The 72,089-nt window shown below is 35.9% G+C and overlaps 2 protein-coding genes across 2 annotated transcripts; both read right to left on the bottom strand.

The window, feature by feature from the left end:
• Positions 1 to 15,516: 15,516 nt before the first annotated feature.
• On the bottom strand, positions 15,517 to 23,831 carry LOC117984058 (glucose dehydrogenase [FAD, quinone]-like). The gene is made up of 6 exons (XM_069499927.1): positions 23,750 to 23,831; positions 23,211 to 23,368; positions 20,873 to 21,030; positions 20,430 to 20,544; positions 19,495 to 19,690; positions 15,517 to 15,600 (listed from the first exon to the last, which is right to left on the bottom strand). The coding sequence occupies exons 1-6, from the start codon at positions 23,829 to 23,831 to the stop codon at positions 15,590 to 15,592; spliced, it is 720 nt and encodes a 239-aa protein (XP_069356028.1). The 3' UTR covers positions 15,517 to 15,589.
• Positions 23,832 to 26,918: 3,087 nt separating this feature from the next.
• Positions 26,919 to 44,637, bottom strand: LOC117984059 (glucose dehydrogenase [FAD, quinone]-like). Its single transcript, XM_069499928.1, has 5 exons — positions 44,634 to 44,637; positions 44,108 to 44,253; positions 31,005 to 31,162; positions 28,786 to 28,900; positions 26,919 to 28,269 (listed from the first exon to the last, which is right to left on the bottom strand). The coding sequence occupies exons 1-5, from the start codon at positions 44,635 to 44,637 to the stop codon at positions 26,926 to 26,928; spliced, it is 1,767 nt and encodes a 588-aa protein (XP_069356029.1). The 3' UTR covers positions 26,919 to 26,925.
• Positions 44,638 to 72,089: the final 27,452 nt, after the last annotated feature.

The raw sequence follows: 72,089 nt of genomic DNA on the forward strand, positions 1-72,089 counted from the left end.
CACTGCTGGACATAGGTCTCTTGTAGGGTCCACACGCCACAGTCTTGCGCCGCCTGAATCCAGCGGCTCCCTGTAACTCGTCTGATGTCATCCGTCCACTTAGTGGGGGTCTTCCCACGCTGCGTCTTCCAGTGCGAGGTCGCCATTCCAGCACTTTGAGACCCCAACGTCTATCGCTTTTACGAACTATGTGCCATGCCCATTGCCACCTCAAGTTCGCAGTCCGTTGAGCTATGTCGGTTACTCTAGTTCTCCTACGGATCTCCTCATTTCAGATTTGATCACGTAGAGAAACTCCAAGCATAGCTCTCTCCATCGCCCGCTGAGTGACTCTGACCATGTCTCGGATCCATATGTCATCACTGGCAACACGCACTGTTCGACGACTTTGGTCTTCAAGCACTGAGGAATTTTGACTATACACTGAGGAATTGAGACTAATAAAAGAACAATATAATTATTAAGCCCACCCACCCACTATACGAAGCCGGGGCGATTTAGCTAGTTAAACAATACATGTTTACAATTCACAAATAGCGCATTCCGATACGATGTAACGACATGAGTGATCGCACGTCACCGCTTCCTCTTGTTGGCATGTCGCTACTAGTTGTCAGTTTGATAAACGACAATCGCTTGTTGTGATTCGCAGTCATATACACTTGCAACAGCCCAAGCATAATCACTGTGATACACTTCTCTCGCGGATTGCATTCATTATCAATTATCATCATAATCCCAGGCACGCATCCCAAACTTTTCGGAGTTATAAGCGTTTAAAAAAATTAATGACATAATAAAGTGTGAAGTCTGCCTATTCGCAGGCCAGTGTGGTGGACTATGGCCAAACCCTTCCATACTGAGAGGAGACCCGAGCTCTGTCGTGAGCCAGCTATGGGCTGATAATAATGATGATGATGATGAGATCCACTTTCAACAGCCCTAGTACAATCACTGCGATACATTGCATTCATTATCATCATAATCACCATCAATCCGTTGCCGGACCATTATTGAGCACGGGTATCCTCTCAAGGTGTGATAGCCTAGTGGTTAGGACGTCCGCCTCCTAATCGGAGGTCGGGGGTTCGTTCCGATTCGATCGATGAAATTAAATATTACCCGCTTTAACCAATTACCAATTGCCAGCCCATTATTGAGCACGGGTATCCTCTCAAAATGAGAAAGTCTGGGGCATTACACTGGTTACCTGCGGATTGGTAGATTTCACACAAATCACATTCAAGGCGGTGCGGACTTGATAATACATTTTATCTACTCTCATATCTTAAAATTCTAATTATAAAATCAAAATGTGTCACATATTGGCTTACTTTATTCACCACCACCACCAAAGTATATAACTTTAATATTTCAAAAAATCATTATTAAATATATAATAATAAAATTAGCAATGAGTATTTTTATATTTTGGTAATTTTATGAGTAACTAGGAAATACCTAGGATTACCTCTTGACTGCGCGAGACCTATTGTACGTTGATGGTAATAATATATCAGATACCTCCCCACAAGTCCCACCAACGACTGTACAAAGTTCCAACACAGATGAACGATGCGCTAATGCATACTTAGGTAACGAACATGCAGACAGACCGATAAACATTAATTTTAAATAAAAGAGCATTTTAAATATTAGCCAACCTTAAATCCAATACGAACTGCCGTAAGTAGTTCAATGTCATTAACATTCAATTTACTTCAACAAAATGAAATAAAATCGTACAGAAATAATAAAGTCAATACAGTTACAGTCCTCAGACCACATAAAATTTCAGTATTTAACTAATACAAAGTCGACTGCTAAAGTTTTTAGCGTTCAAATAGGCCACACACTTCTTATAAAGCTTAGTGCACACATTATGAAAGTCGCCTTCCCGTTTTACTTAATTGCACAACGCTTTTAGCTATTTAAGTGCTAAAGGTCGAAAGGCATGCATCTCACAAAGCGCTCGGGAAGTCTGAAATGCTACCATCATGTGCACTTGATTGCCCCGGGGCTATAGTCGAAGGGATAGTGGTCAGCCCCCCAATTGTGTAAGAATAACCATTTCATGGCTATCGAAATTGTCAGGAAGTTCTGCCCTTTGATTGGCTGTGAAAAAATGTAAACAGCGTATCAACCAATCAAAGGGCAGAATTTCTTGACGATTGCGATAGCCATGAAATGGTTATTCTTACACAATCGGGGGGCTGATCTTCTATTTATACCTATTTAGGTACTATTTAAGTGCTAAAGGTCGAAAGGCATGGATCTCGCAAAGCACCCGGAAAGTCTGAAATGCTAACATCATGTGCACTTGATTGCCCCGGGGCTATAGTCGAAGGGATAGTGGTCAGATCTCCTATTTATACCTAATTACTATTTAAGTGCTAAAGGTCGAAAGGCATGCATCTCGCAAAGCGCTTGGAAAGTCTGAAATGCTACCATCATGTGCACTTGATTGCCCCGGGGCTATAGTCGAAGGGATGGTGGACATATATTATATTATACTAGCTGATCCACGCGGCTTCGCCCGCGTAGATTTAGGTTTAAAGATCCCGTATAGCCTATGTCACTCAGGAATAATGTAGCTTTCTACTGGTGAAAGAATTTTTAAAATCGGTTTAGTAGTTCCAAAGATTACCCCCTACAAACAAACTTAACGACATTACTTCTTCATATAATAGTATAGATTTATACCTACTTACATGTAAAAGGACAAACTGACTGATATCATCTTCTCAAGAAACGTGAGACATAGTATGTAAATTTTCTCTGTAACGTAGACTCCTACATAAGATATAATTTTCAGAAATTCAATCCCCACCAATTAGCCCCACGACTTCGTCCGTGTGGATTTATGTTTTTAAAAATCTCGTTTCTAAAAACTTTTTTATTTTCCGCGATAAAAAGTACTCATAACTTAATATATCCGTCTCAGGGACGCAAGCTATGTCTGTATAAATGAAAAATTAGTTAAGCGGATGGGCCATGAAAAATTAACAGCAGACATTTTTATAATACAACTACAAAAACACTACTATAAATAATTTCAAGAGGAAAACTCATGAGCTGCTTATAAATAAATGTTATTACAACATCTCGGAATTTTTGATTGATGAGCTCAAATAATTTGTCTAAAATAATATCTAAATAATGTAAATCTGATGACTTAGATTAGATGACTGAAATAAATTATGGTCTTTGTAGTGCAATAGTTAGGTATCCCCTCTGTATGACATGTAAAAATTTAAATGACTGTTATTATTTCTATTTTTTTTTTTTTTTCTCTTGTTTTTGTATGACTTAATTAATTTACTTTCTGAATATTATATAATTTTAAAGATTTTGTAATTTATATGTACTTACATGTTTTTAAAAATTTAACTGTAATGTAATATTTAAATATTCATACACCAATATTCTAAGGTAGAATGCATAAGGCTCGCCAACTAATTTTATAACCATGTTATGTCACCTGCATTCTTATGAATAAATTTATTATTTATTTATTTATTTATTTATTTAATACTAGCGTAGATTAGCTATTTTTGTGTACCTACTTACCATCCATGTGATCATTTTTAATAACTAAATATAACTTTTTTTGTATACAAAAATGAAAGTGTAATGAAGAATTATTTATTAGTAACGAACAGAAAAATGAAGAATTAAACACCGAATTTTTCCTTTAGTAACTAGCTGTTTGTATTTGACTGATTATTATTCATAACAAAAGTATAATTAGTGTCACTTTATGTTGCCTTTCTAATTTAACAAGATAAGCTACCATTTCTTGGTCTATTTCCGCCCCCAGTGCCTTGCCTCGCCTTAGCTGTTTACAGAGCTGTAATTAAGTAAAGCGTAGTGAAAATGCGACTGCGGTTAACGTCCGTTATTACTTAGTACAAGTGTACCACTTTACAACTTTGTAATAAGTAGGTAACTACGTAATGCGATAAAGTTAAAAAAAACCGGCCAAGTGATAAGTCTGACTCACGCACCGAGGGTTCCGTACTAGGGTATTTTTTTCGACATTTTACACGATAAATCAGAAACTATTAAAAACTGTTTTAGAATAAACAGGTAAGTAGGTAAAGCCCTTTCATATTATGATACCCCACTTGGTATCATACTTTGAAAATTGAAAATACTAATTATTTGTTCATTAACACATTTTAATTTTTTGTGTGTGATGTAACCACAAATCCATGGTTTTCAGATTTATTCCTTTACGTGAGCTATAAAACTTAACTACCTGCCAAATTTCATGATTCTAGATACATAGTTTCTATCGTGGTTGTATGTTTTGTTGATAATGTTTTATCAGTAGCTAGAAAAAAACTACCTTAAAAAGAATACTATACCTACTCAGATTTCAATTGCCATATTTTCAACGCTAGAATCGCACATTGATACGACCTAAATCTTTTGAACACTTACTTTTTCGCCGTTAAGGTAATAGCGGGTAATTTATCGCGGGAAGGTTACCGGAAAACAAGCACGTCGAATTACTAGAGCTGGCATGTGTGGACTTCATTAGGGGTTGTAGAGATTCTGTAAGAGGTGTAGATTAGATACCACTTTTATAAGTTACGCCGATGATGTGCCTGCGCAGAAATCTTATTTTTGAATAGCACGAAATCATCTCATAAAAGTGGTAGTACTTTGAAGTTAAGTAAATAAAAATGTATTCGCATTCTTTATTATAATACGTGTACCATTTATTATGTATAGTGACTCTAACACATTATTATCAAATTATGCGGGCAGATTATTGTTTTAAGTTGATAATATAAGCTAAATCACAGACACACACCACACACACACACACACACAAACACACACACACTGGTGATGGTGATGAAGATAGAAACAGAAAAGTTTTTTATGCATAAATAAAGTTAACAAAGTATTCTTGAATGCGCCAGTATGTGCCTATGTACTTACCTTTGAATGCCCTTCCTACCGAACCAGTTAGAAGAAGTACCTACTCATATTATCAGAATGGTTTATAGATTTAAGGACCCATGAATAATTTTGAAATTGATTTTTTTTAAAGATTATTAGACAGACAGACAGACAGACATCAAAGTGATCCTATAAGGGTTCCGTTTTTCCTTTTGAGGTACGGTAACCCTAAAAAACATGACCGCCGAACAAAATTTTTAAGAAAAAGGTATGTTTAAGTCACTTCTAGACTTCGCTTATCAATAATATCGATAAGAATGAGACCCCGGTGTGTAAGTTAAATCTGCGTTAAGTCTACAGTCGTATATAACTGGGGTAGCGGGCAGAGCGGGAAATTTATGTGGAGGTCGTTGTAAGTGTCTACGCCTTAATATCTCGTTTCGTTGGGGCCTTTGAAGGCCTGAAGAAAATACCAGAATAAAATGTGGCATGATAAAAACTATACTTTGCGTCATCAAAGAAAAAACTAAATATTTATTTTATAACTAGCTGATGCCCGCGACTTCGTCCGCGTGGATTTAAGTTTTTAAAAATCCCGTGGGAACTCTTTGATTTTCCGGGATAAAAAGCCTATGTCCTTCCCCGGGATGCAAGCTATCTCTGTACCAAATTTCGTCAAAATCGGTTGAACGGATGGGCCGTGAAAGGCTAGCAGACAGACAGACAGACAGACACACTTTCGCATTTATAATATTATGGATTTTTATAGTGTTTTACATACACTTCAAGGAAATATCTAAATAATTTTATAAACATATCAAACATTGCGGACTGACAGGAATCGAACCCGCGTCTTCTGGGATCGCGCCTGACGCTCTTACCACTAAGCTACAGCTCGCTTGCTGCCAGTGACGAAATTTGTTATATGTATGTTCACTGAGCACTGAAGCGACTGTTTATGCCATCTAGTTCTATGTAGTAACGACACTACAGGTATCGAAACTACTTTCAAAGGCCCATATTACAAAGCAGCTCTTTGAACGAGAAATGACATATTTGCTTTTTACTATGTTTTATAATTTTTACAGTATTTTACATACACAAATTTCTAAATAATTTTAAATACATATGAAAGGTATCATATGAAAAGGGCTTTACCTGTATATTCTAAAACATATTTTTATTTATTTTTATGCAAAACAGTTTTGATTATTCGTGCAAAAAAAATACCCGAGTGTAGAACCCTCGGTGAGCGAGTCTGACTCCCACTTGGCCGGTTTTTCAATCTTATCCTATAGGTATCAAACAACTTGACCTCACTTTTGTGAACATAAACGGGTAATATAAAGGTACTTATAATACCTGCGTATTGCTTATGGCCGACATTTCGGAGGTAATTTTGAAGGATAACGACTCATAAGCGATGCTTCTGGGTGCCTGATTAGGACTACATGCACATATATGGGGACCTGTGAAATAATAATTAAAACACTCGTTGCGTGGGGGTAAATAGAAACGGAGAAAGAGTTTGGACCTGCTGGACGGACGGAATTTTCATGGGATGATGATGGCAGTTCCCAGATCATTCTTTATACGACATCAGTACCCATATTATAAACTAGCTGGTGTCCGCGACTTCGTTCAACTGGAATTAGGTTTTTTTTAAAATCCCGTGGGAACTCTTTGATTTTCCTGGATAAAATGTCACTATATGTCACTCTCCAGGTCTTTATCTATACCCATGCAAAAACTCACGTCAATCCGTTTCACCGTTGCGACGTGATTGAAAGACAAACCAACAAACCAACAAACAAACACACTTACGCAATTATAATAAGGGTTTTTGATTATAATAAGGGTACTGATAAAACATCTGACCGCTAGAGGTCAACGAACGTTGCTTAAGTAGGCCACTCGGAGTCAATGCTGCGTCGAGGCGGGGCGTTGACCTGAGTTTTGTGCGCTATAGATAGGTACATTGCTGGTTTGAAAGATACTAAATCACTAAAACTACAAAATGAGGCAAATGATTATCGTTATTGGATTGTGTTTAGGTAGTATAACATTTATTACGCTAAGTTTTTGCTAGCGTTCTGGTTAAAACCTGTATTATTCACGTGATATTTTTTTTATTTATTTAAATATTTATTATTCCGTAGGTACTTTTCATACTAATATTATAAATGCGAAAGTGTGTCTGCCTGTCTGCTAGCTTTTCACGGCCTAACAGTTTAATCGATTTTGATGAAAGGTAGGTACAGAGTTAGCTCACATCCCGGAGACGGACAAAGGGTACTTTTTATCCCGGAAAATCAACGAGTTCGCACTAGATTCTTGAAGTCCCATTCGTTTTACCGATCTGTACCCGTAGTACAAGATTTTACGTCTCACCAAACGAAACCAAATTCGAGAGTCGAAATACTTCCGCGTTACAGTAAAATGGATCTTAAATGCCTTGTTTTAAAGCTCAAGTTTGTCTACACTTCTACAGCCAGCGCTCCAAGCGGAAACATTGCGAAATTAAAATCAGTGGCATTGAATATTTGACTTCAATTCAAGGCTGTTTAGGTCCATTTTACTGTAACGCGGAAGTATTTCGACTCTCGAATTTGGTTTGGTTTGGTGAGACGTAAAATCTTGTACTACGGGTACTGTATGAAATTTGGTGCAGGTAGCTAGCGTCCCGGACATTGACATAGGTAACTTTTTATACCGGAACAACAAAGGATTTAAGTAAAAAAAATCCACGCAGACGAAGTCGCGGGTATCATCTAGTATAGAATGAATAGAAAATTATTATAAACGAATTAGTAGAGAATAATAAAGTAACCTATTCATTGTTGTGTGAACATACACAATATTAAGGGATGGGATTATTCAAAAACGGTCTAACCATATTGCTCCCTTGCGGTCACGATGTTAATGATACCCCCCATAATTACAGTTCCTGATTATTATTGCGTGCTTTATTGTCACACAGATGAAAGGGGTCGACAGGCTTAATGACCAAGTTGTCAAAATTCTTGCTTACCTTGTGACCTTTAAACTCATGGTACGAGACCAGGTGGTCAATTTTGTAGAGGTGCTTGGTAAGAAAGTCTGTAAGGTGGTTTTGCTACAAATCCTGAGAATGGCAAACTGTAGATGTATCGCTTTATTTGTCAGTTAGACTGTAGTAGATTGCCAATTTTTCAAACTTCAGGTAGGTAGAACGTATATCGGGTAAACTCAATCAAAATAAAAAGTTTATTTTACGTAGATCTACTTCACAGGTTTGTATCGTCCAAAATGTCGAAAAAATACGACTTCAGTACGGAACCCTCGGTGTGCCGGTCTGACTCGCACTTGGGCAGGTTTTTTTAGAAAAGAATAAAATAGTGCTTTTGAATCGTCAAAAATAATTACCACTGGTTCGGAATGCCGTTGCTACCCAGAAGAACCAGCAAGGAACTCACTTTTCGAACTTTAGTGGAACACAACTTTGTACCACTTTTTATTATTATTTCAGTAAGATCTGTATGATCTAAAATACATTAGGTATTTTTACTTTTCAACTTTTTTATGAAGCACCTCCCCAAATCTTCACATCAGCTCTTCAGCTATCGGAGGTAGTTTTGTCTAATTCTGCAGTAATTTGAGACGCTGAGTTTGAGGTTTCTCCCCGAACTATATTTTATTTAAAGCCTTAGCACCGGTCCAGGGGCTGGAATGAAATCGGAGATGTTTACGTTTAATTTCCTCCCTTGGACGGATATTGTACCTACTGTAGATAAAATTTTGTATTTATACACTTTCCAAGTTTATCTAGGTAGATATTATCCTTGTGAAAATTCGTTTTCAAACAAAAAATCTCGGGAGAGAACGAGTGAAATTCGCTCACCCAGGTACTACAATTGTTACATACACGTATGTATTGTGTCTATATACACGCATGTGTACTGGTGATGTCCAAGTTGTTAGTGTATAGTTAAGTACCTACTTCGGAGTGTGACCCGTACAACGGGCGGCCCCTTAGGAACGAACCGCGCTGGCTTGGTTTATGAGTATGATTATACAAAATGTGGCTTACATAAAACCAATAGACAGGCATCTTTGTTAAGATATCGCTAACCAAAAACATAGGGTACCTAACTGCGGGCGAAAAGTGAATAGGCATTTAGAGAATGTCATCATAATCATCTCAATCCAAACCGACCTACTAATGAGTACGGGTCTCTTCTTAGAATGAGAAGGGCCATAGTCTACTACGCTGGCCAAGTGCAGATAACGTCTGAACTATTTACATAACTACTTACAAATTATTTCTAGATTGTACTTATTTAGTACTATTATATTATTCTGTGATTGTATCTAATAATTTAGATAAATCTATGGCCCAAAGACAAAATATAATATTACTCGAATCTGAGAATGACAACACTCACACAGGCAATTGGGGTATGAGGCGGGGGGGGGACACGACGACGCCCCGCACACCCGGATGTCACCACCACCACCACGGATATCCGGCACCAGGTTAGCGAGGGGGCTGTGTGGGTGTGCGGGACGTCCCTACCCCGATGGCCATCTCGAGCGGTCGCGTACTATACTCAAAAATGTAGCACAAAAATGTACTTAGGTACTTTAAAAATTGACGATTCATGTTATTATCATCGTCACTGGTTTTAGACGTATCTCGATCTCTATCTGTCTGGAGATTTATCCTAAAAATTACAACATCTCAAAGCTGTAAACTTTAATAAAGTTTTTACGCAAGGGTTGAACTCGGGATGAACCTGTAGTTTAGAGGTCAGTACCTACAGATGCCGCAAGGGAATTCAACTGATTAGTAGCGGGTAAACTTGATGAAGACAAAAGGCCTAATATCTAGTTCAACCAATTATTAAATAGGTACAGAATCTATTCAGAGTTTACTGGGATGCTGTACAATACCTACCTATCATGTACATATCGATCCATTTAATTTACTTACTCGATTAATCTGTACCGATATCCACCGACTTACGCTTCGATGGATTAGTCTTGGCAATTCATGCGTGTTACACCAATTAGAATTATTAATAGTTACGTCCAATACGTGCCTACCTTAAGGGAAATTTAATTAATATTATACTGTTGAGATGAGCTGATTTGGAATCACCAGTTTTACATCAAAATAAATTGGTTTTGGAGATTGTTCATGTAGACGGAATAAACTGCGCGCTTTCTCGATGTATTTGTGCAGATTTCGTCAAAATCGGTTGAACGGATGGGCCGTGAAAGGTTAGCAGACAGACAGACAGAAAGACACACTTTCTCATTTATAATATTAGTATGGAAGCATGGATTTAGATTTTCCCCCAAGTGAAGATCCAATAAAGAAAATATTAAACTTTCCCGTTGAAGTTGACATTTGACTGGATAATTTAAGTTATTCTGAATTAATTTGCGTGAGAGGAGGTCAGAAATCGAGCATGAAACTCTTAAAGTTTTTTAATAAAAGCCTGAGAGGACAGGTGGTGACTGCGGTTGATTTATAGACTTTTGCAATTCACTGGAGTCCGGAACGCTTTCGTGTTGAGTGTTGCGAATATTTAAATGTTTTAACGCATATTATAAAGAAATAAGGTCGATATTTTCATTTATTAATTAAAAGCCTATTTACCTATTATTATAAGAGTGTAACATTGATTTTTAGAAAAGGCTAGTTTCATCTTAGTAGTAAGTAGAATCTAAATTCCGACATGGGGTTATACAGCTACATTCAAAATATTATTTACTATAATATTTGATCGTATTTTCGTTCCTTATTTTATACCTACCTGACTGCATAAACTTGCATATCCCAATCATTATTACGAATAGAGTAGCAAAATACATGCGACAGTGTTCAGCAAAACAACGAACTTTTAACATAAACGGAGAGACAATTTGTCTGTTTTGCTCGGTTTTGCTTCATTCGAAAACTTTTACGTTTTAAGTTTGGAGCGTCTTCGCGAGCTTTTCAATTGTTTCTACTACGCAAGAATAAAGCACAATGTTTTATAAAAAAATGTTCGTAAGTTTTTTTTAAATGGGTGCCATGAAAATTGAAAAAAATTAAAAAGCCTTATTTCTTATACGATAATACGATGGTGCGGATCCTTCGTGTGCAAGTCCGACTCGCACTTGACTGGTTTGGATTTGTACAGGATCATTAGTGTGTCAACCTTTTGCTTGTTCACACTAACTAAAATCATAAGATTTGTAATATTATTTATAAATATTAGATCGTCTTGTTCTAATCTAATTCTCCTATTTTTCGTGCTTCTTCAATTGTTTTATTTAAGGATCTAAATCATAAGACATATCCTCGTAATATATTATACTCTTTTCGTTTAATAAGCTAGGATTTCTATCCATAAGCTTAATGGATCTGCAGATTTCAATATATACTTAATCAGACTAAGTAGGTAGGTATATTACATATTACACTCCCGCTGCATCGTGATTAGATCGTGAATCGGTTATCTAGTGCATCTGATGTCATAAGCTATCCGTTGATCCTAATTAGATTTAATTTAATTTAAAACATTTTTATTGCTTAGTAAGTACCTACTATGACAAAGAGTAAAAAATACAAAACTTGCTTAAAAACAAAGGGCGACCTTATCACTACCCGTGATCTAAAGTAGAAACTAAAATTATTATTTATAGTGAAAAGTTCGTACTTTTTCAATTGAAGTCCATTCGGAATAACAAAAGGATGTCGGAAATTAGAGCGGCTCATTTGAATTTCATGTCTGAGTTGCATCGCACGTTTATTTGCAGACCTATGCCTATGCTAAGTAAGGTTGCGGGGAGTCTCCCCACCTCATACCCCAATTGCCATCTCGACTGCCTGCGACTTGCCTGTTGCGGACTACAGTTATGATTTACATCAACATTTACAATCTGCTTCATCTTTACCTGTGATTGATAAATGGTGAGTATAGGAGAAAATTTCAAGTTTCAGTGACGAAAATGTTTTGCGCGATTTATTTAGAATATAGACAACTTGCTTAAACGCCGGTATAAAGAGAATTTAGATAAGATATACCACGGACGACGAAGGAAATGTTAATGCAACAAACAAAGATGCTGGCTAAAATTCTTAATGAAGTACCAATGTATCTAACTTCTGGGCATTTATTCCTTCAAGTTGAAGAAAGAATTTTAATTTAGTTAGGAGTTCTTACATAAGTTAACCGCAGAAACTTTTCTTCTTAGAATTCTTTTCTCCCGCACCTCGTTAAGTAAAGAGGCCAATTTTATTACGTTATATGAATACACACCTATTTTATTTTTGTCTTTGCATATATTACTATCTCTACGCAGCTGTTTTCTTTAGGTTTAGGCCTTTCGTATTTCTTTTTACGTAAAAAACCGCCCAAGTCGAGTCAGGCTCGCCCAACGAGGGTTCCGTACTACAGTCGTATTTTATCGACATTTTGCACGATAAATCAAATACTATTATGCATAAAAATAAATAAAAATCTGTTTTAGAATGCACAGGTAAAGGCCTTTCATATAATACCCTAGGTACTTGATATAGTTATCTTACTTCGAAAATTGAAAATACTAATTATTAATTCATGACCACAATTTAATTTTTTTCGTGTGATGTAACCAGAAATTTAATGTTTTCAGATTTTCCCCTAATGTTTGCTATAAGACCTACCTACCTGCCAAATTTGACATGATTTTAGGTCAACGGTAAGTACCCTGTAAGTTTTTTGACAGACAGACTGACAGATAACAAAGTGATGTTATAAGGATTCCGCTTTTCTTTTTGATGTATGGAACCCTAAAAAACAAAGATTCTGACGAATGGAGAACCTCCTCCTTTTTTGAAGTCTGTTAAATAGGTATGTACCTACTTACCACCACTTTGTTCACAGTTTCAAACGAACCGCTAAGATGTAGAATGTCCTTCCGGAGCGGGCGTCCGTGTTTCCTGCCACGTATAGTACCTACGCGGCCGAAAGTAATGTACATCGACCTTTAGAAGGAGATAGCAAAGTAGAGAACTGTCTCTGCCGTGGAGACCGACAAAACGTCATATTATAGGCATGAGTGACAGAGACAACGCTCTACAAAGCCGAAATGTCATTCTGAAGGCCGATGTACATTACTTTCGGCCGCGTATACCTTTTAATGCAAGAGTGAATGCTATAGGCACTTTGTAAATAACTTAGACTTCATCATTGCTTTTTGCCAGGCATGATTGTCGTCAAGCGAAAGTTTATCATTAATAACCGTTTTACATTTTTTCATGGATATAGGTAACTGAGAGGGACCCTTTGTTTCTAAATATATTATCTGAACATCGGTTATTATAAGTAGTTATTTTGCTATTTTATTTGCTCAGACATATAGATTAAATAATCAGTGTGTGTGTGCGCGCGTGTGTATGTGGCTTTGTCCAGTTACCCAGTATAACCAGTAACCACGATAAGCTTCCGTCTCTCTTCACTACCTACACTCGTATTCTATTTCAGGGATCTTATTTTGCAATGGAACTGTCAAAAGTGCATCTAAATTCAGAACAAGGACAATAAAGCAGATCCGAGTAAATTAGACTTGGAAGGACTTTGTCGCGTCAAAGTCCGTATAGAAGATATAAAAGTTTGGTGTGGTGCTTTGACCTAGTTTAGTTTGAATTATTTATTTATACTGTCAGTAATTTAGATAATACATTAATTCATTTCAGTAATTTAGATAATCCATTAATTTTATTTCAATAGCCGCGTACCCACCTAGCACACAGGCTCGCGCGGCAGCCTCGCGATCCAAATGCCTCGACTGGTGTGGACGTGCCTCGGGCTGCCTTGGACGCGCGTTTGTTCGGCTGAGCACGGATCGGCCCCGAGCCATCTGTTGTCGGTAAACTTGACGCGCTCAAAGGTGCCTCAGTGAGCGCTGTGTGACAGGTGGGAACGGTTATGTTTTGGCTCGCGCGCAAAGCTACTTCAAGTTTTGTCTCAACGTGATGGCTCAGCATGCCTCGCGAGGCGGCCTCGTGTAAATTGAACAAAACTACTGAGGCTGCCTCAGGAGCCATCGCTCGCGATCTGGACACCGAGGCTGCCGCGCGAGCCTGTGCGCTAGGTGGGTACGCGGCTATTAGCCGATGACTGATAGGGACAAGTAACTATTTTGTCCGTCTCTAGGTCGCAAGCTATTTCTGTACCAAATTTCATCAAAATAGGTTAGGTAGATGGGAAAAGATAATAGACCCACTTACTGTGGATGTATAAAACTAACTATACAGGTACTTATTCTGAAATTACATTTATACAATACAATATATTTTGAGACGAGAATCAAAGAAGGCCTGCACAGACCGTGCGACAGCAGGACTTCACACTATATTACTATATTCAAAGTGAACCTAAATTCAAAACAAAAACGAATGTGAATAAACTTTAGCTCAGAGGCTTGGTCGCGTCAAAGCAAAGTCCGTGGAAGATAAAATATAAAAGTAAAGGACTTTAAATCGCATTAACCAGTGTTGGTGTTTCAGCTCAACATTTCACGTGACATTGGGGGAGATAAATCAGTAAATCCAGTGGACAGAGGAGCTAAGTATAATATTATGCAGTTTATTAAGGCTGTAAAGTTTGCTTCGTTAGCTTTGAAGTGGATACAACAGGAATCTGTGTTGATATCCACTCTATCTATTAATGAAAACTTGTGTACACTTGCTTTAATAATTTTGAGATTATAGAATATTTTAGGTATAGAAAAAAAATCTGATAAGCTTTCAAAAATTAAAAAAAAAATTTAGAAGACGCTCATGATCTGTTATGTTTTAAAAAGCATCTTAATATTATGAAACTACAAGTCTTCAATTAAGTAATATAATAGAAAAAGTCAATAGGTATGTTTCTCTCAACTTGCAAAACCATCGTCGTCAACCGATATAATATTAATATTTATGTTCGTTGCTGGATATCTCTGCGACTCGTTTGATGTCGTTCGACCACCTAGTACATAGTAGGTCTGACAATGTTGTGCTATCCGGTGCAAGGTCGCCATTTCAGCACCTTGAGACGATCTCGGTCTATCGGTTCTTTGAACTATCTGAAACTTCAATTTTTAAAATGATTCTAATTTTAAATACAAAAATATTGTACACTAAAATTCTTTTTTAATTAGTTTTAGTAGGTATATGTAAAAACCAAAAGACGTTTCTTTATATATGCAAATTTTCAAAAATATTTAATGAAAACTTATGAAACTATAAGCTTATTGTATTGAGTCGTTGTCCCGAAAAAATATGGTCACCCCAAGTGACCGAACGAGGCTGTGAGCGAACAGGACGGCTGGCGTTGCGTCGATCGTGCGCGCTCCCTCTTCCGCGGCTCGAATCAGCGGGTGCGTGCGGTCATTCAACTAGGTGTTTAAACTTGCAGGATTTTAAGGTATATTTTGGTCAAAAATTGATTGCAATCGATTCTGTTACTGATTCTAAACAAACTGTTTTCAGGTTTTGCGTATACTAAAACTAACGTTGTATTTTGTAAGTGCAGTTAAAAAAATACGTCTTCCAGAACAATTTTTAGTTCCACAATAAACTTTAACAAGAGTACACAATTAGAGGTGCACGGACGTCGTGTATTGTTTCATTTTATCTCGTTAGTCGCTAAGATTTACTGCTTCAGAGATGACATTTTCAGAAAAAGCCTGCAAAGGTGGAGAGGAAAAAATTCAGCACGTTTTAAAAATATAACGGGGCTATGACCTCTAGTTAGAATGTTCTGACGTGCTTTGTGCATGATAAATCATGTGCAGCCATGGGGACTTGTTTAAGCGACTTTGTTACTTTTACAAAATTACTCGCATAAAATAAAAAAAGACTAGTTGATGCCTGGATACGAGGATTTAGGTTTTTTGAAAATCTCACTCATTGATTTTCCGGGATAAAAAGTAGCCTGTGTCACTCTTCAGGGCTTGGAAACTATATCCATGCCAAAAATCACGTTTGTCTTGTTCATTTTTGTTCTATTAGAAAGAGACAAGGAATTCTTTATTGTGGTGGTGATTTCAAACGGCCGAGTCTTGGTTCAGATTGTTTCTGTTTCAGCGGTTTATGAAGCAAGATAATAGGGATGTAAGAACCAGATGGTGCTATTGTGGGCCACGCCATGAGCGAATATTTTGTTATTTAACATGGCAACAAGCATAAGGCACAGTAATTAATGGTCACTAAACCAAATTATATTACAATACAAACAACACAATAGTCTTGAATTATTTAGTTTTACGATATTCATTAATAAGTTAGTTAATTTATAAATAATATTATCTAAAAAGACTTTTTCTAAGCTTCACTTTAAAAAATATTATGTAAAAAAATTAAAAACTAACTGTGATGATTATATTATTAGCATAATATCTAACAAATGAACACATATATTTACTATTCATAGAAAAAAGTCAATAAAAAATATTTTAGTGGGATAGCTTCTTACGAGTTAGTACCTACTTAGAGTTACAAAGTTTACAAAAAGTAAAATATTACTATCTAAAGTTTACAACTACAAAATTAAAATACATTACTTAGATTATCGTGAACAAGCATCATAATTTACCTACTAATTACATAGTTTTTAGAGTAACATGTAAATAGTAGATTTTTCAACAAGGGACTAAAACGAGCCATTTCATATAATGAGATGTTTATGCTAAAGAGTTGAGTATGAATGGGCTTTAGTCTCGAGTTAAATACTCTTCTTTTCAGTTCGATTGCGAGGAAATGAAACAGTGATACCACAGAGTAGTACTCATGTGGTGATACTCAGCCGCGAGCTGTGAGTGAGTTCATTCTCATACTTCACCTCTTCTGTTTACAGTCTAGCTATAGGTACATCGATAAATCACGACTGAGTGTGACTCGTTGGGAACCCACCAACTAGAGGCAGCCTGATATAATTATCACCCACTGCGCAAGTTCAAGTTCAGAAATCATTTGACATGTAGCACCAACTGTAGCTTACATGAATGAAATCTGCCAGGAGAGCATAGGAGGCCAGGCTCAGGCACTATAGACATTTCCATAGGTACAGCACTTTTATGCCCAAGTGCATAAAAAGCAGTTTTAATTTTAAACGCGTATGAAAAGTGAAATTTTTTAGTGGCCCCATTCCAAACATCTTTCCTGTAGGCAAGCCAGCTGTTAATATTATACCGCTGGTTTTTGTTCAAAACTTTAGCGTTTTACTGCGCCTACATGGAAAATACATTTTAAAACTTTTTAATTTCTCTTTCAAGATGTCTTAATTTTTCTTAAAGAACTTATTACAATTTCTAATTAAAAATAAATAGCAAGTAATTTATATTTGAACTCTTTATTATAGAAAAATCTTTTTAGATTTAGCACATTTATACAAAGAGATTATTTTAGAGAAAACATTTACTAACCATCCATGTAAGTATATACACAGTAATATTATAATACGTCTGTGTTGCTATCATGATAAATTCTAACTAGGTACCTACTTAAACGTCTATGTACATACAAAAGCTATATTATTGGATTTTTGTACATGTTCCATTTTTCCCTTATGCTTTGAAATGAGGAGTAACATCGTGAGAATTTAACCAAATTATTCTTAGTTCCTATATATAAGGGTTATTTAAAAAAAAATCACTATGACTCTAGTTTATAGTATGACACTGGTCAAGTTGTACTTACCAAAAACATGTTGGTTACAGGCCAAAAAAATTTTTTTTGGTAATGACACGTCTTGTGCATACTATTGATCGTCAGTTTCAAATATGCTAGGTATAGGGATTATACTCTAGTCATAGAGCTAATAGAGAAGTAAGAAACCGCACTTCATTGGTCGCAGATAATGGACACATTGCACGCTCACGTTTGTGAACAAAATGTTAGTCTGTCTCTCGCCATGTCCTTTGATGCTCTTTAATTTTGTTCGCAGGTTTTCATTTCACATTAAATTGGCTTAGTCGTTGGACTGTATTTTGTAAGTTGGCGTATTTCTGGGACTCATTGTTATTATATTTTTGACCAGGATTGTTCACTGGATTGTTTTCTGTTTCCTAATGGTTGATGTTTTATTATTATTACTTTTAAAAATAATTATGCAAATAAAATATCTGAAGATTAGTTTTATCTCGATATCGCACAGACAAAGGCACGGGCAAAAGCTAGCAATCTTCAAGATGTTTTGTAGTGAGCTACATACCCTTACTTCTTTTAGTCACCAATCACAATCATAGTGTATCCTTTTCACTTCTATACAATATTGTAAAAGAAAGAGCGCCCTATTTTAGCTCGATTCATTAAACAATGAGGTACCTATAATTTAAATTAATAAGGTATTATGATACTCATGGTAACAGATTTAATGGCAATTATTATAGACTAAGCTTATAATTAGTTTTATGTTACAAACTATTCATATAAATTAAATTAATGATATTTATGTGATAACCAATCCTCTTTTATCATATCTGATGCTTTTTCAGCAATCATTATCGTTGGTGCATTTGTGTTTCCTCTAACTATTTTAGGCATAATAGATGCATCTATTACTCTAAGATTTTTTATTCCATAAACTCGTAATCTAGGATCAACAACAGCTTCTTTGTCCCACGCTGGCCCCATCTTACATGTACCCACAGGGTGATATATGGTGCTGGTATATTCAATAAGCAAACAAGCGAAATAATCGTACGTTCCCCAGAGATATTCCGAACACCCTATTACTGGTTTTTTGACAAATTTAGCACCGTTGTGTTTAAATATTTCTGTTTGTTCTAAGCTTACAGCGTATCGCATTGCTTCAACTAATGTATCTAAATCTATTTTATTTGTAAAAAATCTGGGATATATCAAAGGTTGACTGAAAATTGGATCAGTATGATTCAATAAAATAAATCCTCTACTTTTAGGTACAAGTAACAGTGATCGCACTGAAAGACCATCGTAGAATGATAAAGGAAAGATATTTGATGCTACATAATTTGTAGGATCTGAATAAAAATCTCTAACATTTCTCCCATCGAAATGGAATTGAATATCTGGTGCGGGTTCATAAGCATACTGAGTTTTAATAAATGCAATACTATTTAGAGTACTAGTAGTTGCTAGCGGTCCAGACTTTTTAGGCTCTTGTACTCTATATTTTTGAACTTCATTTAACAGTTCGTGTTCATCAACGACTGTAGATGTTTTATTTGAAAGAGATATAATTAGGGCATCTGTAGTTACATGATCTTGTAAATTCTGGCCGACATGTAAATCTGCTAAAACTGGAATGTCTAGGCTCTCTAAATGTTCTTTAGAGCCAATACCAGAAAGCATAAGTAGTTTTGGGGAATTTATAGTACCACTACTAACTATAACTTCTTTTCGAGCATATGCACTATAAATAATTCCATTTTTATAATAAGTTATTCCGTGAGCTACTTTTGTTTGTGGATCTATGATTATTTTAGTAGCAAGAGCATCTGTTATTATATCTAAATTTGGACGTTTTTCACGTATAGGTTTGATAAAAGCAACATTAACGGACCATCTTCGGCCATCCTTAGAGGTAGATAAGGATATACCGGTTCCTAAATTATTTGCCGCTGTTAAATCATTTAAGGGTAATCCTTTTTCTTTGAAAGCTTTCACTAACATAACAGTGTTTATATCAGTATAGGGAAATCTTTCCACGTTAAGTGGTCCACCGACTGCATGGTAATATTTGTCATTAGATTCAATGTCTCTGTTGTTTTCAGACTTTTTGAAGTACGGAAGCACCTGAAACCATGAAAGAAACGAAGTTGAGAAATTATGAATAATTCAGATACCTCGTTGTAAATGAAAGAACACTTAATTTCATAGGACAAGTCTTCATAAAGTGCATCTATTATTATGAACTTGGACAAATTTTATTGATAGAAAACAAAATAATGAAAAAAATCTTTTTTTAACCATTCATAGAAAATGTAAGTGTAAGTACTTAGTAGTGATATATTTTCGAAAGCTAATACGATATAAAATACTTTGAAGTGATAAAAATAAAAATAAGGCAATATTTTGAGAAATTTCACTATTAACTTCTTTAACTTTTTTTTAAATTTATAGACTAACTTGGATCAGGCTGCAATATTACTCGTACAAGAAGTATGACTTTCTGATAAAAAAATATTTTTATTTTATTCAGGTTACAAGTTAGACCTTGACAACAATCTCACTTGGTGGTAAGTGACGATGCAGTCTAAGATGGAAGCGGGCTAACCTGGAAGGGGTATTGCAATTTTTATTAAAGCCATGCTAATTTGGTTTCTACACGGCATCGTACCGGAACGCGAAATCGCTTGGCGGCATGGTTTTGCCGGTAGGGTGGTAACTAGCCACGGCCGAAGCCTCCCACCAGACAAGACCAAAAATTTAGAAATTATAAAATTCCAGGCCCCTGCCACAAATCGAACCCGGGACCTCCGGTAATAAGATCACTGCACCAGGGTGGTCGTCAAAAATATTAGGACACCTTTACCTCACTGTGACTCCAGCCGTGGTTGCCTAATCCTGCCCAGGTATCGTAATCAAGACGATTTCCTCGACTATAAACCATGTAGTTGACGGAACTGGAACCTCCCATTGTTCTACCACTGAAAAATAATGATTTTTAGTAATTACTTAATGTTATTCACAACGTCAATCAAACAACAAAGCTGTTTTATTTCATTATATTCGTTTTACATAACGCGGTGTCCTATGTGAGCGACGAATACGACGCGACGCGACGCGACACGATGCGACGTAATGCGGCCTATATGGCAGTCTGCGGCGAGACGCAGACTGCCACTTTAACAATAAATGAAAATCATGATTTTTTTACTTAATAAACTCTAGTCCCATAAACTACAGCTATACAAAAAATCACGTTATTTTATTATCTACTATAGTCCAAGACCCTATTATTGGTTTTAAAGTTACCTTGTCCACGAACAACTTCGACCTCTTGAAGATCTACACGTCAGTTCTTCTGGTTGGGTTCTAAAGTTCCAATCGATGTTAGAACCCTTAAGTGTTGGTGCAAACGACGGTGCCATAGTTACGTCTGGTTGCTCAGGACCAGCCTCTATCAGAAGTATCTAAAAATAGTTAATTTAACTGTAGTATTTTGTACATTATAGTTTTTACTGACTGAATTGTGTTTTCAGGAACACGAATTTCAATCAACTTCCTAATCTATACTATTATTATAAAGAGTTAAAGTTTGTAAGTTTGTTTGTAGGGAGTATTCTCTGGAACTACTGAACTGATTTTGAAAATTCTTTCACCAGTAGATAGCTACATTATTCCTGAGTGACATAGGCAGTATTGGGCCTGTAATGGGTTAATCATGATGATGATGATGACCCATGCGAATCCAGGGCGGGTCGCTAGTATAATATAATATTGCAACACTTGAATAATAATACAATGAACAAGTATCAACATTTTAAAATAATTGTTTAGTGGCTGATCCATACTAACGTTATAAATGCAAAAGTGTGTCTATCTGTGTCTTACTGTGAGGTATATCTTCATGGCTATTTCGTCACTGATTGTGACGAAATCTAATCGGCCATCGCCTCTACGACAGGTATAACGCGTAAAATTTAACTCTTCACGCGCCATTTTAACTTTTTGTGTCAATTTCATGTCAAAAGTACGATTTTAGTCCTTATTTTAAAGGTCAACCGTACTTTGGACATGACAGCAGACCCATAAAGTTAAAATGGCGCGTGAGGAGTCATTTTGTACGGACTATATGGCCTGCCCACTGCCACTTCAGCTTGCTAATGGTTTTGGCTATGTCAGTGACCTTAGTTCTTCAGCGGATCTCCTCACTTCAGATCTTATCCCTCAGGGAAACTCCTGACATAGCTCTCTCAATAGCTCGCTGAGTGACTTTGAGTTTCAGGACGAGGTATAAACAAATTCATATTATTAATTGTATATGGAATAAGTAGGCTCTATACACTGTTTTTGCAAAGTAACGAACAACTTACGATACAACAAAAAAAAACTATATATAGTACATACATACAGAAAAACTTGGCTCTATATAAATATAATGGCTATAGCTCGGTTACGATAGATTATTCTTTACAGGCTACTACATAATTATAGATAACAGTATATTATGGATTGCACCGTACTAAAAAAATAATTGTTGTTCTGTAGTGCGTGTAAAATATTCTTGCAATTTGTTGCGAATTTAAAAATAATTACTTACTCGCAACTGAAAAATTCTATTCGTTTGCTACTAACATTTTTTTTTTAAACGAATATTAGCCATTTTTTTTAAATGACTAATTTTCCCCTTTCCTCTCCAATTAAGCGTCAAGCTTGTGCTAGGAGTAGGTACGACAATAGTGCAACGGGCGGGGTTTGAACCGTCGACCTTTCGGTTTTCAGTCCACTCCTATACCGGTTGAGCTATTGAGGCTCTTTTTTTTTTTAAAGAATATTAGCCATTTTTTTAAATGACTAATATTCCCCTTTCCAATATTGTTTGATGATTAAGTAAGTACGTTGAGTATTGTAACTTTATAATAAAAGCTTTTAAATTTAATTACTTTTAGTTTGAATTCTCTATTTTGTGGCTGTGATAAATCTGAATTCAATGGAATAAAAAGTAATAATGCTTGTGTAAAAAAATGCCTAGGTATTGTCCTGTCCCTTGAGCCGGTAATTGAAGTATTTGGTGTCAATGTACTTATTGTGATTTGTGTGTCTAATTGAGATTGTGTTCAAATCAAGGCTATTTGAAAGTAATGGGGTATGCCCTTTTCTATAAATAAGTGTGTGTGCACGGTATTTGTTCAGAGGTGGGGTCAATATATTTTATAGCTTTGTAATTATTTGAAGCCTCAATAGCTCAACGGTTACAGGAGCGGACTGCATCCTGAAATGCCGGGGTTCAAACCCTACCTGTTGCACTATTGTCGTACCTAGCATAAGCTTTACACTTAGTTGACAGGGGAATATTAGTCATGATTAACAGTGCAAATATTCTATTAAAAACAACGAAAAAATAAATTTTTAACTCTTTAATTTTTTTAATTAAATATCACGTGCAAAACATCGTGACGAAACTGCATTCTCAAAAAGTACAGTCTGCCAATCCGCACTGGGCCAGTGCGGGAGACTATGACCTAAACTCTCCCCATTCTGGGACCTGTCTTCAGTAGTTGACCGGAAATGAGTTTATCATGATGATGATAATGAATTCTCAACTTATTGCACGCGTCATTACTACAGTTTTAAATCCTAAAGAATTTACCTTCCATTTCTTAACTTCTGTTAAACGGTTGGCAAGAACGCAACCAGCTGATCCAGCTCCAACTATGATGAAGTCATATTCTTCTATTTCGCGTTTACGTCTTGATTTCTCCACTTTTTTGTCCTTTTTCTCTACTGTAGTTGGCACAGCCTTAGATTCTTGTAAACGCAGATCTCCGAAATTTTTATCCAGGAAATCAAAATTAACATTAGGTTGGCGAGTATCAAATTTCGAAAGGCCAGAATCAAAATTACTGGAAAATGGTGGCGGTGGATGATAGCTTATAAAATCATATTGATAGCCATTTTTTGCTCGAGGATTAGTTTGATGGTATTGACTATGAGGTGCTCCAATACCGAAGTTAAAATTAGAAGTGCTAACTGGATAATTGTGGTTGGATCCTAAGCTTTCTGAAATCGCGGATAACTCTGGACTTACAAGTCCACCATTATAAATGTCATACGGGTTTTTCTTAGGGTATGGTACACTGTATGAGACCCCACCAAAAAGACGCGTAACTAAGGCCAAATACATAAAACCCATAGACGAGCATTGCGTCAAAGGAGCACGCTGTTCGTAGCAAACTTCACTTATATCCGGCGGTATCCACGTTGTTGCCATTTTTTCACTTGATTCCACTTTTGAATAATCACAAAACCATATTTTCCCACCTTTCAACTTTCAAGATTTATTTACACCGATTTTATTATTTTGTATTAATAAATATACTTAAGACCCCCGTGTTCCGTGATTGAACGCGTCTAAACGAATGGTTCGATAACTAGTGGGAAAAGTATACACTACTTTTTATATCAAGGCTGAGAATAATACACTAATTGTGTTCATTGACGCGTTTTTTGCAAACAATATAAATGTAAAATTTCGTATTCCATCTCGGGATATTTTTTTTAGGATTTATAGGATATTTAATTATTATAAGAAAAAATAATTTAAATAAAGACACAAATGATTTTTTTGAATCACAAATTTTAAAGCTAGGTCAGACAAAACGTTTTTCTAATAAATTTATTCTAGCTCTGTGTTCAGTTCGTTACACGACAATTAGGTGCTCGATGCCTCATTTAAAAAAGCCGTTCGTTTTTCAAGTTAAATGCTGCGCGAACTTCAAACATTCTCGACCTCGTACCTACTGGACAATTTATTGGTGCGTAGAAATTCCTGTACTGTAAGACTTGAAAAACGTTTGCCTGCTCATTCTGATCTCTATTTTATTGTTTTGGAAGTAAATTATAACCTATGTCATTCAAGAATAATGTAGCTTTCTTTTGGTGAAAAGATTTTCTGAATCGGTTCAGTATTTCCAGAGATTATTTCCTACAAAGAAACTTACAAACTTTACCACTTTATAATATTAGTATAGAAGTAAAGATGACATTATTTTTTATAAAATTTTAATAGGTACCTACTACATATTATGTAGTAGGTACCTATTAAACTTTAGTTACCTCGGAACAAATATAAGGATAAACTAAAGTTCATAAAATAAATCTTATATTTCAGATTTAGGTCTTAGTTAAAGTTTACAACAGATTTACTTAATTCAGTGTGTTAGTACCTACCATCAATATTTCCTTAATGCTCGTTTAGTATATTTTATGGCTACATCAATATTTAATATTTTACCAGGTAAACTTGACGGTACCTTAATTACTAACCCAATTTAATATGATTGTACTTAATTGATTACAAGGTCCTGAAATTAGATCTACATCAGCATAATTGTGCGTAGATTACCTCCAAATTGCGTTATTCCAATTTCTATAGCAAGAGTTCGTGGAAATCGTTTCAATTTTTTTGTAATAATTGGTCTTGGTCTTTTTATAATTATTATTATACCTGCGACATTGTCCGCATGAATATAATTTTGTAACCTTTACCATAAGTATTCAAACTAAATTCAAAATATTATATCAGCGAAATATTTTTAAGGATCGAATCATTAGTTCCGGAGATTATCCCTCACATAATATAAAGTCACTACCTCTAATGTATATAGATACATATTTGTGTGTAGAGAAGCAAGAGCTGCTTCAACCATAGTGCGAACGCGGTGACCGCTCCGGGCACACAGTTCCGAGGGCACGTTGTTGGTTAAAAAATATTATAGTTTTGAATGTAAGAAATCCCTTCGCTTGCGATATTTTATAGAACAAGTGCCATAATTAGATTTTGCTCCATTTTAAAAGTAACTAAGAGTTAGTACTGTATAGAAGCATAGTCAATAAGTAGATATTTACTGTGGTACTGGTTGCATAGTGAGAACAAATTCTTGGTTCAGATTACTCATCTCAGCAGTTTACAGAGACAGATATTGTGGGCGTACGAACGACAGATGGGTCTTACGTAGAGCCATGAAAATGGCGATTAAATATAAGGTCGCTATGTCAGAATTGTATGTTGATCTAAGGCCGTTTTGAGCAAAATAAAACAAGACAGGTATCACACAAAACTTTATTTTAAAAAAACTTTAATTGTTAGCAACCAAATCCCAAAACCGAGAATTAAATAAAACACGACTGCCCAAAAAAAGGAGTGTAATGTTTTCAGAGTTCAATGCATGTTTGCGAGATATTTCACCTTAATATCTAAATTCCTGAACAGGAACCTAAATATATAAAAGTAAAAGGTGACTGACTGACTGACTGATCTATCAACGCACAGCTCAAACTACTGGACGGATCGGGCTGAAATTTGGCATACAGATAGCTAAGATAGATTTGACGTAGGCATCCGCTAAGAAAGGATTTTTGAAAATTCAACCCCTAAGGGGGTGAAATAGGTGTTTGAAATTTGTATAGTCTACGCGAACGAAGTCGCGAGCATAAGCTAGTATGGCTATAAATGAAAAAAAATGTATAATGGAAGCTGTATGACGCCATTTTCAAATGTGATTTTTTACCTTTTAGTAGATTTATTTATTAAATACATCTTGTTCTTTCTAGCAGTAAGAATAAAGAAGCAGCTGTAATAAAAATGTAATATTATTTATAACTAAAATAAATTATGTTTCAATTTTAAGTTATATAAAACTAGTACTCGTTGTTGTAGTAGTGTGGTCTATTGTAATGATGACAGATAATAACGTTGTTTTAGTAATAATTACATTACAGCATTTTAATTTTTTTCATTTTTATATTGATAATGTGATAAAATAATATTTTACAGAATAATAATAACATCAATATTAACTTAAACTTTTTCATTTACCTACATACTAAATACATGAAAATATCATTTTCGTATATTGCATAGTGCATCTGGTTTAGTTTTTTGTAATGCTGTCACTTTTAATTAATTAATTTTACAGTTTTTTTCAGATTTGACAAAAAATGATAGAAATAAAGATATTTAACAGTTTGCTACAAGTGGCGCGATTTCAAGCATCTTAATGGTAGCTATAGTACGCGACAGGTTGAGATGGCAATCGGGGTGGGGACGCCCCGCACATCCGCACAGCCCCCACGCTAAATAGGGTGTGCGGGAAGATATTGTTTCACTTTTTTTCAAAACTCGCTCGTGTTTAAATAATAAAATATTTGCGGGGAATTCATGAATAAAACCTTTTTTAAATACATCTTTTAGTAACTTTTATTGTATACAAACTAAAATACACAAATTCTTTGTTAAATTCCTAACAGTTTAACAAACAAGTAGCTGAAAAAAATATGAATATTTCATTAAAATAACAGTATCATTAATTATTATTATTATTTGATACCTTATAATCTTCTTTGATCATATCTGAGGCTTTTTCACCTATCATTATTATTGGTGCATTTGTATTTCCTCTAACTATTTGTGGCATGATGGAACCATCGATAACTCTCAAACCTTTTATATTATACACACGTAGTCTGGCATCAATAACTGCAGTTTTATCCTCAGATGGTCCCATTTTACATGTCCCTACAGGATGGTAGATCGTAGATGTATATTGTACTAGCAAACAATAAAAATAATCATAGGTCCCCCAATCATACTTTTCACAACCTCTAATCGGTCTTCGAACAAAGTGGGCACCATTTTTCTTAAAGGCTTCCGTCTGTTCTAAGGTGACAACATACCGCATTCCTTCGACCAATACATCTACATCTTCCTTAACAGTGAAAAATCCCGGATATATTAAAGGTTGACCAAATACTGGATCTGTCCGATTCAATAATATTTGCCCTCTACTTCTCGGTGTTAGTAAAAACGGTCTAGCTGTTAAACTATTAAAAAAGGCTAAAGGAAATACGGGCAGTTGTACATAAGTTTGCGGATCTGCATATAAATCTTCAAAATTTTGGCCATCGAAAAGCATTTGGATATCTGGAGCATTCTCACGTGCATATCTCGTTTTTATGTATCCAATACCATTGATAGTGTTAGTAGATGACAGTGGACCACTTTTCTGATCGAGTGGTTGCTGATAGTACTTTGTGATTTCATTTAACAGTTCAGGTCCACTCACTTGAGTCGAAGTTTTATTAAGAGCAATAATAAGTCCATCTGAAGTTGCATGATCTTGTAAATTCTGTCCCACTTGCAAATTGGATAAAACCGGTAATTTTAGACTTTTCAAGTGACGTCTAGGACCAATACCAGATAACATGAGTAATTTTGGTGAATTTATGGATCCAGCACTTACTATGACTTCTTTTCTGGCATACACATCTCGGTATACGCCGTTTCTGACGTAGGTTACTCCTTGCGCTACTTTTGTGACTGGATCAATAATTATTTTAGTAACAAATGCATTTACCATAATATCAATATTTGAGCGGGCGTCACGTATGGGTCTAATATAAGCCATATTTGTTGACCATCTGCGACCGTTGAAAGAAGTCGATTGACCAAATTCCGTGCCAATATTATTTTCTGCATTTAAATCAACTATTGGTAATCCCGTTTCGTTAAAAGCTTCCACTAACATAATTGAATTTGCATCTGTATAAGGAAACCTTTCAACATACATAGGTCCACCTACCCCATGATAATATGTGTCGTTAGCTTCAATGTTTCTGTTATTTTCGGACTTTCTGAAGTAGGGTAGTACCTGCAACGATATTTTTGAATTTTATTATTGTAAAATATTAAACAATTTGCATTCGAAATTTATCTTTATCAATTTTATAAAGAGGTAAAATTTGTTAATATATACAAAGTTGTTAGTAGTAGTGTCTATAAACGTATTCATATATTTACTAACAAATTGAAATATTGTAACTAATGATCCGATTTAGAAAATTATTTTACTGATAGCTACTACATTAACCCTCAGTACTAGAGCTAGTTGAATATTATTTATACGTCATATAAATAATACACAAAGTAGCAGATTCAATTCCGGTAAAAAGAATTTGGTACCTAATTTCTCAGTGCAATTCAATACGGGTTTCATTAGTATTCAGAACAAAATATATTCACGAAGGAAGTGTATCTATAGGTATTGTGATATAACACATCCTTATTCTTCTATGAAATAGGTAAACCATACCCGAGTGAAACCGGGGTGGATCAACTAATTTATAATATTCGTGAATTTAATAATCAACCAAAATAAATTCAAAACCTCTTTGTAGCTCCATCCAGGGTTTCCCAAAGCAGCCCAATTATCGTAGTCAAGTCGATTTCCTCTTATGTATATTAAGTAGTTAATAGCACTACTACCTCCCATAGTTTTGCCTCTGTAACAATACAAATTTCTTTAACAGATAAAAAGAGGAAAAACCGCGCGAACGGACTCCCTTGAAAAAGGACCCCGTATGGGTTCGAAACTAGTCGGGCTAACGTCGACTAAACACGTGAGTAAAGCCGGGACAGATATTATTTAGGATAAAAGAGAAGTTTGGTATAGTTTGAAGCATATTGTAAAATAAAATCCACACTAGTATTATAAATGCGAAAGTGTGTCTGCTAGCTTTTTGCGACCCAACAGCTTGACTGATTTTGATGGAATTTGGTACAGAGTTAACTTACATTTTGGGGAAGGACATAGGCTTTTGTATTCAGCAAAAACGAAAAAGAATTACCATAGAATTTTTTAAAACCTAAATCCACGCGGACGAAGTCTCGGGCATCATCTAGTGATTTTGCATTGCATTTGAAATGTCTATGCAAGCTACAAATAATAATAAACATAAAGTACTAACTTAGAAACACCGACATAGAGTACTAATACTTCACCGAATTAAAAAAAAAAACGATGAATTTCTTAACTACATTAATTTATTCTGACGTAATTATATTAATTACCGCAGTAAAATTACTTCTTTTTAGGGTTCCGTACCTCAAAAGGAAAAACGGAACCCTTATAGGATCACTTTGTTGCCTGTCTGTCTGTCTGTCTGTCTGTCAAGAAACCTACAGGGTACTTCCCGTTGACCTAGAATCATGAAATTTGGCAGGTAGGTAGATCTTATAGCTGACATTTAGGGAAAAATCTGAAACCGTGAATTTAGGATTAGATCACACAAAAAAAATTAAATTGTGGTCATGAACTAATAATTAGTATTTTCAACTTTCGAAGTGAGTGACTATATCACGTGGGTATCACATGAAAGGTCTTAACCTGTACATTCTAAAACAGATTTTTATTTATTTTTATGCATCATAGTTTTTGAATTATCGTGCAAAATGTCGAAAAAATACGACTGTAGTACGGAACCCTCATTGCGCGAGCCTGACTCGCACTTGGCCGGTTTATTTCTGTTACATTACGGATTTAATCTCAATAAGGTACAAAGCAGTTTTCCTTTTCTTCAAAACCGATACCAAAGTTTCTTTCATCAAATTCATGATATGCTATGCGATCACTGAACGCTCATAAAATAGCATCATTAATGATAGATTTATAAAGTCTTAGAGGCTTTTTCTACTCAGTAAATATTGTCACGTCCACTCTCTTGTGTAAAAGATAGTTTATGACCGAAGAAACGCCATTATTTTACCGCTGAAACGTGGCAGTCGGAAGATCGTTATTTATGAAGCAGAGTCTATAACAGAATGTGTCTGCTATTAAATGTTATCAAAACACGACCAAGAACTATTTATTCTTTACGAAGTTATAAATTATCTCCAAGTTACAGACAATCATTACCCCTCTACACTATCAATACCCCTTAGCTAACTGTGGCCCTACTGCGGTTGTTTGACAGCTACAATGTCACGATCGCAATCATCTGATTGGTTAATGCTCGCTCACTATTGGCCACAATGCATTGTTGCAACAAGAATCGCACAAATTCAGCCAATCAGAACAATTGAGATTGTAATAATGATTGATGCAGGTTTTAGACAATCGCCCTACTGGTCTATAATAAGGCATTCTAGAGCGAGTGGAGTGAAAATTATATTATAGTCCGGTCAATATTCTCGTTCCCAACATTCGTACCAATTTTCCCTTCAAAAATTGGTATGAATATTCCGTAGTTTGTAATAAGCTTTAGAATAAAGGCATTGTTATTGTCAGGCACTGGCGTGCAAGTCATAGAAGCACCAAAGCACTGCTTACTCCTTAAATAAATGCTAACCTAACTAATGCCTATTCAGCCGTATCTGCTAACACCGCGCACACCGAGAGATTCGCTGCCAATGCAGCAGACATGCAATACATAATTTTGACGCAATAAAGTCACTGGACAAGTGGGTGGATGAAGAAGGCAGAGGATCGTGTGTGGTGGTGCGCTCTTGGGAAGGCAGCAGTCCATACATGTCCAGCAGTGGACGTAAACAGACTGATTGATTGATTGAAAAAAGTTGAAGAAACATGAATCTTAGATTAGTGCTTACCTAGCCCAATGGCATCTGCCTCCAGCATAGCCTCTGCATGTTAGTTTCTCAGGTTGGGTCTGGTAGTTCCAATCTATGCTTGACCATCGCAGTGCTGGAGGTAAGGCAGGAACGCTTGTAACATCTGGCTCTTCTGGGCCGGCTTCTATTAGCAGTATCTGATAAAAGAAATGAAGTGTTTTAATCTTTAAAAAAAATTACAGGGCACCAACCATAAACCAAACCAACCACTAAAAATAGTACCCAAGTAGTTATTTTAAGAAGGTACCTAACAGTAATCTATACTAATATTATTGTAAAGAGGTAAAGTTCGTAAGTTTGTTTGTAAGAAGTAATCTCCGGAACTATTGAACCGATTTTGAAAATTCTTTCACCAGCAGAAAGCTAAGTACATTATTTCTGAGTGACATAGGCTATAGTTAGTGTTCAAAAAATTAGAGATCTCTGTGAAATTGTAATAAACTACTCGTGCGAAACCGGGGCGGGTTAATAGTTATAATTAACAGTATATTCTAATGAGATTGAAGGGGTTTTGCCCAGTTGTGTGATATAATATTCCTGATTGTGAGTAGGTAGGCATTATAATAGTATGTAACATCAAAGTGAAGGCATCCTTAAGGTTTGTACGCACCTGAGCGGCGCGGCGCGGCGCTTCAGCGAGCTGCACGTCGCGGCACAGAGCGTCAAAATATCATTTCTATCATTTTGTATGGCGCATATCGCACTAGAGCGGCGCTGCACAGCGCTTCACCGCGCGTTGCCGCGCGGCACGGCTGGAGAGAATATTTTGAAGCGCAGCGAAGCGACGCGCAGTGCAGTGACGCTAGTGCGACATACCCAGCGGCGCGGCACGGCGCTTCGCGCTCGTACGCGAACGGGTATAAAAGTGACGCGCAAGTGACGCGAGGTGCCGCGTACTGAAGTTGTAGTGCGGTAGGCACCGTCGAGCGGCCTGAGGTGACGCGTTCTGCAGTCGGACTGAAGCGCCGCGCCGCGCCGCTCAGGTGCGTACGAACCTTTAAGTATGTGATCGACATCCACTCGCACGAAATGGTTTATGTTCAACGTTTCTGGTACGAACCGCTAATGTTTAGAACGCCCTTCCGGCGACAGTGTTTTTTTTTAAATTCAGATACAAGTTAGCCCTTGTCTGCAATCTCACCTAGTGGTAAGTGATGATGCAGTCTAACCTGGAAGTGTTATGGCAGTTTTTATTAAACCCACACCCCTTTGGTTTCTACACGGCATCGTACCGGAACGCTAAATCGCTAGACGGCACGGTTTTGCCGGTAGGGCGGTAACTAGCCATGACCGCAGCCTCCCGGCCAACAGGCCAGACCAGAAATATAAAAATTATATAATACCAATGCCGGGAATTGAATCCGCGACTTCCCACTAATAAGACAACAGCGCTTACTACTGCTAGGGACCAGGGAGGGTGTAGATAATATAACTTTAGTACCTTCAAGGCATGAGTGTATAATAATCTTATTATAGGCAAGCGCGTTCCAACCTAGACCTCATCAATACTTTCCACAAGACATGATTTTCGTCATCTTGCAATAAAATAGAATTTTCAGCGGATTATAGCAAACTAAGCTTTTGGTTCATTGTATAAAATAGAATTTCTTTTTTCGACAATCACTATCTTTATTGCACGAATAAAGGTCAGAATCTTATAATTTGGTAAAACATAATATATTATTATTTCATTTGTAACTAAAAAAAATACTGGTAGTTATGGTTGAGATGTTTCATATAGAGTAAGTAATGATTTAGTACTTAAGGCAACACACTGCGCTGCACAGCGGGTTGTCTGACTACATATTATATTATTCTTTAATTTCTCCAAAGATATACTATTTTTCTTTGCATATAATGCTCTCCTGACTGAATTACGGCTACGCCGGCAAATATTACCACTGAGTAACACACACTAATGGGCCAGCAAATGGGTATTTTACTACTTTTTAATTTGATAAATATTATTACTTTATTATAAACTAGGATAAAAATAATGACGGACGCTGATAAAAATATTAAAATCCAACAAAGATTTACAAAAGTTACAGGCATTTTAATTTTGTAGTGGTCGGGTCTTCTCTCCCTTTCTCGCAAAACGAAAATTTGTATGAAACCACACGAAGCTACTATGGCTTTAGTAAGGTGTGACGTCAAAATACATATCGCTATCTCTGTCTAATCAGAACTATTTAAATGCTTATAACTTTTTTGTTATTTGATCGATTTAATTAGTTTTTTCAGTTTTCGTCATTATTTTTATCCTAGTTTATAATAAAGTAATAAAAAAATTGGAGTCAAATACCCAATTCAATACGACTGGAGAGCATGGCTCGTACGTGCTCTTCGAGGAACGGGATTGTGACACATTTAAATTCCCGACTCTACATGCTAATGAATTTCTTGAAAAAATAATATATTTTCAGCTTGATTTGGGACTCCGTAATCCGCAACCAAAAAAAAGCTGCCACTGGTTTAATAAGGTAGTCGTATAAAATCAAAACTTATAGGTACCTAGAACTAAAACCTATACAATCAAAATCAATAATCACAAAGAAAAATAATAAAGAATTCTACTAAATAGAAAATGTTGTAATGTAACTTAGAGCTTAGCACTTATCTAAATACTGTACAAAACATACCCGCGTGGAATGGTGTCAAGAATACTGGCTGCATTTTCACGCTGGACAGCCAGGCTGATCATTTGCGCAAATAATGAGCCAGTCCTTCTGTCCCAGACTAATTAATAGAACTTATGCATTTGTACTACCTACTACTATACGGTAGTGGTAATTGGAGGTCACTTTTTGAATCCAGCTCCTTCAAGCAAACGGGTGCGATCACGCGCGACGGCTTTACTCACCACCATCAAACATCCCCTTTTTAATGACAAGGTAGGTCTAACTTGTCAAAAATAATAATTTTAGGGTTCCGTACCTCAAAAGGAAAAACGGAACCCTTATAGGATCACTTTGTTGTCTGTCTGTCTGTCTGTCTGTCTGTCTGGCAGTCTGTCTGTCTGTCGGTCTGTCAAGAAACCTACTTCCCGTTGACCTTGAACTATGAAATTTGGTAGATAGATAGGTCTTATAGCAGACATTCGGGGAAAAATCTGAAAACCGTGAATTTGTGGTTACATCACACAAAAAAAAATTGTTGTCATGAACTAATAATTAGTATTTTCAATTTTCGAAGTAAGATAACTATATCAAGTGGGGTATCATAAGAAAGGGCTTTACTTTTACATTCTAAAACAGATTTTTATTTATTTATAGGCATACTTAATAGTTTTTGATTTATCATGCAAAATGTCGATAAAATACGATTCTAGTACGGAACCCTCAGTGCACGGGCCTGACTCTCACTTGGCCGGTTTTTTTTATCATAGATTAATTATTGGTCTCGCTATGTATACTTTTATCTATCCTCGTAGTATTACAAAAAATATGGCACGAATTTTAGTTAAATTTTGTCGCCATCGAAATTTCCAATCAAATTTAGTAACAACTGTTTTGCCACAGCGACAATTAACATGAAATATGGGCACTCCCAAACTAAATTCAAAAAGTTTGATCGAGTTTAAGCTGTGAAAATTGAATAATTTGACATCCAGTCCAAAAACTTGAAAATAATGGAGTAGTGTTCATTTTTGACTATATTTTTTTGTAAAGATTGGATAGATCTATTGCGTATGACATTGTATGCCAACCCATCGCCAGCTCACTACCGAGCACTGGTTTTGTCAGAATGAGAAGGGTTTGGCAGGCTGTTAAACTGCAGTCTTTACACACCTTTAAAACATTATGGAAAAACGAGAAGATCTCTGTTTAAGTAAATATAACAACTAGCTTATGCTCGCGACTTCGTCCGCGTGGACTATACAAATTTCAAACCCCTATTTCACCCCGTTAAGAGTTCAATTTTCAAAAATCATTTCTTAGCGGATGTCTACGTCATAATAGCTATATGCATGCCAAATTTCAGCCCGATCCGTCCAGTAGTTTGAGCTGTGCGTTGATAGATAGTCAGTCAGTCACCTTTTTCTTTTATACCTATAATTAGATTATTTTATTCCTATATTTTAATGCTGCCGAAAATTGTTAGTGTAAAGTAGGATATAGGTACCCATTCCCGTAACGCAAGCTATCTTTGTATTAAATTTTGTTCAAATAAAAAACGGAGGACCCCGTAAAAATATAGCACACAGACACCCTTTCGAATTTATAACATAGTTAATATTAAAAATAAACATTTTTAACTGAAAAAAATATTTAATTAATAAATGTGAAACATCATAAGTGGTTAAAAAAATTAAATAAAAATTTCATCTAAAACATTTGGAGTGAAATTCAGAGCACAGATATAAATATGGTTTCATTTAAATTTCATCCTTTGCTCTCCACTCCATTTAGGTACGTTGTTGCTATAGAGATTTTTCTCCGTTTTATGATTGTAGCGGTGTTATAACTCAGATACGTGTTTTTACAAGTTTTACTTTCTTTTTACATAAAATTCAAACGCTATATTTTGCAGAATATTACTCGCAACACATCAAACTGCTTAAAAGTGTACTCATAGCACGCTTCATACAAACATAGTTTGATTTTCCTTTGTATATTAACCAGTCAAACTCAATGAAAAATTGTATAAGGTGAGGTGAACTAGCTGCCGCCTGTCTTCAATTAGACCTGAATTTATAATAATACTTAATGCCCAAAATTGTATATGAAACGGAATAAACCAATTAAGCAATTACATATCACTTGCATTATCACTGAAGGAAACCATCGTGAGGGACCTGCAGCTGCACGCCTGAAAGTTTTCCATAATGTTCTCAAAGATTGTGAAGTCTCTGCACATGGCCAGCGCGGTGGACTTGGAATAAACCCTTCTCATTCTGAGACGAGACCTGTCCTCAGTGGTGGTTCGGCGATGGGCTGATCATGGTGAAACCAATTAAGTCATAATGGCTTTCCGAATTTACCCCGTCGCGTCGCCAATTTAAACACCACTTGCAAGTAAGATCGTTCAATTTAATTCTATGCTACAATTTTCCGCGGTAGCTATCGCGATGTTGTACGGTTTACGATTATGGCGGTGTTATAGGTATACTACTATATAACGTTTATGTGTTTTACACATTTTGCGTGTATTTTTAAATATTTCCAACGGTGTTCAACATTTACGAGGTTAATTCTTTATGTCAACAATACGATTAAATTGGATTCCGAATTTTTAAAGGCACTTTCACGTGATATTCGGTTTGATTTACCGTTATGGTGTTAATAAGCTTTTTTGTAAAGAATTTGCTTCAACAGATGATTTTCAAATCTTTTTTTTAATTTTTTACATACCTACCTACTAAAAATGCCTGTGATTTCGTCCACATGGATATAGTTTTTTTTTTAAACCCGTAGGAGCTCTATGGTTGTTTAGGATTAAAATTACCCCATACCTATTTCCGAGATGAAGCTATCTCTGTGCCAAATTAAGTAAATGATGCCCACGACTTCGTCCACGTGGATTAAGGTTTAAAAACCCTGTGGAAATTCTTTGATTTTCTAGGACAAAGTATAGCCCATATTATGTCTGTCCACAGAATGCAAGCTATCTCTGTGTATGAAACGTTAAAATCGGTTAAACTGATGGGCCGTGGAAAGCTCCCGGATAGGTAAACAGACACACTTCCACTTTTATAATATTAGCATGGATTGATTTGGGCTTTGAAGGTATTTAAAAATACAGGGTAAGTTGGATGTTTGAATACACAATCTGTTACAGGGTATATTATCTCTCTTACTTTAATAGTAAGAGAGATAATACTATTAAAGTAAAAAGTTCGTACAAAGTTTTGTACCTACCAAAAAAGTTTTGCATTTTGGTGTTAGGGTATTAGATAACTAAGCACTAAAGTCAAGAAATTTTGCATAACTTTGTTTATCAACAGGATTTAGGTAAATCAACTTGATAAAGGGTAATCTTAAATCGTATATTAAATTTATTCCAATCAACAACTTTTAGCTCGAACTCTCAAAGTTCCGTTATTAATTGAGGAACTGTTGGGGAGCCTGAATAGAGTAGTGCTGAGGAACTAGTCCCAACTTTGTTTGAATTTACTTAATATAGATAGGAACTACCGTGCATTGTTGTTGAATTCATCGTACCATCTAGCATTAATATCTCAAAGGGCGGAATGAATTCCAAAAAGTCTTGCTTCAATTTGTCTATTGGAGTATTGCTGTAAAAAACAGGACTGAAATTAGGAGATTTGGTATAACTATGACAAGGGGTCAACCCTGATTTAAGAAAACAGCGATTTGTACCTACGTAGGTATGATAGAAAATATTAAAATTATATTAAAAGCCAGTGGTATAACAAAATTAATAGTTTGACTGGTTAATCCGAAAAAGCCTGATAAAAAGACATTTCATAAATCTTTTTATAATGAAAAAAATCATTTGATAAATCAATTATGAAAGATCTTAAAATTCGTGCTACTGGAAGATAACCTACACTACAGTGCGTCCGGATTATAATGATTCCATAGTGAGAAATGAGTTTACCTAATAGTTCCCTATGAAAGTGCTTCCAAGTAATGCTTGTTTGAGTTTTCTAGACTCCGAAACCTACTTCTAAGAAGGCATACTCGTAAATTAAGGTAGCAAATGTTACCTTATTTCAGAGTTCAGACTACTTACAAAGTGTTTTAAACCTCTTACAACGTACTTTGAACAACGTAAGTTTGCTTTAACTTTTATAAGAGGATTTGTATAGTCAGTGTTGGAAATTAAATTGTATGCTTAACGTTTTGGGCGCTACCGGTAAAACGAGAGAGTCGAAAATTTCACGGAATTAATTTTGTTTTATTAAAATAATAACTCATGTCTACAAGCGTTACTTTTCGACTAAAACATTTTGCTTACACTTCGGCATACATAACATAATAAAAAAACCGGTAATGCGAGTCAGTCTCGCGCACGAAGGGTTTCGTACCATCATAGGTACAAGATATACGTAACACTTTTATGTAGAACACTGCAAGTTAAAAATGGACTGCGCCATCTAATGCCATTTAGTAAATATTTTTTTCATGGACACATTTTTTTTTGTGATGTACGCACAAATTCACAGTTTTCGGATTTTTCCTTTACTTGTGTTATAAGACCTACTTATCTGCCATATTTCATGATTTTAAGGTCTGCAGGAAGTACCCTATAGGTTTTCTTGACAGACACGACAGACAGACGTATAGACGGTCAGTCGGGCAGACGGACAGATTGACAGACGGATAGATGGTCCAACGACAGACAGACATATAGACAGACAGACTGACAGACAGACAGACAACAAAGTGATCCTATCCTATTTAAGTAATCTGTAAAAAATTGTAATCCTATTTGGCCTTATTTTCAGTCTGTTATTATGTAAAATTATATTGTATATATCGGCTGTTGATTGCAAAAAATAAATAAAATAAAATAAAATAAAATAAGAGTTCCTTTTTCCTTTTGAGGTACGAAACTCTAAAAACAAGATCAAATTCGTAAACAGAAGTATGTTAGTATTATTATAGTCTGTGACAGAAGTGCGACTGGGCGTGTTAATTATTATTCTATTTAATATTTCGAATGCGAAAGTGCGTTTGATTGTTGGTTTGTCCTTGAATCAGACCGCAACGGAGCAATGGACTGTCGTGATTTTTTTACATAAATTTAGTTAAAGACCTGGAGAATAACATGAGCTAATTTGGAATATTGAAGAGTTTTTTAATTAATAAAGAAAAATTCACACTGACGAAAACGCATCGTGGTTGTAATCTAGTGGGTACTGATAATACGGAAAACATAACTGCTAAACCTAATAATGTCTATCCCATGTAGTAAAGTAACTAGATTCACTAATAGGTACTGGGTGTCTGGTGCACTTTGGCTGCCCGTTTTGCAAGATCCTTTATTCACGCACATGCTAACTATAGAATCAACCCCCTTCGGCGGTGTTCCCACTAGATTACAGCCTGGGATTATTCAACGAGCGGATCCACAAATTACTGAAAGGCCGGTAAGGAACTGGCGATTTCTCTGGTACTGCAAATGTTCATGGGCGGCGGTAATCACTTAACACCAGGTGACCCGCCAACTCGTTTGCTCGCTATTTTTATTTAAAAAATGAAGTCGTACTAATTTTCGTAATATTACGCTGGTTTAACCACGGTCATTGAAATTCGACATGCGGTTGCATACACTTTGATAATATTGTTCCGTTGAAGTGAAAAAGCCGAAATGAAACACAGTCAAGGTTTACAAGAATTACAATGAATGAAGTAAATGATGTAACGGTGACTCTAACAATAATTATAGGTATTGAAACGTGAGATGGTTGACAATAGAATGGGTTTTGCAAAATTACTCTTGGCGTGACGAATCATCGCAAGGGGTGTAGTTTAGATATTAATGTGATAAAACTAATAAGGTGGAAGGGGGCGAAAAAGGTTTACTTCCAGCACCTAGGCCTATGCCAAGACCTAGGCCTAGGCATATGTGACTACGTTAGTATTGTCACATCAAAATTTAGAACGGCTGGCTATAAAGAGATTAGGTAGGTATAATTTTCCATTTTAAATTATCAATATGCATTGTGCCCGTGCAAATTTTTACTGAAAGGGGTTATGTCTGATTAAGGGTCATTATCAGTCGAATTTAGCAACCAGTTACGGACTCCTTTCAATGTTGCTGAACCGAACAGATCGCTGGCGTAACGAATCTACTCCCACTTTCGTTCAATAAGTTACTCAAGAGTTATTGTACTCTGTAACAATAGGTCCAAGATCGCGTATATCTACACCGCAAAGAAATCAGTAGCTGGATCTAGGTAAATATTAGCTGCTTACACGAACAAGTTGTAATTCCATTTTGTAATGTAATTTCAAGTTTGATGTTATAATTTTTTTTTAAATTAATAATAATTATACAAAAATCGTCATTTATTTATTATTTATTTTCTATTCTGATTCTGACTTAACTTTTTCTACGTCGTCCATGTGCAATATTTATCAAGAAAAGCTTATGAGTTTTGACAAAATAATATGTTCCCAAGATTTTATGATTTTAAGATAATATGAGTTTAGATAAAGTAGTGTATGAAACTCTACATTACTTAATACTCGTCATGATAGAAAAAATGATTATTGCACTGTGGAAAATTGCTTCTTAAAAATGAGGTCAATAATAGAAGAAAATAAGGTCAAGTCTGTTAAATTACACTACTAATTACTTAGTAGTAATTATTATTAGTGTGATTTAAGTAGTCCTTATTTTCTTTTAATCAGCTTTGTCCTTATTTTCTTTTAATTAGCTTCCAATAACAGCTAATTTCTTACAATAGCAAAGCTAGGAAAATTACTATCTACAGTACGCGGCCGAAAGTAATGTACATCAACCTTTAGAATGACATTTCGGCTTTGTAGAGCGTTGTCTCTGTCACTCATACCTATGTAAGTATAGGACGTTTTGTCGGTCTCAACGACAGGGACAGCGCTCTACAAATCTGCTACCTCCTTCTGAAGGTCGATATACATTACTTTCAGCTGCGTACTGTACCATTGTATTTAATTAATCTATGATAGTTAATACAAATTTTTGTATAATGGAAAAAAAGATCCAATTTATTTGCCCAGTAAGTTACCTGTATTGAATATATCTCAATAGGAGCGAGTCTATTTTAAATGATTAGTCATGGTTGGATGGAAGGTGTTAATAGATCGAGTCGTACATAAAAGGTTTCGACATGTAGGTATAATACAAATTTCTAATCTCAAATGATGGTTGAAGCTCTAACATCCGCTTTATATTATCATCATTATCATCATGATGATCAACCCATCGGCTGGCCTAGTGCTGAGCACAAGTCTCTTCTCGGAATGAGAAGGTTACATAACCTTAAAACCAGCTCTGCAGTGTATCACAATATTTGTATGATAAACATGACAAGCTTAAAATCTTAAAGGACATAAACATAATATCTTATTTCGGAAAATTATGTAGATAGAAAATTATTGTGTGGTTTGTAAAACGGTTCTCTATTAAACTACCAGTAAGCAGTTGGGAATTCAGTTCCACAAGAACTAGCGAAAGACAGCGATTGTAAAAGTTTTTCGCTTTCGGAGACGGCGTCATTGTTTCACTTTCACGGAATTGTAGTTTTCTGGAAGGTACCTTTCTCAAAGAGAATCTCTTAAGGTTTCTTGTGCATGTCCTTTCAATTCTTTAGTTTTTAAGATTATGGTGCAAAAAATACCTGGAATTTCATTATACATAAAACATAAAAATTGGTAGGGGTGCTTAATATTCCACCACATTTTCCATTCTCTCGCCAAATTCAGGAGCCTGGAGGTCGTCCTACGATTTGCTTAGGTATCCTTTTATGGCCTCCATTCCAACTAAAGATTTCTTCCCCAGGGGTCATCGGTTCTACGACCGATATGACCTGCCCACTGTCACTTCAGCTTGCTTATCATATTGTGTGCCACGCCTAGGTCATGACACCATAAAATCATAGTTTTGCTATTATGTAGTCCAGTAAATAGAGCATTTAACCTCGCACTTAATTTCCGATCCCATTTCTTTTTTTTTTAGGTTAAGGGTCACTTACTGACCATAAAATGACAAAATGCTGTCAGATCCAGGTGGAGCTTCGATCGCAATCTTGAGGGAAAGTTTTTGGCTGATATCTCGGAAACTATCCATTTTAGGGCAAAAGTTATTAAGACTATTATTGTAGAGAATAAAATTTTGCATCTTTTATTTCCCGTAAACTTTTTTGTAAAAATGATTTTTTGGTCAGTAAGTGACCCTTAACCTAAAAAAAAAAAATTGGATCGGAAATTTAGTGCGAGGTTGACCAAAAAAAAAGGCTTTATTTACTGTACTATATATTGTACTTTAAGAGGTAGAGGAGAGGAGGAAATCTATCGCAAAATTAATCAAACTCAGATAATTATTAATCTGTATCCATAAAAAAATGGACCTCCTCTTTTGAAGTCGTTTGAAAATTGAATAGCATAAGGTTTCGTTTTAATCAACCTAAATTACAAGCTTTATATTGTCCTTCCAGATTTTTTATATCATTTGTATTTCTTCAGAAAAGTTTTGTTCAGGCGATGCTAATTTAAAGAAAGTTCTGCAAAGCGTCGCGTTGCTTAAATATAAGTAATAGTATTTTTCATAATCTCTTGGTAAATACTTTTAGCACCTAAGTAATGCGCGGAAAACCTACTTAGTCTTTGGTGAAGGTTTCACATTGAATAATAATGCAATGGGTTCCCAAATTCTTCCGCATTGGTACGATACGGAAGACTACGGAAGACAAAGTTCTATTTTGAGTATAGACTACAAAGTGGATCGGAGTGGTGAAAAGTAGAATACCTATAGCAGTAGGGTAAGGATGCCAAATATGAGATGGTTGCCAAATATGAGATAGTGAGGTTTTGGCGTAACTAATCACCACCGCTATTTAGCGCTATTGTCGTTAGTTCAAAATTCGAACCGATGTTAGTGTATAATAACTACATAGTTTACTCCGATGTACGAAAGAAAGTAAAAGCCTAATTTGGATTTCGGATTCTAAAATCAGTCATCCACCCAGTTTTCGACTTTGTATAACCACCACAATCACGCTGACTAACCTAAATAGGCCACACGGCACTCAATATAGCTATTTCTAGTTTGGGAGGTAGGTAAAAATAGAATCCATTATTGTATAGAATTAGAGCTTGATCTAAGTATTCTAGTTGTCATTGTAGGTCTTTCACGGTCTTCCGTTCCGAGTTCAAGGTGACATAATAGAATGCCTCGATTTTCGGACATTAGAAAAACTGACCTTGTCAACGGTTCATTGTTATCCAAAGGGGCCACGGGATGATAAGAATAAAATAAATCATTAGTTATCTAAGGTACTTACCTACTAAGGCTTTTATAATACTGAGTGTGTAGTGTAATTATTTCTGTTTGTAGGGTTCCATACACGAAGAGTGCCAACGAGACCCTTTTACTAAGCCTCTGCTGTCGTCCGTCCGTCCGTCCGTCCGTATCTCATGAACCGCAATAGCTAGAGTTTAGATTAGTTAGATTAATTATAATGCGTTTATAACATGCTAGGTCGAGTAAGATACAAAGAAACGATAAAAATGTAGTTTCATAGCTGCTATAAACTATCACAACTTCCTCAGTCATAACGTTGCGTTACTTAACAACAGATTCTTAAGTCAATAAAAAAACACCGGCCAAGTGCGAGTCAGGCTCGCGCATTGAGGGTTCCGTACTACAGTCGTATTTTTTCGACATTTTGCACGATAATTCAAAAACGATGATGCATAAAAATAAATAAAAACCTGTTTTAGAATGCACAAGTGAAGACCTTTCATATGATATCCCACTTGATATAGTTACTTACTTCGAAAATTTAAAATACTAATTATTAGTTCATGACCACAATTTCATTTTTTTGTGTGATCTAACCCTAAATTCACAGTTCTCAGATTTTTCCCCAAATGTCAGCTATAAGATCTACCTACCTGCCAAATTTCATGATTCTAGGTCAACGGGAAGTACCCTGTAGGTTTCTTGACAGACGGACAGACAGACAGACTGACAACAAAGTGATCCTATAAGGGTTCCGTTTTTCCTTTTGAGGTACGGAACCCTAAAAAACACGAACTTAATACTACTGTCTCACGGTAAAACAATAGTTTGGTGTTGTACCTAATACTTACTATTCATAGCTGTTTTTCCTTCGATTAAGTATGAATAAAAACAAGGATAGAGGTAAGTAGTTTTATTGTAATAGATAAAATTGATAGGAAGGTGTGCTATAAATTGCTTCTCAATAAAATTGTTACCAAGAAGGAAATGTGTTTGCGAGGAAATGAGAAGAATTTACAAAATACGTGAATTTTTTTTTGTGGTGTCATATCACTGATTATTATCAGTACTATCACCTGATTTCATTTTGCCAGCTTTCTGGTTACACCTGTATATACTTGTGCACTCAATTTAGCGATAAAAAGCAAAAAGTAAATAGCACTTACCCTCCATGATTTTATTTCTGATAAGCGATTAGCAACTACACATCCAGCCGAACCAGCTCCTACAATAATGAAGTCATAACCATGACTTTGCCTCTTCTTCCTCAGCCGGTCAGTTTTACTATTCTGCGATGAATATCGAGCGGTTTCTGAAATCAAGGATTCTTTTGAAAAACAATTAAAAAGAAGTTTATTCGTAGTGCGCTCTAAACAAACGTACAGTAAGCAGATTTGTAGAGCGTTGTCCCTGTCGTTGAGACCGGCAAAACGTCATATAGGTATGAGTGACAGAGACAAAGCTCTACAAAGCCGAAATATCATTCTAAATGCCGATGTACATTACTTTCAGCTGCGTAGGTACTGTAGGTAATTTGTTGTCATTTAGATATTAACCAATCAAACTCATTGGAATTTTGTAGATATGTTTTTAAAATAATATCTGTGTCAGTAGTTTTCCAGATTAAAATATACAGTTTCAAAGTTACACGGGCTCAAGGATTTACATCATCATGATCAACCCATCACTGACTCATTACAGATCAGTCTCTTCTCAGAGTGAGAAGGGTTTTGTCCATAGTCTACCACGTTGGCCAAGTGCGGATTGGCAGACTTCACTCACCTTTGAGAAGATTATGGAGAACTCTCAGGCACGTAGGTTTCCTCACGATGTTTTCCTTCACAGTGATATTTAATTATTTAAAACGCACATAGCTCCGAAAAGTTGGAGGAGCGTGTTCGGGATCGACCAACCTTCGATTAGGATGTCCTAACCACTAGGCTATCACAGCTTTAAGGATTTACATACCTAGTACAAACCTTTAGACCCTTGTTACTTTGAAACAAGATAATTTTACGGATATCTGGCAAACCACAGACACATATTATTGGAAAGAGTTATTTATTACTGAGGGTACTTATAAAAATACGACGTAAAAAGTAGAAAGAAAGAAAGAAGAAATAAAGAAATGCATTTATTTGTTGTTGGTGTCACAGACAAACACTAAGTACAAATGTAACATTTTCATCTGTGACACCACCCCAAATGGTTGTACATCTCAGCATAATGTCTTGCATTCTATGCGTTAACACACATAAGATGCAGGACGCTGATTTTCAGCTGTGGCCCGGGTGACGCCACAGTTACAACCGTAAATTATAACACATAAGATTAAAATTACTAATTACTATTACTAGTACGATGGAAAATTATTAGGGGATAAATTTATTACCTGGATTAGATGGATTGCTACTTCCTGGTGATGATGGTTTTGGAAATAGAATTGGTGACTCAGTATTGCTTGAATTGGGGTTCGAATTTGGTAAGCTTATCGTAGCCGCACCGTATAGACGTGTTAGAAGCGCTAAATACATAACAGCAGATTGGGAACATGCTGCTAAAGGAACTTGTGCCTGAGAACATATTTGGCTTATATCCTCCGGGGCCCAGACAGTTGCCATTATATGTCTTTTTAAATCACTTCACTTTGAAATATTCAAAGTCCTGTGTTATGCAGATATTCTTATATAATTATGCAGATGCTACTCTTATAAAACAATGGGTATGACAACTTTTTCTGATTCTCACATGAACGCGTTCAACAGCATGAGATAACGTAAGCCAAGTGAAAGACACATAAGTAGATGCAAGAATTATATACGAGTACGTTAGTCAAAAAGCGAAGTTTTTTACCATTTCAATGAATAAATTAGTTGAGTTCAATTAATATTAGGATATAAGAAACTGTATCAAATAATTAGGTAACGATAAAGTATATTGTTAGTAAAATAAATTGTTAGGTATAGCTTGCCTATACGATTGGGAAAAACTATATCACACCTTTTTGAGATATTATGTATAATTAATTCTACTAGATCATCCGACTTCGCCTACGTGGATTAAGTTTTTTTTAAATCCTTTAGGAACTATTATATGTAGTATATTTCTACGGCTATACTCACGGATCCAGTCGACGTTAGCAACACGAACTGTTTGATTTTCTGTGATAGAAGAAATCTTATGTCCATCTCCGAAGTTCAAACTGTCTCTGTATCAAGGTTTGTCAAAACGGGTTAAGCAGATGGGTCTCGAAATGGTAGTAGACAGACAGATATACCCAGAATATTAGTATGCATATGGATTATTATGTAGGTACCTAGTTGTGCTATTAGGCTATTCAGCGAAAAATGGCAGGCGGAAAAGCGCTCGCGGGTTTCCGCTCAAGCGTGTTGTATGGAAATGTTAGAAGAGCGTCATAATACTTATATCAGCGCGGTAAACCTAAATATATCTATAAAAGGCTGAAAAAAATTCGCCCTAGATTTTTCCTGGCCTTACCTTGACTCGGTCCAAATTCTTCATTCTGTGATGAAGATCATAATAATTGAGATAATAGCTATTAAGTTCAAGATCAAACTACTTTTTTCTGCAAAGAAACCTCGAGTCAATAGGTACAACATCACAACAAATAGGCTTTTGCTTAGGACTAACGATTTTAAGCTTATTTCGTGGTTTAACGACATATTATAATGTAGACTAACTCATGCTCGCGACTTCATCCGCGTGGACTACATAAATTTCAAACCCCTATTTCACCCCGTTAGGGGTTGAATTTACAAAAATACTTTCTTAGCGGATGCCTACATCATAATAGCTCTGCATGCCAAATTTCAGCCCGATCCGTCCAGTAGTTTGAGCTGCGCGTTGATAGATCAGTCAGTCAGTCAGTCACCTTTTCTTTTTATATATTTAGATAACAGATACATATATCACGATTAATTTGAAGATTTTATACTTTTTACTTAGGTACTACTTTTTCCTGCAAATTTTTAGACCGAAAATATTTTTATACAATGCTACTCGTACAACCTGGAATCCGAAATAACGAGGTCATGTCCCAATGCCATTTGGATTATACAAACAAAATAACTAAACTATAAAATATAGTATTTCATGTCTCCATACCTCAATTCTCTAAGATCCAGTTGCATGACACTCACATGACAGGCAGTTAAAGTTTCATAACGGTTATCGTTAAACCAACCATGATTAAGGTTTATAGTTCAAATGTTTGTCCATAGTTAGTAAGTCCTAATTCATGCAATTCATTTTGTCTTTATTGACGGTCAAGGTCGGTTTATAGAATAGCGTTTGACTGCAGTCACACCTGCTGGTAAGTGATGATGCAGCCTAAGGTGGAGCGCGCTTACTTAGTAGATACCTTTCACTCTTGACTTGAAGGTAACTGTATTAAAAGTGGTGGGGAAAACTGAAGCTGAAAGGACATTTCATATCCTAGCGGTTCGAATTAGAAATGCGGAAACGAATCACTTCGTACTTGTCCGTGAAATTTCGACTACGTAATTATGGGTGCAGACCTTAACAATGCAGTACAATAGTAGTAAGGTGAAACTAGTAGTCTAAAATAATGGGATAGACTAACTTTAAACGCTGGTCATGCAACTGAACCTAAATCCAACTCAACTCTGCATGTGAATGTTGAAGTTATTCAGACAAAATCCATGATCGTACGCTACGATAAATTAAATCCGTGATTGTATGCTCAGTTAATTTAATACATTGGGGCCGATTCTCTTGTACACAATCTCTAAACTAAACTAAATTAACAGGTCTAAATCTAGTGCTATCCTTTTCCGCAAGCAACAGTATGAAAGGTATAGCAATATAATATTTAGACGTGCCATTTTAGTTTAGTTCAGAGATTGTGTACAACGGAATTAGCCACATTGTACGTGTAATTAAAATGTTCCGGAGGTGATTACAGTTGTAATAAAATTGCGGTGGTTTCACGTGATTTCATTACGATCGGACCGGCTGCTGCGATCGCCGAATGGATACAAAATTAATTTTGATCTGGTTATTGTTTCGATTGTTTTATCGATTCTATATAATATTTTTGGAAGTGCAAAAATAACATAGGTGCATATTATAATATCGAAAGGCAATAATTACTAGAACAGTTTAAACGTTTTGTAATGAGTCACAGCCGATGACAAGTTAAACACGATGTTAAAGACAGTTATTTATTATTTGAAGAAAATAACCGAGGAGAGGTTTACAAGTACTTAAGCTATTTAACCTATTTGGTAATGCACTTGTTAAGACTTGTTGACACACTCTGAGGTACACTTTGATCAATGATCAATATATTATATCAAAGAAATGTAATTAATAAACAATTATTACAAAATCAAGAGGTATTTGGTAGCTATCTAATTTGATATTACAAAATGTGACCACAAATATGATATTAATAGTAGTTCAATTAAGAAAGAATTTGGAAAGTTCCATTATAGTCAGATTTCAACACGTACCTAGTTCGTCTAAGTAGATAAAATAATGGTTAGGTCATGCGAGACCAATAATAGGCTACTTGACAATTTTTTTAAGTTGGTCTTAAATGGTTAATATTTGTCCTATTATATCAAAAAAATTAACACTATATTTTTTTGCGCCCTAAAATAAAATAATAACCACAGGGTTATACTGTTGTTTACAAATGCATGACGTCAGAGCACAGATAATCTATCGGCCAAACATGGCCGACAGTGTTTTCACCTGTCTAAGAAAAATATTTTTTTAAATTAAAGTTTTACGGTTTTTAGGGCGCAAAAAAATATAGTGTTAATTTTTTTGATATAATAGGACAAATATTAACCATTTAAGACCAACTTAAAAAAATTGTCAAGTAGCCTATTAATCTATGGGTTAGGTACATTACAGTTTTACGGAGCTTATATTAGCAACTATAACTAATGTGCAAATAATAACAAAATAGTATTATTAATTTTATTTTTAACAAATAGGTACGTCTCGGTTATATTCAATTAACTTTCAATAAAAATATCCTAAAAGTTCTTTTGAGTTGTTAGTATTTCTAAGTAAGTAGGTATAATACTAACTGATTATTATTGTTATAGCGAGAGACATAATATACAATGTTGTTAGACGTTTATTAAATGGGTCAAATAGAAAGTTTGGATTTTTTATCGTTTTACAGATCTGGCTTGGTCACAAATTGGTCATTCATTAGTATTTCCTTGACCTGCTGAGATCGATAACACACTCAATTAAAATATTATTATACTGATATCAATAGGCTTTTTGTCCAACTGTCATGTCTTTGTTCAAACTAATTTGATATTTAATGTTAATAATATAGGTAATGACAAAAGCGTAAAATAAAGCTAGTTTTTACGTACAAGTATAAGGGACTTGTCCGACCGCCGACGATTAGCGAAAAACCAGTTGAGCTAAAAACTAAAACAAGTTGGCGACCAACGAGAAGCGATTGTATAGGTAGAATCGTTTTGTCGCTGGGCTATAAGCGAGTATGCGAGTGTGACGATCGATTACTCAATCCGCCGGTCGCTCAATTGATACCTGTGCAAACGTTTTGACCGCCAACATAGCATTGCTGAGTATGTTTTTTTATTAATAGCTCTTGTAGCTGCGACAAACTAGTGAAGAGAGAGTTCTCGCCAACCGCGACACTGCACAGTCAGCGATCAACTATATTATATTGTTACAAAGAGTGTTACAACTCTAGAAGCTTCAAGTGCCTACCTACGTGTTTGGGTCGAGACAAGTAGTGTGTTAATAAACGTTTTAGTTTCGGAAACTGGCATTTTAATCCGAACCCCTAGCACGTAACAATGTAAATATATTATTGATCTCTTTCATTGAAATGGAAGTATATATACCTATTACATCAATTTTGTTTTTGTTGAGCGAGAAAATAGTCGGTAGCGAGCAGTGGCGCGGACAGGGTTCGAAGCCAGGGTAGGCACTAGTAGTAGGAGCCTGTTCACAGGCAGGTCATAATGAAAAATATGCATTGAGCTATTACAACCGGGGTAAGCAGTGCATTTATGCCTCTATGACCTGCACGCCACTGGTAGCGAGTCGCTTCCTCTAGTCGGCGGTGGGACAAGTGCCTTAGTTAAACTTGTGCATTCATATGAATGGAGGTAGTCGATGCCAATTATAAAAATAAAATAACATTAGAAACCAGTTAGAAACTTCAAATATATTATAGTTTTATTATCCATGTGAAATAAGCTTTAATAAAACCTTCAAAATATTTAGTTTAACATTTATCCAAGTACCTACACATGTCTAAATTTAAAAACAATTCTTTGTATGAAGTTCTTCCTTTATTTTAAAAACTCAAAATACAACATTTAAAAATACTTATATTGAAGTTCGAAAAACAATTTGGGTTCCAAGTAAAAGTAAAAGTATTGGCGAGCTCCCAGGAGACTTGATATTGGCCATATTTTCCTATCAAGGTAGAAAAACTTCCTCACGGGCGAAAGTGATAAGTAAAGTTAAAATTAGAAGACTTTCAAATAGTCTCAGGGAAAAGTTTGCCTTAGAGGGCTTCCCATAGCGAACCTTGATTTAAAATAACGGGCATAACTTAACAGTTCAGTTGCAGCTGAGTTTTCAAAAAGGTAAAAACAAAAGGTAAAAAAACTGGCCAAGTGCGAGTCAGGCTCGCGTAATGAGGGTTCCGTAGTACAGTCAGACAACAAAGTGATTCTATAAGGGTTCCGTTTATCCCTTTGAGGTACGGAACCCTAAAAAGGTAAAAACAAAATGAAACTGCGATAATATTCATCTAGCAGGTGAGGATATTCATACCTCTTTCCTCTTTCCAGATACGAAAAATCAAACCCCTCTTCTGTCGAAGTCTGTTGGCTCACAAACTTGGCCCAGAAACTAGTCATAACGCACTGCAATTATCATTAAATCATTCGTGAGACATGTTTCCAGCGCAATAGCAATTTGCGCTATATTATATATATGTGAATATATTTTTTTTAGCTATGTGAATTTTTATAAGTAATTTACCTACATGAAAAATACTGTCTCCGAAGTTGTTTCTGTACCTTTCGTCAAAATTAGTTGAACAGATGAGCAACATAAAAAACATACAGTCGAATGGAGAACCTCCTCCTTTTTTTGTAGTCGGTTAAAAAATAATAGATGTTTCATGTAATTATAATATTAGTATGAATTTAGAAAATTTGGGTCACTATTATCCGATTCCTATTAGCATGTTTGTAGTTTCGAAAGTAAAAATTGTTTTGAATTATTATCAATATAATGTGAATTTGGTTTAAATTTTAATGAAATACCAAAATTTTAATGAAATACCAATAATGCATATTTGATCAGTGAATAATTCAATGAAGCTAATTAATACAAGCCAAAACTTCACAAACTTCAATTTACCCTCAATTAACAGCTATTTGATCAAGAAAATTATGCAAATTCTGATAAATCATAAATATTTTTAAGGGATGATTCATGCCAACACGTGGCGGGCACGAGCCGTGCCACGTACGAGGCGCAGACGAGGCACGGATTCAAAACATCACGAACATTTTATATGAAGCAGTTTATGCTTCACCATGCCGTGTCCGTGTACGGACGCCATACAGACACGTGATGGCATAAATCATTCCTTAGCCACTGATACTAGCTGTGTTAGACAAATACACTCGCGAGCTAGCTAATCGACTCAATCAGTTTACTGCACAATTATGGTTTTTTTAATATCTACATATTTTATTAAAAAAAAAACATATGCCTATGAAAAGCTTGAGACTTAAAGCTTTAAATTGACACTTTTTTATCTAAGCATCAATTTAAATAGGCATTTAGGCAAACTGACTCATCCAACGAGTTGCGCTACTAACATCCATATAAAACCCACAACAAATACAACACCCCTTCAAATAGTATGGCAACTCTCAACTACACTAACTAAAATTGCACCCAACAATTTCAGAGGCTAAAAAGGAGTAATATTGCAAAATTCGCAATTTAGTTAAGAATCTCATTAAACACACGCTACAATTAGCTGAGATTGCGTCCACTGTCTTTGTTCCTGTTCTTATTAAGACAGTGCTGCAGCGGGCATAATATCGTGTCCAGTCTCTACTCTGTAGTGCTTGCGGAAATACAACTGAAAACTGCAGGAAATCCGGGTGCATTTCATATTTTGCATTGTTTTAATTTAAATAAGTATATAGATTATAGGTATACGAGAATATTCCTGAGAGAAATTGCGTTTTTTTTCTCGCGACTTCGTCCGCGTGGACTACACAAATTTCAAACCCCTATTTAACCCCTAAAGGGGTTAATTTTTTTTATCATCATATAATTCTATATATAGATCTGACCTCATGGGTCAGATCTTGCACTTTTGTGAAAATTTATAATTTTGCTTTTTAAAATTTATAATTTTAACAATTTTTGTAAGTATGTTTATGTTAGTTTGTACTCGTAGTTTAATTAGTGTAATTGGCTTTATGGCCGTTCTAATTAAATAATAAATAAATAATAATAATTATTATTATTATCATTCCGTATGGGCAAATCATGCTGTCGTTCGTTAAACCTGCAACAAAATAAAACATTTAATTTGACACAAGTTGTGACAATAGTCCAGTGTGCTATGAGCACGTTATGGGTAATGCTTATGATATAATTATATTAATCACGCCGACAAAGTGGTGAAATAAATTTTTTTTTTTTTTTTTTTAGGGTAGCTCCCCTTCATTTTCCCAGGATTTTTTTTTCTGAAATAGGTCTTTTAAAAATACTGTGGGTGTGGGAACATCATTTTTCTTTTGTTAATTTTTATTAGAGCCAAGTGTCGTCGTCCCCCCCCCCCCCCCCTATCAGCCCAGTATTAAAGGAAAACTATCATGGCTAAGTAGGGTTCACAGGTTAAGGAGTTATATACCTATCTGTTTTTCGAGGATTGTGACTACGGAACCCTACACTGCGCGTGGCCCGCCACGCACTTGGCCAGTTTTTTTAATCTTTCGCAAATCACGAAAGAACCCTTCTAAACAAAAAATTGTAAGGTTTATTATATTAATATTAGTTAGAAAAAAAAACTGTAGGTATATAATGTACAGCGTATAAGAGAATAAAACGGGCGGTGACGAAGTAGCAGGTAGGGTATTTCGACTAGCTAATGTACGTAATGTTGCCCTATTAATTCCCGAGATACGCTAATACGGGCAAGTACGAGTCGTAAAAATGATATATCACGCGCGTTACGAGCCACATGTGTTGCAGTGGTTTGTTTTGTGTTACCATTAGGTATGTTACGCGGGTTACTTTGGTTAAAGGTAATGAGGTATTAAAATACTGCTTACTTTTTAGGGTTCCGTAGCCAAATGGCAAAAAACGGAACCCTTATAGATTCGTCATGTCTGTCTGTCTGTCTGTCTGTGTGTATGTCACAGTCACTTTTTTCCGAAACTATAGGAGCAATAGTACTATTGGAACTTGGTTAGTAGATGTATTCTGTGAACCGCATTAAGATTTTTACACAAAAATAGAAAAAAACAATAGATTTTGGGATTTTTGCAAAATGTCGATAAAATACGATTGTACTACGGAACCCTCAGTGCGCGAGTCTGATTTGCACTTGGCCGGTTTTTTCTTTATTGCTCTAAGTAACGATAGGCCGCGTTTTTTGACGACCTCCCTGGCGCAGTGGTAAGCGCAAGCCTTATTAGTGGGAGGTCCTGGGTTCGATTCCCGGCACGGGTTTGGAATTTTATAATTTCTAAATTTCTGGTCTGGTCTGGTGGGAGGCTTCGCCCGGGGCTAGTGGCCGTAATCGAAGAATTCCAACGGGATCCGATTTTCCGCTATCCGTCCATCTATCTGTCAGCAAGTTGTTTTTCATACTAACAGGTAAAGAGTTGAAATTTTCACAGAGTGCTAGGTATTTCTGTTGTAGTTATGACAACAAAATATTATAATAAAAATACTAAGATTGCGAATTTCAAAATGGCCGTCTGCAAATTGAGTTAAATGTTACGAATGGCACGGAATCATTCCTGTGCAAGTCTGACTCGCACTTGACAATTTTTTTATTTCTCCCTTTGTTCTGCAAAGGAATAACTGATAATAAGCTTAGCAGCGTATAATTTCGACGACCTCCCTGGAGCAGTGGTAAGCGCTGTGGTCTTATTAGTGGGAGGTCCCGGGTTCGATTCCTGGTAGGGATTTGGAATTTTATAATTTCTAAATTTCTGGTCTGGTCTGGTGGGAGGCCTCGGCCGTGGCTAGTTTAATAAAAACTGCCATACTCCTTCCAGGTTAGCCCGCTCCCACCTTAGACTGCATCGTCACTTACCATGAGGTGAGATTGCAGTCAAGGGCTAACTTGTATCTGAATAAAATAAAATAAAAATAAAAATAATGGTTTGTCGCTGCAGAAGAAATGTACAGAAATTGGCTATGCCTACTTTATTTTTCGCACCATTTCGGACTTCAATAACACGGCACCACAACGACCACGACTTTATGGACTATGAACGTCGTGGAGCCAAACTGTTATGGCCTTCCTTGTAGACTTGCAATTTCATATGCCATTCGGTGTTCCGTGTTTTCAATTTTTGATATTTGAATTTCGCAATATTACGATTAGTCGGCATTGCGGAATGGGTGATGTAAAGTGCCTCTATACCTACACTAAATTTTTAAAATTTAAAGGAATTGTGACACTAATATACTTTTTATTTTATTTTATTTTATTTTTATATTTATTTTGAAAATAATACAATAATAATTGTGATAGTATAATTTTTATTTTATTTGACTAACTAACAACATTCTGAATACATAATGGCCGGCAACGCATCAGCGGCTCCTTTGGTGCTGCAAATGTTCATGGGCGGCGGTAATCACTTAACATCAGGTGACCCGCCTGCTCGCTTGCTCGCTATATCTATTAAAAAAAAAATTACATAAAGAAAGAGATTTATAACTAAAAGACACATAGCATAAACGTTAACAACTGGCTAGTACAGAATATTTAGGTACAATTATGTTATAAAAGTTTTAAAGGTAGTAAAGTTAGGTAAAATGCAATAACGAATAATTAAATTAGCACGTTAAATCGTTAAATCTCTTACAAACTAATTAACTCTCTATCGTAGAGAAACAATGACGTTACGACGAAAGCAGGAAGATATAAAATATTTAATACTAGATCTGTCTAGTGAGTACCGATCAAGCAGACCATTAATTTGCTAAAATACGATATTAAAAAAGATGTTAAAGTAATGTCAAAGTCATGGGGTTATTCAAGGGGCGGACCAACAGATTCCTATAAGGCCGGCAACGCATCGGCGGTTCCTCTGGTGCTGCAAATGTTCATGGGCGGCGGTAATCACTTAACATCAGGTGACCCGCCTGCTCGTTTGCTCGCTATCTTTAAAAAAAAAAAAACTTTGAGCTACGCGACCGTAAATACGCGATGGCGACATGCGCTGGTCAATTCTAAGCTCCAAAGTTTGGACTCCGACTAGTCACTAGAGCATCGTGCATCGGTGCAAGGTATTGTGTCTGTTGGTATTTTTAACTGACTTCAAAAAAAGGAGGAGGTTCTCAATTCGTCGGAATCTTTTTTTTTTATATGTATTCGTCGTAGAGTGTGCTAAAGAACTATTTAATCTAGTTCGCCCCTCGCCGTTCTAGTACTAAAATATGGCCGTTTTCCTGCCAATTATATTATTGGGACCTTAAAAAGAAGTGTGAATAGGCACCTTCCAAACAAGCGCGCTCCATTTTAGGCTGCATCTTCTCCTACTTTGGTGTGATACCAGTCCAGTGCATGCCTATTTATTTAAAAAAAAACCGGCCAAGTGCGAGTTCCGTAGTAGGTACAGTCGTATTTTTTCGACATTTTGCACGATAATTCAAAAACTATGATGCATAAAAATAAATAAAAATCTGTTTTAGAATGCACAGTGGGTGCCCTTTACTATGATACCCCATTTGGTATAGGTATCTTACTGCAAAAATTGAAAATACCAATTAGTTCATGACCACAATTTTTTTTTTTTTTGTATGATGGAACCCTAAATTCACGATTTTTCGGGTTTTCTTCTATAAGACCTACCTACCTGCCAAATTTCATGATTCGAAGTCATCGGGAAGTACCCTGTAGGTTTCTTGACAGACCGACAGACAGACAACAAAGTAATCCTATAGTGATATAAGGGTTCCGTTTTTTATCGGGCCAATCGGTATAATTTCAAATGAAAAAGAGTGGAGTAATATTATTACAGTATGAATATTTTCGTCACAGTAAATTAATTAAAATCAGATTAAATTAATTAAGTATACCTATTAAAATCGTTGACCCATTTATTCTAGGTTAATAAGTTCAAACTGTTTAACCTTAACATATTGCGGCGGGCGGATGGCAATCGATTTAAGGTAAAAACTGTTGACCTTTCACGTTTAGGTTAGAATAAAAAGCAAAAAAAACCCGCCAAGTGCGAGTTAGACTCGCGCACCGAAGGTTCCGTACTACAGTCGTATCTTTAAAAACAATAACGTCTGTAAGAAAGTAAAATTCAAATATAATAATGTTTCGCAAAGGTAACAGCGCGGAATGCACAAAATGCGTCTTCCACACCAGCGCAATGTGACACGTTATTTAAGTTTTTGTTGAAATATGGTAATAGAAGCACGCGGGTATAAGGGGATCTGACAACTCTATCACCATTTATAATGTAGATAAAACGCAACAATTGCAATGGTAAAAATATCATAACGTTTTACATTTCATGAAATACTCGTAGGTACTTTTCCGGATTTTAGAATGTGATTTAGGTAACGTCTAGGCATGATATTATATTTTGTCCGTGCCTATTCATGGACGGGGCATGGTTAAAATACTTGTAGTTTGATACTGTAGGTACCTATACCTACCTATTTTGTATTTTTGAAACTGGTTTCATATCGATCAATTTCTAGTTCTAATGCAAAGTGGACTGTCCTTAAAACATGGCGCCAGAGCAACGGGTCGACATGTTTTTACATGGATATAGTATTAACATAGGCTACTTCTATAGCGAAAGTTTCCATGCACGGGATTTTTTAAAAACCTAAATCCGCGATTCTTAAAAAACCTAAATCTCGGATGAAGTCGCGAGCATCAGCTATAGTAATATAAGTGATTATTATTATCAGTCGTCGAACCTGCTATAGGCGTAGAATTTATAGCGAATCATCTTCGTCATGATCAACCCATCGCCGGCTCACTACTGAGCAAGGGTCTCCTCTCAGAATGAGGACAGTTTGCCTATACCTACCTGCGGATTGGCAGACTTCTGGATTGGTAGGCTATAGTCTACCACGCTGGCCAAGTGCGAATTGGCAGACTTCACCATCTTTGAGAACATTATGGAGAACTCTCAGGCATGCAGGTTTCCTCACGATGTTTTCCTTCACCGTTAAAGCAAGTGATATTTTAATTACTTAAAAACGCACATAACTCCGAAAAGTTAGAGGTGCGTGCCCGGGATTGAACGCCCGACCTCCGATTGGAAGGCGGACGTCCTAACCACTAGGCTACCACAGCTTGGTAGCAGCTTATAGAGAGTATCTACTAGTAAAAAGGTAGAGTATAAAGTTATTTCATACAGTACCAAACCTGGCGCACAAAGATAAAATTGACCGTCAGTCACTCAGCCAGTGGATTGCACGTCAGTTGCGAGTGACGAGGCTGATATAAAATCTATTGTACGCGACAGGTCGAGATGACAATCGGAGTATGAGGTCACTCGCGTTATCTCGCACCAGGTGACCGCGCGGGCTGTGCAGTTGTGCGGGGCGTCCCCACCTCGATAGCCATCTCGACCTGTCGCATACTATGCAGAATGTATGAAAACAAAAAATGATTTTTATCAGGCTGTAAAAGGCTTGCTAAAAATGTGATCTTTTGTTGGTTTGATTTCCATAAAAAAATAGTTTAGAAGTAGATATAATATGTATTTAGATTTTTAAAAACAAAACTATGTGCCTGAATCTTTTTTAGAAACATCCGGTTTTCTAAAATACCATATTTTTGGCGACGACTCAAAAACTATTTTTTTTGTAACTAAAGGCTTTTTAGATACTTCTGGATAAAGTTATTAAAATTCTTTCAGTAGTTTCAGAGTTTATCGATTACAAACAAATATTTCCTCTAAGTCTATAGTATAATATATTAATTCAGGTACAATATTGTACGAGTAGCTAACTTTGGCAGAATTATCAGAATAAAATCATTAGCTCCGGAGATTATCCCCTACATACAAACTAACAAATATCTCTTAAGTATTGTATGTAGAATCTGAAGAATAATTTTATTTTATTCCAATGCCAAAGTTTGTCGATATTACGCTGAAATAATATCACAGTTACCTACTTATTATTTTCGTTTTGTCATGTGAAAGTAATATAGGTAGTTTACAAAGGTAAAAAGATAGGTACAAAAATATTATTTTCCTTTTCCTTTGGTTAGGGGTCGAGGAATTCAAATGTTCTTATTGAACTGGCTTCAATATCTATTCAGTATAGGTAACTACATTCCTGGATAGCGTCTACAAAACTATTTGACCGTATCCAGCATTTTTACCCTACCATCCCCTACCATTTGGTGATATTTTACCCGTTGTTTTGATACTGAAGTTATTTTTAGGTGCATACCAAAATATACAATATTTACCTTATAGTTTTATTACCATTCACTTCAATAAATGCGAAAGTGTGTTTGTCCAGGAAAAGACCTGAAGAGTGACATAAGCTATTTTTAGGGTTTCGTACCTTTAAAGGAAAAAAGGAACCCTTATAGAATCACTTCGTTGTCTGTCTGTCTATCTGTCTGTCGTGTCTGTCACGAAAATTTATAGGGTACTTCCCGTTAACCCAGAATCATGTTTGGCAGGTAGTTAGGTCGTATATAGCACAAGTACAGGAATAAATTTGAAAACCGTAGATTTGTGGTTACATCACACAAAAAATTATGTGTAAATGATTATATACAAAGTGGGGTAACATTTATAATATTTACCTGTATATTCTAAAACAGATTTCCATTTATTTTTATGCATGATAGTTTTTGATTTATTGTGCAAAATGTCGAAAAAAATACTCGAGTATGGAAACCTCGGTGCGTGAGTCTGACTCGCACTTGGTTGGTTTTTGAATTCCTGTGGATTTTTAAAAAAACCTTAATCCAAGCGGACGTAGTTGTGAGCATCATCTAGTGCAAAATACAATGCCTCAATTCCAAAAAAGCAAATAGTAAGGTTTTCGATCTCGAAACCTAACTATTTGCTTACTATTACGAAAAGAGAGTTTAGTTTTCATACGAAGTAGCTTATTTTATGTCCCTTTTGAACGCAATTGAGTTTACTAGCCATAGTCAATGCTTTCTACGCTTTTGTTATTGAAAATTCTACAGATCTTTTACAAAGAAATTCTTGCTGGGTACTGTTTTCTGTTTGCTGACATAATATTATTGACCTTTGACAGTAAAAGCTAATACATATCTCATAGGATGAGTAGGTAAACTTAGGAGCAGGAAGAAATTATGACTTTTCTTCTAGAATATAAAAAAGGCATTTGAATTTTTTAAAAGAGCAACCGCCGAGTTTCTTGCAGCCTATTTTCGGTAAGAAGGTAATTCTGAACTTGTGATCGTTCACTTTACAATTCGAAAACACTCTGTGATGTGTACAATATCTAATTGAATTTTTAAAAAATCTGTTCTTTATTTAATTTTTTTTTAAATTTTTCCATAAATGTTCACTCGGACACCTATCTACAGTATAGACGCTTCTTCGATTCAATTCAATTTTCACTTATTGGCTTTTAGTTGTGCCAACTGGGCACAGATTGTTTCACCAGTGTCACGTTTATGGAGAAGGCACAAAGGAGATAGATATGCTTCTTATTTACGGATGAAAAAGATGGAACCACGAATAGAGATAAGAGGAAGTTGTCAGTCTGTACATACACCTATGATAACAGAAAAAACAGTCAAGTAAATGCCTTATTAGCGGATAAAAAATTATTGTACGCTTATCTATCTGAAAACTCGAAGGTAAGTAAAGTATAGATATGAATCTTTCACAGAAATAATAATCTAAAAGTTGTTTTTTTCTATTAATTATTTTTAAGTAGGTAGGTATATAACGTTTCTCTCATAATCCATATAATATTACCATACTCTTATTCGTGTCATATTTACGAAACGTTTGCCCTAGCATTGACTTGTATACGTAATATATTGAGGCATACAAGTACAATTTTCCAACTATGTATGATTGAGAAGAACGATAAAATACAAAGTCCTATTGATGCAACGATAAATCGTAAACGGATGATATTGAAAATATTGAATTCCCCGCCATAAACAGAGATGTAAGGAAACTTGTTTCGATTTGTCTTTTCTTTGTTACTCGCTCCTATGTATTTATTGTACAGAGGATCAGAGCTTTGGGTATAAGTTTTTGAGTGTACAAACTCGTCACTGGGATCGGCTTTAATCTATCAACAGGGAACTGGCAATAGTCTTGTGCTTAGTACAGGGATGGGCACAACTAGGGTTGCCAGGCGTCCGGATAAAGTCGGACATAGGTAGGCTTTTTGATTGCGTGTCCGGCCAAAATAAACGGTGTCCGGCTTGTACGGCTTTTGTTAGGCTTTTTACATTTCGCAAACGAGCGTGGCCGAGCGCAGGCGAGTCGACTGTCAGTCGCTCCCGCAGGCGGCAGTGCCGCCTGACAACAAGATTTATGACAATAATAAAAAAAGCTTGATTTTACATACAATTTTATTGTCGTACCTATTAATACTAAGACACAAAATCCTCAATAATGTACCCTACATTATTGAGGATTTTGTGTTTTAGTAGCGTCGCAGCTGACGCGACAATACTCAACACTCATAGTGCTATTCAACATTTAGGTACGTGACCAAATTTTCACGCATGTTGGTGACGGCCATTCGTAGTCTTGAACACAGACTCCTAGTAATTCTAGAGATCGACTTAACTAGTCTAGCAGCACTTTTAGCAATAATGTCTACAAAATTTGGTTGAAGAAATGCTCAAATGCTTTCGTTTGGTTCACCCGAGTCACTTGCTAGACTAGAGTATATCATGATTAAATGGAAACCTAAGCTTAAGAATCAACCGCACAGCTACTGAAAGGAAACTTTGCCCGGCAATCAATGTGCTGCAATTTTTAGCATCTACCTACGGTCCTATTTAAAGCTAGTAATCGATAAAGATACACGAATAACGTGTTACAAATTGTATGTAGTTTACTACATACAATCATATCAAGGATTGGAACTCAAACAAACTACTTTGAATACCTATCTATTCCAGTTTATGAGTTGACAAAGTTTCGGAATATAACGTCGACAAAACGATTTCGTGATATTGTTCGGAACTTTACTCGATATTTGTTGTAACATTTTGGTGTTTATTTTTAACTTGGGGTCGATGTTTTTTTTTCTTTTAGATACAAGTTAGCCCTTGATTGCAATCTCCTGGTGGTAAGTGATGGCAAAAGATGGATGCGGGCTAAACTGGAAAGGGTATGGGAGTTTTATTAAACCCTTATATATATATATATACCCCTATACCCTTTGGTTTCTACACGGCATCGTACCAGAACGCTAAATCGCTTGGCGGCAGGTAGGGTGGTAACTAGCCACGGCCGAAGCCTCCCACCAGCTTACATACCACTTAGCTAAATACAATCTCAACGATGTATTAAGAAAGTAGAGTAATAAAATACAATCTTACATTACAATGGTAGCCAATACATCGCAGCGATGTAGGAAACGTTCATTTTATACGCTTCAAACTCCGCTCTGTGGAAACTTGCTCCGATTTCAGAGACCTGATTCAACTTTTTGTTGTTCGTATCGTACAAATAGAAGACAGATTACAACAAATACTGACTACAATAAAGGATTTTCTCTGTGTTTAAATGTAAGTGTAAGTACTACTGAAAGGGATATTACGAGTACGCTAGAAGAGGTGTGCGGTACAAAATAACAGTTAGGTATTATAAATAATATGATAACGCCGATGATCGTACCGGGAATTAAAATTGACACTTTGTGTCAAAATATGGTGTCTTCGTGAACTTTATGTTGACCTCATGTCTATCATTCAGTTCCGAGTACACTCACATGCCCATAGCTGATATCAGCACCAAAGTGGCGAAAATCAAGTTACTTCAAAAACAGGTCGACAATTGGGTATTTTACTACTTTAGAGTTTGATTAATATTATTACTTTATTTTAAACTAAGATAAAAATAATGACGTACGCTGAAAAAAAAATTAATATCCAACAAAGATTTACAAAGTTACAGGCATTTTAATTTTGGAGTGGGAGGGTCTTCTATCCCTTCCTCGCAAAACGAAAATTTGTATGAAACCGCACGAAGCTACTATGGCATTAGTGAGGTGTGACGTTAAAATGCTATATCGCTATCTCTGTCTAATTAGAAATATTTAAATTATATTATATGTGCTGTGGTAGCCTAGTGGTTAGGACGTCCGCCGTCTAATCGGAGGTCAGGGGTTCGATCCCGGGCACGCACCTCTAACTTTTCGGAGTTATGTGCGTTTTAAGTAATTAAAATATCACTTGCTTTAACGGTGAAGGAAAACATCGTGAGGAAACCTGCATGCCTGAGAGTTCTCCATAATGTTCTCAAAGGTGTGTGAAGTCTGCCAATCCGCACTTGGCCAGCGTGGTAGACTATGGCCAAAAACCCTTCTCACTCTGAGAGGAGACCTGTGCTCTGTAGTGAGCCGGTAATGGGTTGATCAAATGCTTATATCTTTTTTGTTATTTGATCGATTTAATTAGTTTTTTCAGTTTATGTCATTATTTTTATCCTAGTTTATAATAAAGTAATAAAAATTTGGAGTCAAATACCCAAATTGGGTATTTGACTCCAATTTTTTTTTTTTTAATTATATAATGACATAGATGAAGAGTAAGAGCTAGCGTGCACTGCAATTTTCCTTACGTTTTGTCTCCACAAAATCTGTGAACTATAATAGAAGTAATTAATTAATTTCGCATCCGATTTAAATTTAAAAATTTAAAGCATAGATCATACAGATATAGGTATTATTTTTTATCTTTAGTGGTGGAAGTATTCAGAGCCATCTATGAAAATTATCTCAAACGTTGCCTGGAAACCTCCTCATTGCAAGTCCAGCGTACTAATATTAGTAGAGATTAGTGGTAAATACGAAAAGCTTTGTGTGGTTCTACTAATTCAAAGCTACTTTGCAACAAATTTCATTAAAAGTATATTAGGTAGAGTTTCATGTGACTTTCGCTCTATAGAAACCAAATATTACAGTCTGGTAACTTCCCTCAAAGCACACCACTGCATATAAGTATGTCAATGAAATTTTGAGGAGCCTTATTAAGGATATACATTTTCTCCTTTTTCTCTAAATATAAAAATGAACCGCTGAATGTGTTGCTGATCGCAATTCAAATTCTTTTTTATAGTATTCCTTGAAGTATGAGGATGTTTTAACGGAGAGAAAAATTTAAAAAATTGCCTGAAGAAGAATCTGAGACTGTTAGGCAGTACGAAGTTCACTGGGGCAGTTAGTAGGCATAGTATAATAACTTAGTTGCGCGTGTATGAATAAGAACGGAGAAGAATTGGTTTTTTCTTTTCGTAAATGTCAGAACAGGTATTTATAAAAGATTTTTTTGAAAAATTCTGTAAATTGCATCCGTACGAAGCCAGGGTGGGTCCCTAGTTTGCTATCACTACCCATATTTCTGGGTTTGTCCTTCAATCACGTCGCAACGGAGCAACGGATCGACACGATTTTTTGCGTGGTTATAGTTTAAGACCTGGAGAGTGACATAGGCATCTTTGATTTTCCGGGATAAAAAGTATTTTATCCCGGAAAATCAAAGATTTCCTACGGGATTGTTAAAACCCTAAATCCACGCGGACGAAGTCGCAGGCGTCAGCTAGTTTTAGATAACTATGATTAAGTTATAAAAGTACGATAATGTACGGTAAAAGTAAGCCATCCTTATGAAGTTATGCTGCACTTTCCAAGATAGTAATTTGACATGGTAGATTTTTATATTTTATCATGTCTTTCAATAAAATACAAAGTCCTATTGATGTAGGAACCTGAACATGGCAAACATGTGAGATGGAAAATATTGAATTCCACGTAATAAACTCAGATCTGTAAAGTTGCCTCATCTCATGTTCCTTTTGTGCTCGCACGAATAAAGGATTTATTGTTACAGCCATAACGGATATAGAAGTTTATAACTGTGTCATTATGAAATACAAAATCAAGCCACTGAAATTATCACGTGTTCAAACGATCACATTTTTGTTAGATCGTTAGAGGGATCTTTTGGAAATTAACCTCGAACAAAACCCTTGACGATTTGAAAGAGCTTATAAAACTGTGTAGAAATAAATTATACAACATTATTATTATATTCAGATTTCAAAAAAACTGGTCCTTTACCTAAGCCAGATCATCTAAAATGCATTTAAACTCTGTAAATAAGTGGGGTCTGAGAGCTGTGGTATAACAATAAGATTCTGACTACGTCCTCGCCATAAAAATTAAAATAACTCTCTATATTGCGTTCTTTCATGGTGAGAATCGTGACCTCTTACAATAATGGTAGGGGGTTGCGCAGAATAATAGTACAGCTCGAATAAAAATACAATTTCCATTATTTTTAGATGATAGAGATAATAACCGGGGTGGACGCTCAAAATGTTCTCCAAGGAAAAGATGAAATAGTAAAAGTTAATTTTGGGCTTTCGAAATAGATCACCCTTCCAGTTGCCGACTAGGTCAACATTGCTTAACCTGGACAATCGATTAATATCTGCTGTCAAAACTAGGGTACACCACCCTCCTTTATTGAGAACTAGCTTATGCTCGCGACTTCATCCGCGTGGACTGCGCAAATTTCAAAACCATATTTCACCCCCTTAGGGGTTGAATTTTCAAAAATCCTTTCTTAGCGGACGCCACGTGGACGCCTACGTCATAATAGCTATCTGCAATCCAAATTTCAGCCCGATCCATCCAGTAGTTTGAGCTGTGCGTTTATAGATCAGTCAGTCAGTCAGTCACCTTTTTCTTTTATATATTTAATATAGACACGCAAAGAGTAAAATGGGACACTGCTGACTACTACCATTTTAGAGAAATTATGAAAAGTACCTACGTAGTAATATTAAACTTACATAGTGAAAGCCAAATGAGCATTAATACATTAAAACATTCCACCGTACTGTTTTACATTTTCAGTAGAATGGATCTCAACAAATCTCCGCTACGGTTATCTTGCTGGCTTAATGGATTTACAAGTGCAAAAGAATAATCCTCCAGAGCTCTAAAGCCTGCATAGCGATTTAAGGACGCTTGGGTAACAAATGTGGATGATGTTTCGTGTAAAACATGTTTTTTATGTTAATATATTCGTACATGTAATAAAATTTAAATAACATAATACATTTAAATTTAAATTATTACGTTACATTAAAATTACATATATATGTTGTGAATCACCTACTAGGTATTTTTACTAGTTAATTGACTTTTATATTTTCATATTATTATATTATTGTAAAGCTTGTTTAAATTATCAAACGTACTGTTATAAATTTATATTTAATATCTATTTAAGTAATCTGTAAAAAATTGTAATCCTATTTGGCCTTATTTTCAGTCTGTTATTATGTAAAATTATATTGTATATATCGCTGTTGATTGCAAAAAACAAATAAAACAAAATAAAATTCTGAATCATGGACGACGCCAGAGGGAACTAGAGTAAGGGAACTCTCAGTTTGATCCTGAATCAACGATATTATGTCAAATGTATAGGCTATGGTGACGTAAAAAATAATAAAAATGTGTTCATGAACAAATAATTAGTATTTGGAACTCTTAAAGTAAAATAACTACACCAAGAGGGGTCTCATATGAAAGAACTTCTTAAACAAATTTTTATTTATTCTTCATCATAATAGTTTTTGATTTATCGTGCAAAATGTCGAAAAAATACAACTGTAGTACGGGACCCTCGGTGCGCGAGTCTAGCTCGCAATTGGCTGGTTTTTTATAAGATATTGAATATCTAGATTGTCTTATCTTATTTACTTTTACTATTTGTTTATTATTTAGTCATCTTTCGCTCATAAATATACTACTAAGACACTCAATCAGCTTAGCTTATAGCTATTTATTTTATACTTTTTCTGTGACAGCTAAACAGCCACTTCTAGCTTACTAGAAATTAATATTTTTAATGGTAAGTACTGTGATTGTCTATCTTTATATATAAAAGGAAAAGCTGACTAACTGACTGATCTATCAACTCACAGCTCAAACTACCGGACGGATCGGGCTGAAACATGTGGCATGGCATATAAAAATGCCGTTATGACGTAGACATCCGCTAAGAAAGGATTTTTGAAAATTCAACCCCTAATAGTAAATAGGGATTTAAAATTTGTGTAGTCCACGCGGTCGAAGTCGCTAGTTAATAAATAAATCGCTAGTCGCTAGTCGCTAGTCGCAAGTCGCAAGTCGCAAGTCGTAAGTCGATAGTCGCAAGTCGATAGTCGCAAGTTGCAAGTCGCAAGTCGCAAGTCGCTAGTCACAAGTCGCTAGTCGCAAGTCGCTAGTCGTAGTAGTAGGTACTCTCATTTTACAACAAATATATTCTGACTTTATAGTTACAGCTCTGTCTTTAGCACATCGTTACTTACTAAACTTATAAACTACTTAGTCGTTAAGTTCCTTTATTATATCGATATGATCTACAAGTATCGCCTACTTAGTAACTTTCTTGCCCAACTTTTACCAACTTGCAGGTCGTATTATAAAAGTTATTCGAACTTAAACAAGATCAAATTTATGGACAGAACATAATGTGTTTTATCAGTTCATTCAGTTCATACTTAATACGTGCTACTGCTTAACAGTTCAGTTTGGTTTCTTATCATCGCTGAATTCTAAATATCTTCTCTATATATAAAAATGAATCGCTGAATGTGTTGATGATCGCAAATCTCGAGAACAGCTGAACCGATTTCGATAATTCTTTTTTTATAAAATTCCTTGAAGTACGAGGATGGTTCTTACGGAGAGAAAAATTTAAAAAATTGTAAGTATTAAAAAAAATAAAAAAATCAAAGAATCGACTGTTAGGCGGTACGAAGTTCGCCGGGTCAGCTAGTATCTTATAGAAATGGTATCAGCTTTAAAACTGGGACATTCGTAATGATTCTGATCGTGCAACTATATTTTAGCGTATCGGCGGCCCCTTCCTACCAATGTACCAACTGTGAAATGGACAGACACAGTCTGACTGTTTTAAAAATTTAGAACTGTCAGACCTCGTGCCTTTATGGAGATTGAATTCGACGCTATACATATGTTAAAAACGGCTACATATTAGAAACTGAAACTTGTGTGTAATTTCAGTTACATCCTGTACTTAGATAATTATTATAAAGAAACGAAATTTATTAACTTTTAGTGGGCATCAGTATTTTTACCATAATTTTGTAACAAATAATAGCGAAGCGAACTTTTTGCATTATTGCTCTCAGCATTTTAACAGGTGAACATCTCCAATAACTCTTAAGCTCTTTTTGGGTCTAATGTTAAAAAAACTATCTTATGGGAAATTTATGGCCGTTCTTATTAAATAATAATTAATAAATAAAAATAATAAATAATAATAATGATATACCGTGAGGTCTTAGTTCAGGACGAACCACTAGTATTATGTAGCAGTTACTACGAGATACTCAGCAACAACCGCGCGCTCTCATTTTCATATTTCAACAAAATTTTTAATAACATGTCACATAGCGCGGGTGTGGAAGACGCATATTGTGCATTCTGGGGAACAATTTCGCTTCAATTTTAATGTTGCGATACATTGGACTAGAATAGCGTCATTCGTTATATTTATTTCGGAATGGTGGTGGTGGTGTAGGTATTTATAATGGCTTTCAAATTAAAAAAAACCGGCCAAGTGCGAGTCAGGCTCGCGCAATGAGGGTTCCGTACTACAGTCGTATTTTTTCGACATTTTGCACGATAATTCAAAAACTATGATGCATAAAAATAAATAAAAATCTGTTTTAGAATGTACAGGTGAAGATCTTTCATATTATGATACCTCACTTGATATAGTTACTCACTTCGAAAGTTGGAAATACTAATTATTAGTTCATGACAACAATTTAATTTTTTTTGTGTGATCTAACCCTAAATTCACGGTTTTCAGATTTTTCGCCCAATGTCAGCTATAAGATCTACCTACCTGCCAAATTTCATGATTCTAGGTCAACGGGAAGTACCCTGTAGGTTTCTTGACAGACAGACGGACAGACAGACAGACAGACAGACAGACAGACAGACAGACAGACAGATAACAAAGTGATCCTATAAGGGTTCCGTTTTTCCTTTTGAGGTACGGAACCCTAAAAATACACGATTGAGTAAAATTACTATTTATTATCTAACACGTGTTTCGGCTTTTCTATCAACAAACAACATCGTTAGAATATATCCCCCTAAACTACAGCTAAATTTGCAAATTATATTGATCTATCTACCCTCCCGCTCGCTGCGTCATATTCTTCATTGGTCGTAGCCCATTTCCATTTTCACATAGTGATAGGGATTTTCTTGGGATAATAGTACGGGTTTTTCCCGAATCCTTTCGCAATAATCTTACCCTGGTTAAGTACCATGAAACTTCAAATCAGATTATATTTTAACGAGAATTTAACATGTACACCAAAATATTTTCTTAAAATTGTTTTTCGATCCCGTGGGAACGCTTTGATTTTCCTAGCCTACAAGTATGTCACTCTCCAGTAGGGCGATTGTCTAAAACCTGCATCAATCATTATTACAATCTCAATTGTTCTGATTGGCTGAATTTGTGCGATTCTTGTTGCAACAATGCATTGTAGCCAATAGTGAGCGAGCGTTAACCAATCAGAGATGATTGCGATCGTGACATTGTAGCTGTCAAACAACCGCGGTAGGGCCACTGGTCTTTATCTATACCCATGCAAAATATCACGTCAATCTGTTGCACCGTTGCGACGTGATTGAAGGACAGTACCCGTAGTACAAGAACTTACGTCTCACCAAACGAAACCAAATTCGAGAGTCGAAATACTTCCGCGTTACAGTAAAATGAACCTAAAAAGCCTTGAATTGAAGTCAAATATTCAATGCCACTGATTTTAATGTCGCAATGTTTCCGCTTGGAGCGCTGGCTGTAGAAGTGTAGACAAACTTGAGCTTTAAAACAAGGCATTTAAGATCCAGTTTACTGTAACGCGGAAGTATTTCGACTCTCGAATTTGGTTTGGTTTGGTGAGACGTAAAATCTTGTACTACGGGTACAGACCACGTACGAGTAAGTTACTTACGTGAGTAAACTTACAGGTATAATCGGGGCCTAAAAGCTTTCGAGTTAGCCTACCCTAACATCAGGTCTACAGCATTTGTCGAAACTTCCTGGAGCGTGATTGAAAATTCAATAGCTCAATTGAAAGTACTAGGTAGTAACTCAAATCCCCCGACTCAATAATATCATCCTGCAATCTATCTCCGCAGCTGAATAACTTTGCTACTAAGTTTAGCAATACATTAGAGTACTTTAATTACCTAGCTGAAATGTTAGTGATTACCATCTTCTGCTATAGCTAGATATTCGAACATTTCCTCATAGACCTATAACATTTCCTACAACTTATTGGGATTAGATTTCTCAGCTTTGTAACAAAGCTAGAAAATTAGCTGACTGATGATAGGTGAAGCGGTGATATCCTATCTAGTAGGCAGTTAAGATTTCAACCACCTATATGGAAGGTCTGGAGTTCGATCCTGAGCACGCCCTTTTGATTTTTCAGAATTATGTGCATTATAAGTAACATTTACTTTAACGGCGAAGAAAAACATCGCGAGGTATCCTGCATATCTGGTAGTTGTCCAGAGTCTGTGAAATTTGCAAATTCGTATTAAGCCAGCGTTAGTTCTTATTCTAAAAGAAGACCCGTGGTCAGTAATAATAGGTAGGTATCATCATCATCATCAACCGATAGACGTCCACTGCTGGACATATGTAGGTCTCTTGTAAGGACTTCCACACGCCACGGTCTTACGCCGCCTGAATCCAGCGGCTCCCTGCGACTCGTCTGATGTGGTCCGTCCTCCTAGCGGGGGTCCATAGTAGATAGGTATAGTGGCAAAAAATTCTAATAAAAAGATCACAAAAAGCTAATAGATTAAACGCTCATCGAAATTATTATAAACTTGCTGCGGCACTTGTTCGGGTGGAATTTCTGAAAAGTGTTTCTTAGGTCTTCTTTGAGAGAAAACCTACTTGCGTAATCTCGTGTTACCGTTTGCTACAAGTTTAACGTAGCATAAAGCTCGTATAGCAACTAAATTATATATAGTTTATACCTACGGGAAAAACGAGCCGTAATTTTTTCAAATTCTGTTTTGATTGAGTTACAAATTGCGATACGAACACCTGTGTCGAATTTATATGTATATTCTAGAGCTACAATTTAGCTCAGGCTCAAATTATCTAAATAAAGTTGGTTGTATTTTAGCATTTCCACGTAGACAATTCTTAATATTATTATAAATGCGAAAGTTTGTCTGTATATCTGTTAGCTTTTCAGTTTAACCGGTTTGACGACATTTGGTACGGAACTGTAGCATACATCCCCGGGAAGGACATACTTAGGCTTCTTTTTGTCCCAGAAATCAAATAGTTCCCATGGGTATTAAAAAACTTAAATCCACATGGACATCGTCTATTTTTGGTGCAGAGATTGACCCCGGACACGATTTTAGGGTAATTTTTATCCCGAAAACTCAATGAGTGCCCACGGGATTTTTGAAAAATCTAAATCCTCGCGGACGAAATCGCGGGCATTATCTAGTGTAGGTATATATAATTAATTACCTTGTAATTGTAGGGTTTGTTAACAACGGACCAACCAATGTATTCAGAAACAACAAATATATAGGTATATAGGTAGCAGAGCCGACTAGTTTCGTAATTTGGGTTGAATATTCATTCACTTGTGTCGACTACTAGCGTCAGATGTTGGTTTCTGTTGGGTCCGGAATCCGGATTACGCAAATGATTTAAAACCGATTCTAATCAATTCAATCCTAAAACCATACAAGTCAATCTTTTTTTTTTTATACAGCAGGGGGAAAATCCTCCTGGACACCACCACTGGTAGGTAGAGCCGGACTCTTACCGGCTAAAACCCCTGCTGTCTTCTTGTTGACCGTGTACCCGCCTTTCAGCCTACAACACAGCAGATACAAGTCAATCTGTGAATAGGAAGATTGACGTACCTAAAGCACTTTAGTTTGGCCCTAGTCCCAGTCTCATTAAATCTCGACAATTGGTTTTTTGCAAGTTCGAAAACATTAGGAAAATAGGAAAAATTACGTGCCTTTACGTAAATTAATATTAATAAATAGTCATTCATTATTGCTCCGACAAAGTAACACTCGAAAGCGATTTTCTTGCATAATAATATTATTATCTCTTAGCGCTAGAGCTTTTTTTAAGTTTTAATTTCCTATTCTTTCAAAATAATACGAAACATGTATCTAAGTAGGTACGAAAAAAAGGTTGCTTAAAAACGCTTGCAATAACTCACGTCCTTGAAATACGTAAATGGGTCAGTATGAACATCGGAAACTCTGAATAGGAGACCATTGTACAATTTTATCACTCGTTCGCTCGGAACGAATGGGTAATTTTTCCTTATTCCAGCACATTCTCCGTTCGCGATTAATTGTCATTTTTCATACACAATGAACGCTGTTTCAATGCAAACTTGTTTTCCCGTGTACAATACCTATTCTACTAATGGATGGAAGAGGACTCTCTGTTATGAAAATTACCTATGGCTTGGACTAATCCAAGAAGTGCTCCTGAAGTATATTACTATTATACAGGGTGTGACCAGAACGCTAGCAAAAACTTAGCATTATTGTTATACTACCTAAACACAATCCAGTAAC

The sequence above is a fragment of the Maniola hyperantus genome, chromosome 7 (genome assembly GCF_902806685.2).
Source record: "Maniola hyperantus chromosome 7, iAphHyp1.2, whole genome shotgun sequence".
Taxonomy (NCBI): Eukaryota; Metazoa; Arthropoda; class Insecta; order Lepidoptera; family Nymphalidae; genus Maniola; species Maniola hyperantus.

Bases quoted from the DNA above. Each gene is read 5' to 3' on its own strand.
- LOC117984059 (XM_069499928.1), bottom strand. The intron at 31,163-44,107 runs GTAAGTGCTATT...TTCTTTTATCAG, and splicing joins CAGAAATAAAATCATGGAGG to ATACTGCTAATAGAAGCCGG. The intron at 28,901-31,004 runs GTAAGCACTAAT...GTATTGTTACAG, and splicing joins GGCAGATGCCATTGGGCTAG to AGGCAAAACTATGGGAGGTA.
- LOC117984058 (XM_069499927.1), bottom strand. From the start codon at position 23,831: ATGGCAACAACGTGGATACCGCCGGATATAAGTGAAGTTTGCTACGAA. The intron at 23,369-23,749 runs GTTTTATGTATT...TGCGTTTACAAG, and splicing joins GACGCAATGCTCGTCTATGG to AATCTAAGGCTGTGCCAACT. The intron at 20,545-20,872 runs GTAACTTTAAAA...ATTATTTTTCAG, and splicing joins CGAAGTTGTTCGTGGACAAG to TGGTAGAACAATGGGAGGTT.